At 43.2% G+C, this 70,627-nt stretch overlaps 3 protein-coding genes and 1 pseudogene across 9 annotated transcripts in view; 2 read left to right on the top strand and 2 right to left on the bottom strand.

The window, feature by feature from the left end:
* Window positions 1-11,121, top strand: part of LOC118569196 (tripartite motif-containing protein 30A-like) — a 15,383-nt gene extending 4,262 nt beyond the window's left edge. The window contains exons 2-8 of the mRNA XM_036166935.1: window positions 2,970-3,453; window positions 5,387-5,482; window positions 6,096-6,326; window positions 8,635-8,657; window positions 9,657-9,757; window positions 10,025-10,051; window positions 10,298-11,121. Coding sequence (XP_036022828.1) covers window positions 3,034-3,453; window positions 5,387-5,482; window positions 6,096-6,326; window positions 8,635-8,657; window positions 9,657-9,757; window positions 10,025-10,051; window positions 10,298-11,010 — 1,611 coding nt within the window. The 5' untranslated portion in view covers window positions 2,970-3,033 and the 3' untranslated portion in view covers window positions 11,011-11,121. The remainder of the gene's footprint in view (window positions 1-2,969; window positions 3,454-5,386; window positions 5,483-6,095; window positions 6,327-8,634; window positions 8,658-9,656; window positions 9,758-10,024; window positions 10,052-10,297) is intronic.
* Window positions 11,122-13,836: 2,715 nt separating this feature from the next.
* On the top strand, window positions 13,837-35,410 carry LOC118569204 (tripartite motif-containing protein 12A-like). Of its 4 annotated transcripts, none has more exons than XM_036166954.1 (8): window positions 13,837-13,892; window positions 24,444-24,922; window positions 26,462-26,557; window positions 28,240-28,470; window positions 31,263-31,285; window positions 33,628-33,728; window positions 33,954-33,980; window positions 34,208-35,410. In XM_036166954.1, exons 2-8 carry the CDS (start codon window positions 24,503-24,505, stop codon window positions 34,810-34,812), a joined length of 1,503 nt encoding a protein of 500 aa, XP_036022847.1. In that variant the 5' UTR covers window positions 13,837-13,892; window positions 24,444-24,502; the 3' UTR covers window positions 34,813-35,410. The 4 variants fall into 4 exon arrangements, with proteins under 4 accessions (XP_036022847.1, XP_036022840.1, XP_036022861.1 ...); XM_036166947.1 differs by having other exon boundaries at window positions 13,849-14,000; XM_036166961.1 differs by lacking the exon at window positions 13,837-13,892 and adding an exon at window positions 15,512-15,562.
* Window positions 35,411-37,189: 1,779 nt separating this feature from the next.
* Window positions 37,190-48,721, bottom strand: LOC118574868 (tripartite motif-containing protein 34A-like). Of its 4 annotated transcripts, none has more exons than XM_036175724.1 (8): window positions 48,527-48,721; window positions 44,390-45,012; window positions 43,857-43,952; window positions 43,024-43,254; window positions 40,807-40,829; window positions 38,791-38,891; window positions 38,507-38,533; window positions 37,190-38,120 (listed from the first exon to the last, which is right to left on the bottom strand). In XM_036175724.1, the coding sequence occupies exons 2-8, from the start codon at window positions 44,810-44,812 to the stop codon at window positions 37,561-37,563; spliced, it is 1,461 nt and encodes a 486-aa protein (XP_036031617.1). In that variant the 5' UTR covers window positions 44,813-45,012; window positions 48,527-48,721; the 3' UTR covers window positions 37,190-37,560. The 4 variants fall into 4 exon arrangements, 3 of the variants coding, with proteins under 3 accessions (XP_036031617.1, XP_036031616.1, XP_036031618.1); XM_036175723.1 differs by having other exon boundaries at window positions 48,539-48,721; XM_036175725.1 differs by having other exon boundaries at window positions 37,190-38,117; window positions 48,539-48,721.
* LOC118576832 lies at window positions 48,541-54,961 on the bottom strand (annotated as a pseudogene).
* Window positions 54,962-70,627: the final 15,666 nt, after the last annotated feature.

Below are 70,627 nucleotides of genomic sequence, written 5' to 3'. Positions count from 1 at the left end.
TTTTTTTCGAGACAGGGTTTCTCTGTGTAGCTTTGTGCCTTTCCTGGAACTCACTCAGAGATCCGCCTGCCTCTGCCTCCTGAGTGCTGGGATTACAGGCATATGCCACCACCGCCCGGCTCATTTATTTATTTTTATTTAATGTTATCTTCTGTGTATTGGTGTCTTATCTGGACATAAGTCTATGTACCGCTTGAATGCCTGATGCTCATAGATGCCAGAAGAGGGTGTCAGATACCCTGGAATTCAATTTATAGACAGTTATGACTCACCTTGTGGGTGATGAGAACTGAACCAAGGTCCTCTGGAATTGGAACCAGTGCTCTAAACCCATGAACCAACTGTTTAGTCCCTAGTATAGACATTTTAACAATATTCAAATCCATGACCTCAGGTATCATTATATATAATTGTACCAATTCAATTTCTTTCAATATTTTTATAGTTTTTGTGGGTAGATCATTCATTTTGCAGTAATCAATTTTCCTAATCATTCATTTATTCTTGGTTTTAATAGTTTCATTAATATAATTGTTCTTTTGTCTTCCTGCTTGTATATTTCTGCACCATGTACTTGGAGGTCCCACAGAGGCAGAAGGGCAGGACAGATGCACTGGAACTGGAGTTACAAGTGGCTGTCAGCAGCCATGTGAGTGCTAGGACTGGAGCATGGGGTCTCTGTGAGAACAGATGACATTCTTTCCTGAGCCATTCCTCCATCCCTTTCTTGTGTTTCAAATGTAACACACTGTTTTTCTACAGAGCCACAATAGCCTTGAACTTGCCATCCTCTGGCATCAGCCTCCCAAGAAACTGGGTATAGAGGCCTGCATCACCAGGCACCGCTTCCTAATTACATTTTCTGGTTTCTCACTATTTGTGACTTTTCTTTTCTTTCTTTCCTCCCTTCCTCCCTCCCTCCTTTCTTTTTTTCTTCCTTTCTTTCTTTTTCTTTTCTTTCCTTTTCTTTTCTCTTCTCTTCTTTTTCTTTTTTTTGAAAAAGTACAACAGGTTTATTGGGAGCAATTCCCAGGCAGGTTCTCTGATCACGGAGGATTGAGGCCAGAGAAGTATTTGTGACTTTTCTATACTGTAGATTACATAGGGCATCTTCACTGAGCTTATTAGCTTTTCTTTTACCTGTAAAACAATTCTTCCTTGCATGCCTTTTGTTTATTTATGTTTAAGGGTTTCTTGTATTGCTGGTGTTTCCCCTGTCCATGCTGTGTTTAATAGAAATGACAACAATAAGCATCCTTATTTTATGCATGATTTGTTTTTGGTGTTATATTTTATTTATTTATTTTTTTATTAAGAAATGTTTTGTTAATTTACATACCAACCATAAGCCCCCCTCTCATCCCCACTCCCCCCTATACCCTCAATCCACCCCTCATTCCCTCCTCCTACAATGTAAAGCCTCCCATGGGGAGTCAGCAGAGCCTGGTACATTCAGTCGAGGAAGGTCTAAGCCCCTCCACCTGCATCAAGGCTGTGCAGGGTGTCCCACTATAAGTAGTGGGCTCCAAAAAGCCAGCTCATGCACCAGGGATGGATCCTGATCCTACTCCCGGGGGCCCCTTAAGTAGATCAAGCTACACAACTGTCTCCCTTATGAAGAGGGCCTACTCCAGTCCCATGGAGGCTCCACAGCTGTTGGTCTAAAGTTCATGATCTTGATACCCCTTGCTCAGAGAATCCCTCTTCTGTCTCTTCGATTGGCCTCCTGGAGCTTGGCCTGGTGCTTGGCTGTGGATCTCTGCATCTGCCTCCATCAGTTACTGGATGAAGGCTCCATGATTATGCTTGATTTTAAAGAAAAGTCTTTCAATTGTCCTGCATTGACTTTAGCAGTGGGCTTTTCATTTATGGCTTCAAAATAAGGAAACTTATATCTATACCTAGAAATTTTTAGGATTTTTATTCCTGAAATAAAGGTAATTTATTGTCATATACTTTTCAAGTAAAGAATGAGAGAGTTTCTATCTTTCATTTGCTGCTGAGGTGTGGGTTGTCCATTGGTTTTGCATGCTGAACTAACATTACAGGTTATCGGGCAGCGGGGCAGGGGACCTCAGAATGGTTTGAAGTATAATTGTTGATGTGGTTTGGAGCTCATTACCCTGCTGCCATTCCTACCTGGAGTCTCCATCAATGTCTTTGTCAAATTTCTAGACCAAGATAAACTCTCAACATGTACAGACACAAGATTCCTCAGAACCCACATGGTTGGAGGCATAATTCCACACATCCATTGTTCAGGCTACAGTTCTGTCCTGGATGTCACTGCTCTTTCTTTGGTGAACTCAAGGGGTAGAGCAGGGAACTCTGGAAGAAGGTTCTAAAAGGATGGTTTTCATCCCTTCAGTGTTCTGAAGACAAATGAGCCCTGTAAGTGGCCATCTCTCTACATCTAGTGCAGGGCTTCACTTAGCCATGGGCACAAACACATACATTGTCATTTACTAAGTGGCTATAAGAGAAATCATTGCCTATGTGAATCAGGAGATAGGACTGTATACACTCCATGTCATCACTAGGCATTCTGGTAAGAGACTTGTAAGGAGAGGATCAGAAAGAGTCACACTGAGTACTGCTGATAAAGGAACAAGTACAGCTGCCAGATACATGAGTAGTTTGATGCTTTTAATGTGAAAATGTTATTTTGTCCTTGGAAAGAAAAGGATGGATAGAATGTAGGTTACACAAGGCTGTTGGAAGGAAACACTTTCTGCTCTTCAGTAAAAGGAAATAACAATCCTGCATCTAAAATTTTCACTTGGGATGAAATAAGTGTAGAGGCCTTGAAAGTATGACAAAATGCTCCTTTTGACATGTCGCTCAATTTCTGTTCCTATATCTCTCCTGTGTTCATTTCACTTATCATCATGGTCATTGATTGATGTCTGCTCAGTGTCCATGCTGATTTTCTTTCCCTTTCTTACTTGTCCCCCTTTTCATCATCCCAGTCACACAGGTACCTGAGCAGGAGTGTCAGCAGTCAGGACAGACAGACAGAGGATCACAACATCAATGGCCTCATCAGTCGTGTTGATGATGGAGGAGGAGGTGACCTGTCCTATCTGCTTAGAGCTCCTGAAGGAACCTGTGAGTGCCGATTGTGACCACAGCTTCTGCCAAGCCTGCATCACACTGAACTATGAGTCCAGCAAAGGCAAAGAAGGGGAGGGCATCTGCCCTGTGTGCCGAGTGAGTTACCTGTTTGGGAAGCTAAGGCCTAATCGACATGTGGCCAACATAGTGGAGAGGCTCAAGGGGTTCAAGTCCAGCCCAGAGGAGGAGCAGAAGGTGAATGTCTGTGCACAACATGGAGAGAAACTCCAGCTCTTCTGTGAGAAGGACAAGATGGCCATCTGCTGGCTTTGTGAGCGATCTCAGGAGCACCGTGGTCACCAAACAGATCTCATTGAAGAGATGGCCCATGAGTACAAGGTAAGAAGTGGGAAGGTGTGGAACATAGAGGACACAGTAACAGATGGGAAATCTCTACTTGGTGTGACAGGTCAATAGCCTGGACATCATAGACTCAAGGCCTGATATATCATTCCATCCTTTCCTACCTTCAGTTCCTAAAAGACATGATGATTTATTCCACTTACTCATATGAGAATGTGCCTGGACTACAAATACTAAGATAGAAAAAATGTCTTGGAACTGTCCCTGTGAAGTTGAGTCAAGAAGAGCCAAGAGCAGAACTGCTAATTTATTATGTGTTTATCTTCTTTCAGTGTTTATGTCAGATTCACTCATTACCTAAAATCCATTCAAGTGATATCTACAATGGAGTTAGTAAATGAATGATAGACAGCAGCAAAGAGAATGTGCATGTGGCAGTTGTACATCTGGCAAGAGGGGAAAGAATTCCATAATGAGATACATAGAGGCAAGCTCTGTGTTGGGTCTTTGTTTTCTGTTGTTTGTTTGTTTCGAGCCCACATACAAACTCACATAGACAGTTGCAGCATTCACTGGACCTGCAAGGGTCTGCACCAGATGGGATCCTAGAGCTTGAGAAAGTGGACACATGCCCTCACCCTTAACCCAGAAGCAATCTCCAAATGATAGCTACTTTTAAATGAAAAATTATTTTTCTCCAAGGGAGTTTCACTGGAGAAACAATTCATTTACTTGTAAGGACAGGTCCCATGCCCAGCAGTAGATGGATGACCAACACACAACAAACTGAACCCATATTTGGAGGTTCTTTCTCTCATAACGATAAATCTGGGCTTGTTTTTTTCTGCTTTACCAGTCCCTTGTATGTATATTAAGGTTTAGGGTTTCAATGGGTTTCCCATGTGTTGGAAACTGTGTGTCTCTTCATCTATGTGCATTCCTTGTGTTTTTTATTTAGCTCTTTTTCTGGTTGGTTTGTTTTGTCATATTCCAATGGGTTTGTTTTTTTATTTCTCATACTGGATTTCCTTTTATTCTGTTACTGTTCCTTTTCTGCCTCTTTGTTTTCTAACAAGAGACAAAAAGGGTGTGGATATGTATGGGAGGGAGGTGGAGAAGAACAAGGAGGAGTAGGGCAGGGAAGTCTGTAATCACAATATAGTGTATGAAAACATATGTGTTCAGTGAAAAAAGGAAAACTTAACTACAACAGTATGTACATACAATTTAAAAGAAGAAAAGAAGACCTAGAGAGATGACTCATCAATTAAGAGCACTGGCTTTCTCAGAGGACCAAGGTTGAATTCCCAGCATACTCATGGCACCTCACATCTGGAAGTGTAACTCCAGTTCCAGTCAATCCTACACCTTCACACAGATATACAGACAAAACACCAATGCACATGAAATTAAAAAAAAAATAGAAAAGGAAATAGAAGAGAAAAGAATGTGCATGTGAACAGTGTGGTGGTGACGACTCAGTCCTTGATTTCTGGGGCTGAAGAAGGTGGATCTCAGAGTTTGAGTGTGTAGGGGTCTACATGAGAATTCCAGACCACTCAGGCTACATAGGAAGACCCAATTTTTATAACTGCAGGTGTCTAATAAGACATTACAGGGGCATGTGATGTATGTGCATATTTATATAAAAGACCAGAAAAGCTAACACAATTATCCCAGTTTTCTGATGCCAGAATCAAGCTAACAGGTTTGTACTTGGTGGGATGGTTGACTAAGAGAGATTTCTGTGTCTTTGTCTGTATGGGGGTTTATGTGTATAAGTACAAGTATGGATTGAGCTGGAGACTGAAGATTTACATACTTTATGTACATAAATCATAGCACAACTTTTATAAAAGGGAACAATCTTAGGTTTCCTGTCTTTCCAGAAGGGTTTCTTGTTATTCTGTTAGAAAGAACTGTCCTACTAAACACACAGCTTGACTCTGCTACAATTCCTCTCCCACAGGGGAAGCTCCAGGCAGCTCTGCAGGAACAGAGGGCAAATGAGAAAAGATGTGATGAGTGGGAAGATGATCTTAAAGAGGAGAGAACTTTCTGGAAGGCAAGTGGGGACCCTAACTCCTAAGATGCCTGGGAGGGACCTGGGCAAGAAGCTCCCTGGCTCTCCCTTCCCTGGTAGTTGATGAGGACAAGAGGCCTTGATTAGTCCTCTCCACTAGTTCCCTTGGAGCTGGGGCTGCACACTGAGTGCATCACAACTGAGCCTGGCTGTGTGGGGAGCTGACACCATGGTGGGGGTCTGGTGAGAGTGGGCACTGAGTCCTGGATCTCACTCCTGTGGTGCTTTCTGTAGCTATGACTGTTGGGGAAGATGCTTGGGAACAGTCACAGTTCTAGGGGTTTAGCTTCTCTTGGGAGTTCAGAGGTAGAATGAGGAGATTTACAGGCAGGAACAGGAGTTTGTGTCAGCTGTGTGAAAACTGAGACACACAAAGGCATCCCACTTTGGCTCAGAAGGCCTTGGTAAAGGTGACCTAACATCTTTGTTTTGGAATGTCATCAACAGACACTGAGAGGAGACACATGCTTCCCTAAGACTCCCTTCCCTTCCCAAGCTCAGTTCCCTGTGAGAACTCCCCATCAGAACTGTGTCTTTCTGTCTTCCAGTCCCATTAGGATAGTCTGAATTCCTCTCCTTTTTCTTATCCCTGAAGAACCAAATACAGAGTGATGTAGAAAAAGTTCAGATGGAGTTTAAAGGACTTCGGGAATTCCTGGACTCCAAGGAGAAGAATGAGCTGCAGAAACTGAAGCAGGAGGAACAAGACATTATGAACAGCCTGGCAGAGTCTAAAAGTGAGCTGGTGAAGCAGAGGGAGTCAGTGAGAGACCTCATCTCAGATGTGGAGCATCACTTGCAGTGCTCAACCATGGAAATGCTGCAGGTAAGTCTGCAGGAGGTCCCAGCATCTGAGAGTCAGGAGACCTGGAAGCCATTTCCCTCCCTCTGAGCTGCTGTGACCTTCCTGGTGGGGACAGTAGGCTCTCTGGGCCCTCCCTGCACTCTGTCCTGAACCAGTTTCAGAGCCTGGGGAAGCATGTCATGCATGGACGGCAAGGGGAAATTGCATGTTTTTAGTGTATCGAGTATAGTATAAAAGCTCAACCTTGGAGAAGAGATCAGTTGGATCATGGGTAGTTATTACCCTGCTGTAATGCTGAGCATATGTGAACACATTTTCAACTGTCATTAATTACTTCACCTGAATTTGAAATTAATAGAAATTGTTCTTCCCTTCCAGTGTTTGTAGATTTACTTTTGTTGGTTTATGTTATATAAGAGAAAGTCAAGTGTAGCCAAGCATGTACTGCCTGTGATCCCAGGACTTGAGCGCCTCTCATACACAGAGACAAAACAAAACAAAAACAAAAATAAAACAAAACAAATAAAAAAGCCTAAGAAGCACAGAACAATGAAAATGAAATATAAGCTTCCCAACCTAGAGACAGGTGTGCTGGCTCACTCCTTCAATCACAGCAGTTGGAATGGAGAATCAAATGAGGCTACATGGGTTATATAGGGTCTATATAGCGAGTTCTAGGTCAGCAGGGCTACATAGTAAAATCCACAACAGGTAATTTGGGAGATAGTAAGAGACTTCAGAATATCCAGCCTTAAATGGAATGTATATACTATTCCACCTCTAATTTAAAGCCCAGTGATCATTACAGAAGAAGGGCAGAAAGAGTGTAGGAGCTAGACATGGTGAACGTCTACAAAGTAAACAGTGTCTTCTGGACATACCTTAGCAGCAACACATAGCAACAATCTGTGATTGGTTGTGATACCAAACCCAAGACCTTTGCAAGCCGAAACCATACCAAATTCTACTTTGGAAACTGGACTTTCTAAGGAAGTTCACCACACTACACCCAAAGAGCTCCTGGCCATTGTTAGCTGCTGGGACAAGGGTGTGTGTGTGTGTGATTTTTCTCAAAGAATGTAATTTTAGGTAAATCTACCAATATCCATTGCAACCCAAACATGCAAGAATACTTGCACAGCATTAGGTCCCAAGCCAAGGACAAATGGCTAATCAAGGTGCCTCCTTAACATATCAAAGTGGACCTGGTAGGTTAGGTCTTGAAATGTGTTCCATATAAAAGAGTAAAATTAATATTGTAAATCTGGAAAGGGATATTTATTTTTGTGGCCAAATTTCAAAGATGGACAAAGAGATTTAAAAAAAAAAAAACCCTCTGTGCTGGGTGGTAATGGTGCATGTTTTTCATCTTAGCACTCAGAAGGCAGAGGCAGGCAGATCTCTGTGAGTTCGAGGCCAGCCTGGTCTACAGACTAAGTTCCAGGACAAGCTCCAAGGCTACACAAAGAAACTCTGTCTGAACAACAACAACAACAAAAACCAACAAAAACAAAAGAAAGAAAAAGCCCACTACCCATCTTCAGTTTCCCTAAGTGAGTTCAATATTTAAGTTGAGAGTCAAGGATATATGCATGTGAGCAGTACAGGTCAAGGTGTGGTGCTGTCCATCATTCTCCTACCATTATCTGGGTTACAGTCTCATACTTTAAGGTGGACTGACAAGTAATTAAAAGTGCTTGAAATCTTTTTAGGAGATCACTAGCCCCATGGCTAGAGCTGCTTTCCTTCCCTCAGTGTGATTTTCCTGGAGAAATTCCATTTCTTTCCGGTCAGTGGTTCAACGGTTTGTCAAATTGACAGACACACAGATGCACTTCTTCCCCTGCCAGGACTGTTATAGAGAGAGAAGGAAAAGAGACAGAGACATGGTTAGTTGGTTCTAAGTATCAGACAATTTAAGCTTCTGGTCCTTTTGGCCTTTTCATTACTAATATATTAAATTGTGTTTAAATGACTGAAATAATTTAGCATTCAGCTTCTCATAATGTTAGTTGCAAGTACAGTAATGGATAGCTTACATGCAGCATGAAAAGTTATTTGTTTATGTGTTTAGCTATAAACACAGCAAAACCTACAAAAGCTTTCAAAACATTGTTTATTTGTCTTCTGTCTCCATATCCTTATAGTATGAGTCAGAAAATAGTCCATTAGTTTACATGTAATCAAGTAAAGAGTCATGCATCATAATTGTTTCAGGTCATGGAGAAGTGTGGTTTTGACTTTGTCTCTGCAGCCAGTGAGAGTGTGAGCAGGATTTGCAAGAACATGCAGAACATGTAATTCACTGTGTTTTTTCCCTTCTCCCCAGGGTGTGAATTCTGTCCTTAAAAGGTATGTCTGACTGATAGAGAAAAATAGTCCTATTGGGTGGTAAAAGTGATTTAATATCCAACTAGAATAAAGATCTCATGGGTTTGGGGGAATTTAAACATAGTATTCTGAACTTCTGGTAAAAAGGAGGAAGGGGAAGTGGGGAAAGACAGGATCTGACTGTTGTGAACAGTTGAGAACAGATTTGATTGTGTTTTAGGGACTGGGTAATGGGGAGTTACAGAGTCAGGCTCAGCAGTGGGATGAGGCACAAGGAGCTAAGGTGCTTTCAGACTCCTTGTGGTTCTGTCATTCTGTCCATACTGTGTGTGTGTGTCTGGCTCTGAATCTGCTCTAACAAGTACTTGATTCCTCAATTTATCCTAGGTAGGGCATGTCTCCTGTGTCTGCAATGTTCAAAGACTTGTATATTAGGAAAAATTGCTGTGTATTTGTGTGTTTCTCATGAGGATAGAAGAGATCCAGAGTTCCTTTGTAGTTATAATTAGATTTTCCAAAAAGAGACTTGAGCCGGGCAGTGGTGGCGCATGCCTTTAATCCCAGCACTCGGGAGGCAGAGGCAGGTGGATCTCTGTGAGTTCGAGGCCATCCTGGGCTGCAGAGTGAGATCCAGGAAATGCACAAAGCTACACAGAGAAACCCTGTCTCGAAAAACCAAAAAAAAAAAAAAAAAAAAAAAAAAAGAGAGAGAGACTTGAGTCTCTGAGCACAATTCTTTTCTTAAGAGTTCTGGGGAGGAGAATCAGGTAGCCAGTTGTTTGACTGTACAAGTAAGGAGCTCTGCTCCTGAGAAGTAAGGCTTTCCCAACATCACACACGAAGTAAGTGGGAGGGCTCATGAGTGTGTCTCTCATGTCTCCAGAGTTAGTAGTCAGCCCTCTCTCCCCTTCTCAGAATTCTCAAGAAAGCTCCACGACATCTATGGTTAGAATGATAGGGAGTCAGTAGTGGTCAAAGGTCACACTGTCTGAGACGTGGAGGTCAATCTTTTGTCCCTAGGAGTCAGACCTTAAGATTGCAACAGCCTGAAATGATCCCAAGAAAACAAAGAAGGCTCTTCCAAGCTCCAGATCTGAATGGCATGCTGCAAGTGTTTCAAGGTAAGAACAGCTACATTCTGTGGTTAACTGTCAGATTCTAGGTGTGCTGGGGCTACACTCTCTGGGAAGAGAGTGATGTTTCTCAACTTAGGTAGGGGGACTCAGAAGAATAGATCATGTATTCCAGTGATGTTATTATATTTAATGGAAAATCGTCATTCATCCATGTTATATCATAATTTCTAAACCTTCCCCTAATCTGGAGAGGAGATTGGCTTTAATGTTTTGATTCCTTTGCCTCCATTTAATGAATTTTCATCCTTTCAGGCCTCATGGATGCTCAACGCTACTGGGGTAAGGAGAAATCACGCCGTCAGCCACTCTCTCCTTACTGTATTTCAGAGTTTATTTCTCTGCTAACCCTCATGTGTCATGTTACATACTTCTCCCCATGTACTTCTCCCAATCTGCCTCTTCTTGACTATAAACCAGGCTCCTCCCACTTCCCTCTCACAGTCTCCTTAGGTTCTGCTCCTTCTATCACTAATAAGGCTATGTTTTGCCTTCCTTGAGACTCTTATATGTCTCATTTTTCTGCAGTTCATGTGACCCTGGATCTAGTCCGCAATGAAAACATTGTTGTTAGTGAGGACAAACGACAAATACGACATCGAAATGATTCTAGAAGAAATTTGCAAATTTCTGAGACCTATGGTTTGGGTGTCGTCGGATACCCAGCTTTCCACTCAGGGAAACATTACTGGGAAGTGGATGTTTCTAGAAATGATGCCTGGCTCCTGGGATTAAATGATGGAGAACGTGCTCAACCCCAACTTCGTGCAATGAATGAAAATGGCATCAAAGTCCAATATAATTCTGATGCTAAACAACATGTACTTCGTCAGCCTACATTTACCTTTGGGTCTCAAAGCTACTTTGATTTTAATTTTAAACATGATTATCAGCCTAAATATACAGTTCAAGATGATTCTGGTGTGAAACAGCATGTAAATTATCAGCCTAAATATGGCTACTGGGTTATAGGGATGAAGAATGGGTCTGTCTATAATGCCTTTGAAGAGTGCTCTGTCACCCACAATGCCAGTGTCTTGGTCCTCTCTCTGACTGGTCGTCCTAGTCGTGTTGGAGTTTTCCTGGACAGAGAAGCTGGCACTCTCTCATTTTATGATGTTTCCAACCATGGAGCTCTCATCTATAGATTCTATGAACCCTCCTTCCCCGATGCAGTTTATCCATACTTTAATCCTATGTCATGTTCAGAGCCAATGACAGTATGTGGGCCGCCCTCCTAAACCTCACCCATACCCGCACAGTGCCCATGTCTGATGTATCTCATATGCCTGAGCTCCCTGGATCATCATAACTGTTTCTGCCTTTGCTCTTTCCCTTTTAATAAACTTCAGTTCTCAATACAAACCAGCATGGATTCTTCTCCTTGATCCAGTTGCTTGTCTGGTTACAAGGTAATAATTCATCATTTCCCATATTCCCAAAGACAATGACTCTTTCCTCATTAGGTGAGGTGAAGCCTCTGCTAACCCCACTTCCTGTTTTGTGGTGTCACAGAGGGAAGCCAGGGCCTTGTGCATGCTGAGGAGGTGCTCTACCTCTGAGCCACTTGTCTCAGCTCTGCCATGTCTGCACAAGCCCATTCCTTCTGCCACTGACAACAGTTGAAAATTCTCCCGGGTGGTAGTAGCTCACGTCTGTAATCCCAGCACTCAGGATGCAGAGGCAGGCAGATCTCTGTGAGTTCATTTGAGGCCAGCCTGGGCTGCAGCGTTGAATTCCAGGACAGGTTCCAAAGCTACACAGAGAAACCCTGTCTCGAAAAACCAGTAAATAAATAAGTAAATGAAGGAATGAATGAACGAATGAATGAACGAATGAATGAATAAAGGAAGGAAGGAAGGAAGGAAAATAAAAATACGAAAATTTGTCTCCAGCTTGTCTATTGGTTTGAAAATTATATGTAGGAGTCTCTAGCCTAGGAATGAGCCCTTAGTGGTAGGTCAGTTTAACCACAATGCTTGTGCTTCATCCAAGCTTAAGAAGGAAACATCTGCAATGGTAACCATGAAGACTGTGTGTTCAGAGTACCAGGGTTCTATTCCTGCCACTCCACATAACAGTGTAACCCTGAATAACATCCTCAAAAGCCTATGCTTTATGGGGTTTTTATTTTTGTTTTGATTTTTTTGTTTAATTTGGTTGGTTTTTATTTTTTACAGTTTTACTGTACACAGTACACACATCCTGTAGGTCAGTGTAAGAAAATAAATTTGAAATCTGTTACAAGGCTCTGAAGGTAAAAACATTTTCCTCCAAGCCCAGTGACCAAAGTTCAATCCCTTACACAACCTGGGAGAAGCAGGCAGCCAATCCTCCAGATTATCATCCTCTGTCTACACACACATGCTGCAGTACACACATGCCTAGACACAACAATGGAAAATGAGTTATGTAATTTTTAAAAAGACAAAGGTCAATGCATATCAAGCACCCACTTCATACTCAGGAGATGATGGTTCTGTTCATTACCGGGGAGATGTCCTTAGTCAGGTATTCCATGTAAAAGTGGGCACCTGGAAGAAACTAAGATTTGGCTTTCTTTCTTTTTTTTTTTTTTTTTTTAACATTTTTAAAGATTTATTTATTTATTACGTATACAGAAGAGGGCACCAGATCTCATTACAGATGGTTATGAGCCACCATGTGGTTGCTGAGAATTGAACTCAGGACCTCTGAAAGAGCAGTCGGTGCTCTTAACCTCTGAGCCATCTCTCCAGCCCCCAAGATTTGACTTTCTGATGATGTCTTGCTCTTAGACCCTGGACTCTGTTATCAAGTCTACTCTAATATGTTGTAAATATCTATTGCTGAGGATGGCCTTTGAGATCCTGTTCCTCCTGACACCAGCTTCCAGGCAGTGTGTCCTGTGGTGGTTTGAATGGGAATGGCCTCCATAGGCTCAGATCTTTGAATGCTTGGTTCCCAGTTGTTGAGACTGTTTGGGATAGATTAGACAGTGTGCCATTATTGGAGTTTATGTGGCCTGAGTGTGACCTTTGAGATTTCAATACACTCTGGGCATTCCCAGTGCCCCTATCTTCGCCTCAGGTTTGGTCTCAAGTGTGACCGGTCACTTCCTGCACCAGCACCTTACCTGTTCCCATACTACCCACTGTGGTGGTCATGACCTCTGACCCTTTAAACCGTAAGCCCGAAATCAAACACTGTCCTTCTGTGCTGCCTCAGTCATGGTGTTTTTCATAGCAATAGAAGAGTAACAAAGACAGACTACATACATGTGTCTCCACAGCTGGGTTTGTACAGAGCTAAGGATCCAGCCCAGGGCTCCAGGCTTGCTGGGCAGGCTCCATGCCAACTGAACCTCATTCAGAGCTCTACACATTTTCAACTTCTAATTCAGGGGGAGCTGAAGCATTATCACAGGTCTTAATCCAAATATGATGTCAAATGGGGAGTGCCTGGGCAATTAAGGTGAGGGACTCCCGGAAGGGAGGTAGTGAGTGGGTCAGATCAGCACACAGAAAAGGACTATGTCTGTTCAGCAGCACAATATATAATCTGAAGGAGACAATGGGGCAGCCAGAGAGCTCCCTATGGAGCTTGCTAGTTTACCTGCTGCTGTGAGTGTGGGGCAGTGTTTCTGCAGGAAATCCTCCCGGTGCTGTCCCTGCTTTGTGGGAAATTTCGATTGTGATCTGAGTTTCCTTTCTGTTCTCATCCTGTAAGAGTCCAAATCCAACTCCAGAGGAACACTCTAGTTCTGTCCCTCACCTTGTTTTTCCTTCCCCTGGAGCCACACCTGACACCCAAAGCAAAACCCAAGCCAGGATGCAGGAGGAGCCCACGGGAAGACTTTCTTTCCTTTAGCGGCAGCTTTCCAGACTGTCGGGATCTTGTTAGGTGGATCTGGAAATTCCAGAGATGCTTAAAAAAGCCAGTTAAGGGTGGGCGAGTTGATGGTACATGCTCTCCAGAGAGAGCCAGTGCTGATCTAAGGGCAACTTCTTCTTTCGGTGGAGCGGGGCCTGCACATGCGGAGGCGTGCCATTGGTCGGTCCTTCCGTGGTTTCTCTTTCTTTTTCTGGCTCAAACTTTTCGTTTCTCTAGCTTGCAGTCGGAAATACCTTGAAGCTCTGGACTGGTGCGTTAATTCTCCGTGATTTACAGCTTTCGGGTGTCTGGTGGTTGGTTGAGCAACATTAGGGTGCAGTCTGGAGGACTTTTGAAGAAAAATATTGCTTTTGCTTGGGTGAGTTTGTCGTCTAAAAAGGGGGCGGAGAGGGAGGGGCTGCCGGCCTCTGGCTGAAAATGCAAATGGGGGAGCGTGAGGAAGCGGCTGCCTGGAAAAAAAGGACTAGTTTAAAGATGGCTTTTAGCCAGATCCAGTCTCCTCCTGCCATTTCATATTCTATAATTTTGAGTTGTACCTTGTCCAAGAGATCCGGAACTCTGTTTTCTAACACAGTCCCTTTCCCTACAGCTAAGCTAAGTCAGAGCCTCTGCTCTTTAAGGCGTTTTTGTGTGATAATTTCAGCATACTCTGGAAAAGTGGTTCTCAGCCTGTGAATCGCGACCCCTGTAAGATGGAGTGAGCCTTCCACAGGAATCGCATATCAGATGTTTACATTACGATTCATTACAGTAGCAAAATTACAGTTAGAAGTAGAAACAAATATTTTCATGGTCGGGGGTCACCCCAACATGAGGAATGTTGAGAACCACTGTTCTAGGGACTCTTAGGGCTTCTCTCTGTGTTTGAGTAATAGAAGCTGTGGGCCTGTTATCTAGTCACTGACCTTGTGTGATGGCCCAAGCCAGGAAATGACTGCTGTTACTTCCTTCTCCTTCAGCCATTTCCTGAAAAGTGAAGTAGTGCTTCACTCAGTCTGAGAGTCCAGCTATGCAGAAGGCAAGAGGATCAGAAGTTGAAGGCCTTTGTGGGCAACTCAACCAGACTCGTTCATAAAATATTTTTTAAGATTTATTTACGTATTGCGTGTACAGTGTTCTGCCTGCATGTATGCCTACAGGCCAGACAAAGGCACCAGATCTTATTATAGATGGTTGTGACCACTATGTGGTTGCTGGGAATTGAACTCAGGAGTTCTGGAAGAGCAGCCAGTGCTCTTAACCACTGAGCCATCTCTCCAGCCCCTCATAAAATATATTTTAAAATGTTTGTGACTTAGCTCAGTGGTAGGGTGCTTTTCAGGTTTTGGGTTTGATTCCAAGGTAGGGAGGAGAGCATGACAGAAGATGGAAATGAAGGACTAGGATAATGCTACAGTTGTGCCTCTGAAGATTTTCCCCAGAAGTGACAGCTTTTCTAATGTTTCTTGGAGATATGATACATTTTGTGTTGCTCAGGCTCGTCCCCAACTCCTCAGTCAGCCCCCATCCCCACCTCGCAGTCACTGGAGTGGCAGCTGCACATCACTGCTGCCACAACCTTTTCTACCTTGAAATAATGAAAATTAGATTCCCGATTGATTTGAAAAATGTCTAATGATAAAAGGTCATGAGAGAAATCAGTTTGATCAGGGATATCACAACTTTCCCCAAGCTAATCTAGGCACCCAGAAGACATCAACAAACCTTCCTATTTTTCTGTTGGTTTTGTTTATTTGACTGTGTATTGTTTTGAAGATGACAACTCAAAGTGGCTGGCAGAAGGCACACACCATTAATCCCAATACTAGGAAGGCAGAGGCAAGATGATCTTTGTGAGTTCTAAGCCAGCCTGATCTATATAGAAGTTCCAGGACATCCAGGACTGCATAGGGAGACCCTGCTCTCAAAATAATTGAATAGGTAAATAAGAGAGAGGGGGGGGGGGAGAACAACTCAGATGATTCATTACATTTTCCTAGGATCTTTTTGTTCTAGTTGTTGTATTTCTGTTTTCTGCATTCTCTATCTTTGGCTTACTTTATTCTTCTTTTTCTACTTCCCTGAGGCCAAGAAGTAATTTACTTACTTGAGTCAGCTTTCCTTTGTGGTGTGTAATTTTGTCCCAGTAGGTGTCCCTCTTAGACCGACCGTCTCGGGTGCCCAATGGAATGCTTCCGTTGTCATTTCCTTTCCTTTTAAAAAACTTCCCTTTGATTTCTTCTTTGCTCATCAGTTTAGAGAATGTTGTGTAATTTCCATGTGTTTATGAATTTTTCCTAAATCCCCTCTATTAGTGATTTCTAGTTTCATACCACTGCAGTAAAAAAAAAAAAAGGTATTTCATATCATTTCAGTCTTCTTACACTGTTAGAACCTCTCTTGGCTAACCCCAGGGGTTAGCCTTCCAGAACAGTGTCCCCACGTGTATACTGCTGCGGTTGGTGAGAATGTCCTGTGTGCCGCTGGGTTAATTCAAAACCAGTCCCTTCCTCATTTCCTATCTGCATCCTCTGTTTCATCTCCTTGTGGAGCACTCATAATGAGTACACTGATTTTCTGAACAGTGCCCCAGAAATCGGCATATTTGTTCTCTCCATGACCTCTGTCTTTGACATGATACTTTGAGGTGGGTTTATTTATCTTTTTTTTCTAAAAAATGTTTTTTTAATTTTTGATCATATCCTTTCCCCTTTCCCAACTCTTTCCAGATTTCTCCCTCCTTTCTACCCACCAACTTCATGCCCCCTCCCTTAAAAATTTAAAATTAGTTTTCTCCAATGGTCACTGGGTATATCAGTGTAGGATATTTTTTCTTCTTTGTCTTACTGTTTTGGGTTTTTTTTAAAATTTGTTTTGACATGATACTTTCAAGTAAACTGACTTTAAGTCGATAAACTTTTTGTTTGATCCTGTGTCTACTGTTGAATTTGTCTATTTCAGGGGCAGTTTCATTCATTGAATTATTATTTTTTTTTAAGATTTATTTATTTATTATGTATACAGTGTTTTTCTGTGTGCCAGAAGAAGGCACCAGATCTCATTACGGATGGTTGTGAGCCACCATGTAGTTGCTGGGAACTGAACTCAGGACCTCTGGAAGAACAGCTGGTGCTCTTAACCGCTGAGCCATCTCTCCAGCCCCATTCATTGAATTATTAAGCTCTAGAATTTCGGTGTTCTTTTCTATTGAATTATTGATTTTCTGGTTTTTCTCATTGGTATTTTGAATTCCTATCTGAATTATTCATGATTTGTATTCTTTGAAGTCAGTTACTAGAATATGATAATAGCCCTTTGATAGTGATGTTTCTCACTTTTTGATGTTATTTGGTTTTGTTTTTTTTGTTGTTGTTATTTTTTGTTTGTGGTGTATGTGTGTGTGTGTGTGTGTGTGTGTGTGTGTGTGTGTGTGTGTGTTGCAGTAGTGCCCGCACTACCACCACCTGTTTACCAGGTCCGAGCAAGGGGCTGTGGATCAAAATACAGAGACAAACGACAGCGGGTCATTCATGCTAGGCTAGCAGGATGCAAAATGCCCTTTATTGAAGAAGGGAGGAAACCTTAAATACAGGCTTACAGCACAATGGAAGAACCCCCGGAGGGCAGAAGTTCGCTACTGATCTTCTACATTCTTACATCTAAGCTGTTAACACCCAAATGCAGGATTTATAGACAAAGAACCTCTGGTGAGCATTCAGGAGGGTGGAGACCGGAAGGGAATCAGCATAGGGAGGACATCTGGTCAAGGTTGGCAAGCAGGGCTGCAGTTACCCAACCTTGGGAGTTCCAGGGACCTACATGTGTGTGTTTCCCTGTGTTAATGCCTGCATATAACTCTTCCAAACTTTTCCAGTGAGATTCTATCAGGAACGACTTACACATTCCACATGAGGGTGGCATTTGATTAGGTGTGGTGGCTTGGATCTTAAGTGGGTACAGTGGTAATAGTCTTCATACAGGGCTCAGTGCTTGACAAGTCTGAAAATGTCTCCATGGCCTGAATGTCAGGCATTTATGACAACAGCAGTAACCATGCAGCTTGTTAGCATCCTCAGTAGGAAGGATTGTAGGGGATTTGATATTTTCCTTTTCCAAAGTATGGAAGGCCAATGGTAGCCTCTCTTAGATATGTGTTCAGAGTGTCTGTGGGGTCAGGGGTGTGTGAAATGAACCACTGTCGCATATGGAACCTGCTTCATAAGTTTATCACCACCAAAATGCTGATAGGCTGGGAGGTGGTGGCGCATGCCTTTAATCCCTGGTTCTGGAGGCAGAACCAGGGTGGATCTCTGTCAGTTTGAGGCCAGCCTGGTCTACAGAGTGAGATCCAGGACAGGCACCAAAACTACACAGAGAAACCCTGTACCAAAAACAAACAAACAAACAAACAAACAGACAAAAAAATGCTGATAGATGCTGTCTTCATTAGAGTTTCTGTTGCTGTGAAAAGACACCATGACCTGGCAACTCTTATAAAGGAAAACATTTAATTGGGGTTAGCTTACAATTTCAGAGGTTTAGTCCATTATCATCATGGTGGGAAGCACAGTGGTATACAGGCAGACATGGTGCTAGAGGAGGAGCTGAGGGTTCTACATCTTCATCCTCAGGCAATAGGAAGTAAATTGTCTACTGCACTGAGCATAGCTTGAGCATAGGAGACCTCAAAGCCCACCCCTACAGTGACATACTTCCTTCAACAAGGCCACATGTACTCCTACAAAGCCACACTTCCTAATAGTGCTGCTCCATTTGGGGGCTGTTTTCTTTCAAACTGCCACAGATGGAGAGTACTACAAAACATGACCTGAGACTCTCAAGCCCACCATAGCAATTCAAGTCCAAGGAGAAGGAATATAGCTACATATGGCTCTGACTCAGCAGCAGGGCAGGGCAGAACAACAGCATAGATTCAGGATTGAAAAAGAGCTCTATACAAAATGCCAAACAGACTGAGAAAGAAATCAGGGTCACAATACTCTTTACAATAGCTTCATATAATATAAAATATCTTGGGGGTAACTCTAACCAAGCAAGTAGAAGACTTGTATGATAAAAACTTTAATTGAAGAAGGTATCAGAAGATGGAAAGAGCACTCGTGCTCATGGATCTGTAGGATCAACATAGTAAAAAATGGCAATCTTACCAATCTACAGATTCGACCAATTCCCATGAAAATTTCAACACAACCCTTACAGACTTTGAAAGGACAATTCTCAACTCCATCTGGAAAAACAAATCCTGAACAATAGAAGAACTGCTGGAGGAGTCACCATCCCTGATTTCAAACTGTACTACAGAGCTATGGCAATATAAACCACATGGTGCCAGGCGGTGGTGGCGCATGCCTGTAATCCCAGCACTTGAGAGGCAGAGGCAGGTGGATCTCTGTGAGTTCGAAGCCAGCCTGGTCTACAAAGCGAGTTCCAGGACAGCCTCCAAAGGTACCGAGAAACCCTGTCTCGAAATCCACATACCTATGGACACCTAGTTTTCGATTAAAAAAAAAATAGCCAGAAATATACAATGGAAAAAAAGAAAGCATCTTCAACAAATGGTACCAATCTAACTGAATAGCTATGTGTAGACGAATGCAATTAGACCCATATCTGTCACCATGCACAAAACTTAAATCCAAGTGAATCAAAGACCTCAATATAAAACCAGAAACACCTTACAGAAGAGAAAGTGGGATAAAGCCTTGAATGCATTGACCCAGGAGACAACTTTCTGAATAGAACACTGATAGCACAGGCACTAAGATAAACAATTAACAAATAGAACCTCGTGAAACTGAAAACCTTTTATAGGGCAAAGGACACTGTCAATAAATAAAAGCTTTTGTAGGGCAAAGGACAGTGACAATAAAAGCAGTAGCCTACAGAATGGGGAAAGATTTTTACCAACTCTACATCTGATACCAGTCTAACCTAGATGTAACAGTCTTATTAAATAAAAAAACACAGAGCCAAATGCAGAGTTAAAAGCACAAGAGGTCAGACCAGTAGAGAATAGCTGAGACTAAAACCCTCTTACTCCTCACTGCTGACACTGCCGTCCTTCCCTTCTGAAAGAGACCTACTTCCTGTGTGTCTGTCTTTCTATTGACTTTCTGTTCTGCCTTCTCATTGGTTGTAAACCCAACCACATGACCTCCTCATCACTGCCTGTCTATACAGACCTCCAGGTCTCCTGTGGTTGGTATTTGAGATTAAAGGCGTGTGTCTCCATGCTGGCTGTATCCTTGAACACACAGACTGTGCCTGCCATGTGATCGGATTAAGGACCACTACTGCCAGACTAATGCTATGGCTTGCTATTAGCTCTGACCCCCAGGCAACTTTATTTATTAACATACAAATCACATTTCAGCACAAATAAAATATCACCATAGTCCAATACCCAAAATATATAAAGAACCCAAGATACTAGGTGTCAAAATCCCAAACAATCCAATTAGAAAATGTGGTACAGATCTAAACAGAGAATTCTCAATAGAGGAATCCCAAATGGCTGAGAAACTCTTAAAGAAATGTTCAATATCCCTAGCCATCAGGGAAGTACAAACAAAAACTACTTTGAGATTCCATCTTACACTTGTCAGAATGGCTAGAAAGAAAGCTACAAGTTGACAGCTCATGCTGGTAAGAATGTGGAGCAAGGAGAACATTGCACCATTGCTGGTGGGAGTACAAACTTTTAGCCACTAAGGAAATCAATATGGCAGTTCATCAGAAAGTTGTGAATTGATCTACCTCAAGACCCAGCTGTACCACACTTGGGCATATACCCAAAGAACACTTCATCCTGCCTCATTGCGGCTTTATTCATAATAGCCAGGAACTGGAAACAACCTAGATGTTGTTCAGCAGAAGAATAGATAAAGAAAATGTGAAACACTTACAAAATGTAGTATTATGCAGCTGTTAAAAAAATAATGTGAAATTTTCAGACGAATGGATTGAACTGGAAAAACATCATCCCAAGTAAGGTCCCAGAAAGCCAAATATGGTATGTATTCACTTAGAAGTAAATATTAGCTGTTAAGTAAATGGTAATCAAACTACAATGCACAGACCCAGAGAGGGTAGGTGAAGAGGAGGGCTCTAGAGGGAAGCATGGATTTCCCTGGCAAGGGAATATGAAATAGATTTTTGCAGGTGGACTGAGGGCAGGAGTGGGAGGGGACATGTTGTGGGAGAGTCCAAGAAGAGGCAGCTAGAATTGATGTAAAACCTAATGCAGTATAAACTTCTTGGACTCTGTGAGGGTGACCCTAGTGAGGACTCCCAGTATTGGAGGGTACAGAATCTGAACTGGCCAACTTTGGTAGCCAGGCAAGGCTTCTCTTCATGGACTGGATTGCATTCAGTTCTTTTTGGCCAAGAGGGTCCTATGGAGATCCCTGAATAACATAGGATTGATGCTAGGACAGAGGGTCACTCTCCACAAATGGGCAGCAGGGCCCCATTACAGAGGACAACATCAACACAGCTCTTTGAATGTAGAGAGGTTGAGCTGGTTCCTACATAGAGCCATATGTTCTATTCTCTTTGGCATGAAAAGGTACTCTGCAGGAAAGAGAAACCTGGATACCAACCCAGCCACAAAAACCTCAACCTACAATCTGTTCCTTCTGAAAGATGTGCTGGGGCAATGGTGGTGTAGAACTGTTGTAGAATATTACTTTAGGGTGTGTTAGTTTTGTTTATATTGCATTTGTTTAACTCAGTGAAGCTGTGTTACTGTGCCTGTCTAAAACACCTGATGGTCTAATAAAGAGTTGAACGGTTAATACATAGGCAGGAGAGAGGAATAGGTGGGGCTGGCAGGCAGAAAGAATATATAGAAGGAGAAATCTGGAAGAAAGAGGAGGACTTCAGGGCCTAGCAACCCAGCCACCCAGCTACACAGCAAGCCACAGAATAAGAGGAAAATTTACAGAAATAAGAGAATGGGGAAAGCCCAGAGGCAAAAGGTAGATGGGATCATTTAAGTTAAGGAAAGCTGGCTAGAAACAAGCTAAGCTAAGGCCGGGCATTTATAAGTAAGAATAAGCCTCCGTGTGTGGTTTATTTGGGAGCTGGGTGGCAGGCCTCCCAAAAAGAGTAAGAAACAAACAACAACATAGAACTTGTGGGAGTGGCCAACCAAAGTCTGATTTAACTTGAGGCTCAAGCATGATAGGGAGCACTGGCCTACACTGCCAGGATGGCTAGGGGACTGGAGACTGGACAGCTAAAAGACCTTGGATCAATGCCTGTTCAATTGTCATCAGAGAGGCTTTCTCCATCAACAGATGGGTACAAGTGCAGAGACGCACAGCCAGACATTATGTGGAAAGAGAGTCTAAATCAGGTCTGTATCAGGTCCCTCCCTTCAGAGATCAGGGAACTCTGCGTAGAAGGGGAGAAAAGAGTGTAGGAATCAGGGAGGTTAAAGACAGTAGGAGAACATGGCCTACAGAATCAACTAAACAGGAACTATATAGACTCATATAGACTGAAGCCTATATGGGATTTGCAGACTGAAGCCTAAATGGGGTCTGCACAGGTCTTCACCAGGTCCTCTGCATGTATGTCATGGCTGTTAGCTTGGTGTTTTTGTAGGACTCCTAACAATGGTGTATCTCTGACTCTTTTGCTTGCTCTTGAGACTCTTTTCCTCCTATTGAGTTGCCTTATCCAGCTTCAATTTGAGGGCTTTTGCATTGTGTTTTATTCTTGTTTTGTTGTGTTTGGCCATTGTCTCTTGAAGACCTCCTCTTTTCTGAAGAGGAAACCGAAGGGGAGAGGATCTGAGGGAGAAGGGAAGTGGGAGGGAGCTTGCAGGAGTTCACAGAAGAGAAACTGTGGTCTGGATGTATTGTATGAGAGAAGAAATCTATTTTCAATTAAAAAAATAGAAGAAAAATAAAACAAAGAAATAAAAAGATCTCTAGAGGCTCAGCTCTGGGTTAGCAGGGCATGTTGGCAGCTTGGACTTCAGGGGTCAAAAAAAGCTTAGAATGGTACACATTATGTTTGACTCTGCCCACTAAAATTCATAATAAATTTAGTCCTCAAAATTAAAAGTTGAAGCCTCTAGCCTTCCTGAGAGGACTATTGTTACTGTTGTAGGGATAACCACTCCTATATGGGTTGATTCCTGGTGAAAGTGTGAGTTTGGAATCCTCACCTCAAACACCCTTGGTTGCACACATCTCTTTCCTTTCAATGCACACATCTCCTCTTTCCTTTCAACTTTACATCATGAAGTGATACAGCAAGATGATCTCAGGAGCTGAGGGTTTGAAGCCAGTTCAGCCTGTTTAGTGAGTTCCAGGTCAATAGGGCTCCATAGTGAGATTCTGTCAAAAAAAAAGAAAAAGAAAAAAAAAAGCATACACAAAAGTAAATAAAAACAAGAAAATGAAGGACTCATAGCTGGTGAGTCCTTCCGTCTTAGACTTCTCTGTCTTAGATCTTTAAGAAATAAATCTTTGTTCTTTATAAATTACCAAGTTTCATTAAATCTGTTATCGCAGTGTAGACAAAAGCAGGGAAAGGCTGTGCTAGTCCATTATGGAGTGGACAGTGCACAGCAGCAGTGAGGACCTCAGTTGTGGCTCTGACCCCTAGAGATCTAGAACAGTGTGGTTGGCAGGGCCATGCTGTGGAAGATAGGGTAGCAGAGTCCTCAGATCTCAGGAGGTGGGATGCTTAACAGAGATGGTGGCTCCTGGGGGAAGACAGCAATCTCAGTGGCTCAGGGGCAATTTCCAGGGGCAAATTATAGTTCTGAAGACATAGGGTTCCAAGACACTTCAGCATAGAAGCCAGGATGCCATGTTTTAACCAGGGCTCTTTTTTCATGAGAGGTGGGCATTGTGTCAGGTTGGCACTGGGAGAGACGGCTTCAAGACTCATCCAAATTCTGTTTGCTGGGATGGCAGGGTACTCTTACTGGTAATTAGCATTGGTGGTTTTGCCTTAATTTTAGGAAAGACCTCTGAGTTAGTTACCTGTTTCAGAATTTGAGGCCTAATCAGTCATTTGAGAAGTGTCACGTATTCTGTCTCCTAGAGGCTTATGCAATACCAGACACCCTCCAGCTCTCTGCATACCAGCCACACTGGCAGTTCAGAATCAAAGAAGATGCCTGAACTTCTGTGGCAGGATGTTCATGCATGCCATTTCTTTCTCTCTCCCTTTCTTTCTTTTTCTTTCTTTCTTTCTTTCTTTCTTTCTTTCTTTCTTTCTTTCTTTCTTTCTCTCTCTCTCTCTCTCTCTCTCTCTCTTTCTTTCTTTCTTTCTCTTTCTCTCTCCCCATCTCTCTCACTCCCCCCCCCCTTTCTTTTTTGTCTTTTGAAACAGGGTTTCTCGCCGGGCGGTGGTGGCGCACGCCTTTAATCCCAGCACTCTGTAGCCCAGGCTGGCCTCGAACTCACAGAGATCCGCCTGCCTCTGCCTCCCGAGTGCTGGGATTAAAGGCGTGCGCCACCACCGCCCGGCTATTTCTGATTTTAATTATTTGTTATTTTGATTTTGTTTGTGCAGTAATTGGGTCTGTGCATTCTAGGCCAGTGCTCTATATTGGAACTATTTCCTTGGCCCTTGCTCTAAGAATTCAGTTTAGGATATGAAACATTAGGAAATAGTTAGATGAATGTTACTTTTGCATGTTTATCTTAGTTGTTTGAATTGTTTCTCTCCCCTGCCTTGTACTGTTGTGGTCATGGCCCATCGTGGTCTCTGCACAGTGTTCATTCTGTCCCTCCCTTTCTTACTTGGCCTTCTTTTTATCTTCTAAATCATGCAGGCACCTGAGCAGGGGTATCAGAAGTCAGGACAGGCAGACACAGGCAGATCACAGCAACTATGGCTTCCGAATTCATGGGGGATATAAAGGAGGAGGTGACCTGTCCTATCTGTCTGGACCTGATGGTGGAACCTGTGAGTGCCGATTGTGGTCACAGCTTCTGCCGAGCCTGCATCACACTGAACTACAAGTCCAGCAAAGGCAAAGAAGGGGAGGGCATCTGCCCTGTGTGCCGAGTGAGTTACCGAATTGGGAATCTGAGGCCTAATCGACAATTGGCCAACATAGTGGAGAGGCTCAAGGGGTTCAAGTCCAGCCCAGAGGAGGAGCAGAAGGTGTTTCATTGTGCAAGGCATGGAGAGAAACTCCAGCTCTTCTGTGAGAAGGACATGGTGGCCATCTGCTGGCTTTGTGAGCGATCTCAGGAGCACCGTGGTCACCAAACAGCTCTCATTGAAGAGGTGGCCCAAGAGTACAAGGTAAGAAGTGGGAGGATGTGGGGCACAGAGCAAGAAACAGTACCTGCCGTGAAATCTCTCTTTTTTTTTTTTTTTTTTTTTTTGTCGGAGCTGAGGACCGAACCCAGGGCCTTGTGCTTGCTAGGCAAACGTTCTACCACTGAGCTAAATCCCCAGCCCCCAAATCTCTACTTCTTGTAACCCTGCAGTTACTTGATCATCATGGAACAGAGGCCTGGGATTCTCTTCCATCCTGTTGCCTTCTGAGGCCTGACAGAATAGGACTATCCACTGAGTTTAATCATAAGAGAATCTACCTGGGCTCAAACTCTAGAACAAGAGCAAATGTTTTTACAGCTTGTTGTATACTGTTGAGATTTTATGTCCAAGAAAAGCTCTGAGTATTCTTTAGCTATCACAGTAAATGAGATGAGGGTTGAAGAGATGGCTCAATAGCTTGTTGCTAAGCATAATGACCTGAGTTCGAACCCAGAAACCACACAACTCAAGGTGATAACTGATCCTGCAAGTTGTTCTCTGACCTCTACATACCTGGGGTGACATGAGTGTGGGTATACACAAGCGCACTCACATACAAAATCAATTAATTAGTTAATTAAAAAATTAAATGAGGTGAGTCATTACACCGAATTTCCTCTTTCCTTGCTATTAGCTTACTCTTTTTTTTTTTTTTTTTACATATTAGTGTAAAAAAAAAAAAAGCAGTTTAACCAGGTGTGATAGCAGATGCCTGTAACCTCAACATTTCTGAGGCAAGAGGAACAAGAATTTTTTTTTGTTTTTGTTTTTTTTTGTTTTGTTTTTTTGTTTGTTTGTTTGTTTGTTATGAGACAGGGTTTTTCTGTGTAGCTTTGCACCTTTCCTGGAACTCACTTTGGAAACCAGACTGGCCTCGAACTCACAAAGATCTGCCTGCCTCTGCCTCCTGAGTGCTGTTATTAAAGGTGTTTGCCACCATGCCTGGCTTGAGACCACCTTTTTAAAAGAGGTTGAGAGGATAGAGAACCTTTTTGAGTTGATGGTGACCTTATTCCTTTCTTCCAACCCCTAGATTTTAGTTGCCATTCTCTCTGTTTCTGTAAACTCTGCAGAGACCAATTTGATTTTGTCCCTGTTTGCCTTCTTTTTAGTGTTTACTATCTATTTGTTCATAACAGATAAAAACCATATGTGTAGCTGGGCGGTGGTGGTGCACGCCTTTAATTCCAGCACTCTGGAGGCAGAGGCAGTCAGTGAGTTTGAGGCCAGCCTGGTCTACAAAGTGAGTTCCAGGACAGCCAGGGCTGTTTCACAGAGAAATTCTGTCTCGAAGAAACAAAAAAACAAAACAAAAACCAACCAAAAATTAAAAATATATATATGTGTGTGTGTGTGTGTGTGTGTGTGTGGTGTATTATGTACATCATTCTTATCACATTCTTTTAAAGAACCATAGCAGTCTTAGGCTTCCTGTTTTTCCAGAAGGGTTTCCTGGTCTTTTGTTAGGAACAGCAGTCCTACTAAGCACACAGCTTGACTGTTACAATTCCTCTCCCACAGGGGAAGCTCCAGGCAGCTTTGCAAAAGCTGATAGCAGACAGGAAAGAATTGGAGAACTGGAAAGATGACCTTCAAAAGGAGAGAACTTTCTGGGAGGTAAGTGGGGACCCTTCCTAAAGAGTTCGGCTGATGCCTGGCAAGAAGCTGCCCGGCTCTCCATTCCCTGGTAGTTGATGAGGACAAGAGGCCTTGATTAGTCCTCTCTACCAGTTCCCTTGGAGCTGGGGCTGCACACTGAGTGCATCACAGCTGAGCCTGGCTGTGTGGGGAGCTGACACCATGGAGGGGACCTGGTGAGAGTGGGCACTGAGTCCTGGATCTCACTCCTGTGGTGCTTGGGGAAGCTGTGACTGTTGGGGAAGATGCTTGGGAGTGAGTGGATCATGAATATGTACTCACGGTTCAGCTGCTGCAGGAAGTGAGATTCAGGTATGGTGGCACATGCCTTTAATCCCAGCATTTGGGAGGCAGAGGGAGACAGATCTCTGAGTTCAAGGCCAGTCTGGTCTACATCGAAAGTTCAAAGGCAACTAAGACTACAGGGTGAGAATCCCTCTCCCCCAATTAAACAAAGAAACAAAATAAGAAACCAAGGATCGGTGGAACAATGGCTCAGTGGTTAAGAGTACTTTTTGCTCTTCCAGAGGACCTGAATTTGGTTCCCTACACCCACATGGTGGATCATAACCGTCCATAACTAGTTCTGGGGACATCCAATCCTCTCTTTTGGCTTCTTGTGGGCACCTGGCACACATATGATGCAGGCAGGCGAAATACACACAAACAAAATAAATACATAAATGCATATTTTAAAGTCATTTTTAAGCAACTTTAAAGATTTGTTTATTTTTACTTGATGTGTATGAGTGTTTGCCAGCATACGTGTGTCAGAAGAGGGCATCAGATCTCTTAGAACTACAGTTATAGGTGGTTGTAAATCACCATGTGGTTGCTAGGAATTGAGCCCTGGTCCTCCAGAAGAGCAGCCAGTGCCCTTAACCACTGAGCTGTCTCTCCAACCCTAAAGTCTTTTTAAAAAGTGGAATGAGGATTATTACAGGCAGGAATGAGCATCTCGGACAGCTGTGTGAAAGCTGAATCATAGCCCGGTGTATCATATTGGTTTAGGTGGTCTTGGTAAAGATGACCTGAGGTCTTTGTGTTGGAATCATTAACAGACACTAAAAGGTTATACATGCTTCCCTAAGACTCCCTTCCTTTTCTGAATCTTCATTCCTCATAAAGACTCCCCCACAAAGCCTAGAGGTGGTGGCTTACGCCTTTAAACCAAGCACTCAGAAGGCAGAGGCAGATGGATCTCTGAGTGTGGATCTCAGCCTGGTCTACACAGTGACTTCCTGGACATCCTGAACTATACAGAGAAACCCTGTCTAGGAAAACAAACAAACAAAAAACCAAAATAAAACAACAAAAAACCTTCCCACATAGCACATTTTGACAGAATAATTCTCCTGTTTCTTTCTTCTCTTTCTTCCTCCTCCTCCTCCTTCCCTCCTCCTCCTCCTCCTTCCCTCCTCCTCCTCCTCCTCCTCCTCCTCCTCCTCCTCCTCCTCCTCCTCCTCCTTCTCTTGTTTTGTTTTGTTTTGTTTTTTTGAGACAGGGTTTCTCTGTGTAGCCTTGGCTGTCCTGGAACTTACTCTGTAGACCAGGCTGGCCTCGAAATCACAGAGATCCTCCTGCTCTGCCTCCTGAGTGCTGGAATGAAAGGCATGCACCACCACCACCCGCCTTAATTGTCCCGTTTCTCATCTCTGAAGAATCAAATACAGAAAGATGTAGAAAATGTTCAGATGGAGTTTAGAAGACTGGGAGACATCCTGGACTCTGAGGAGAAGAATGAGATGCAGAAGCTGAAGCAGGAGGAGCAAGACATTATGAACAGCCTGGCAGAATCTGAAAATAAGCATGCCCAGCAGAGCAAGTTGCTAGGAGACCTGATCTCAGATGTGGAGCATCATTTGCAGTGCTCAACCATGGAAATGCTGCAGGTAAGTCTGCAGGAGGTCCCAGCATCTGAGAGTCAGGAGACCTGGAAGCCATTTCCCTCCCTCAGTGCTAACTCTGATCTTCCTGGTGATGACAGTAGAGCCCTTTGGACCCTCCCTGAACTCTGTCCTATACCAGTTTCAGAGGCTGGGCAATCATTGTGTGCATGGATGGCAAGGAGTGGAATTCTATTTTTATTGGTTTATCAAGTGCAGCACAAAAGATAAACTCCAGCTAGTCACTGGTAAACAAGGAACTTCCAGTTACAAGAGATGTTTATGTTGTCTACCATACGATGAGGTGAGGCTTCTCCCTTCTGCAGTAGCTGAGCAATTAAGAGCACTGGCTGCTCTTCCAGAGTGCCTGGGTTCAATTCCCAACACCCACATTATAGTTTGAGACTGCCTGTAACTCTAGTTCAAGGGAATCCAGCACACTTTTCTGACCTCCACAGGTACCAGGCATGCTAGTGCTGCACAGACATATGTGCAGGCAAATGTCTATACATATAAAATAATAATAAAAGTTAAAAATAATGAACTGACATTACTTTAAAAAGTATTTCAACTAATTAAGCAACTGCACATTGTGAGTTTGTTTTGTTAAAGAAGTGTAAAATTTTTATATTATTTTATATCACATTTATTTAGGTCATTTATACTTCTTAAAAATATTTTATGTACCAGGTGGTGGTGGCACACGCCTTTAATCCCAGCACTCGAGAGGCAGAGGCAGGTGGATCTTTGTGAGTTTGAGGCCAGCCTGGTCTACAGAGTGATATCCAGGAAAGGCACAAAGCTACACAGAGAAACCCTGTCTTGAACCCCCCCCCCCCCAAAAAAAAATGTATAGGTCAGAAGACAACTTTGGAAAGATGGTTTTCTCCTTCCACCTTTAGTGACTTCAGGGATTTAAGTCCATGTGCTTGGATGGTGAAAGCCTTTACCTGCTGAGCCATCTTACCAGCCCAGAATTAGCTTCCTGTGTTATTTTCTGGTTTTATATGTCTCTATGGGAATGTATTTCTATTTTTTTCCAGAGCCGAGGACCAAACCCCTCTACCACTGAGCTAAATCCCCAACCCCGGGAATGTATTTCTTCCATCTAAGTTGTAAAATTTATAGGCAATGTTGGTTGTAGGAAGTCCTCAACATCTTTTCAATTTCTCACTTTCCTGTTGTGTTCATTTTAATTTTAAAAATGTATATATCCCATGGTATTTACAATATGCATACATTGTGAAATGCCTACATGATGCTGGTTCACACATGGATCACCTCACATTGTTACTCTGCTTTTTTTGTGATGGCAACAGTTCAAGTCTTTTTGTAATTTGAAGAATATATTATTTACTATACCCACTCACTGTACTTACTTTACAATATTAGAAATTTATCTTTTGAGCAACATCTATCCCACTTTCCCCCACCCAACTACTGTCTACTCCCATTCTAGTCGCCTATGAGATCAGTTTTTGTACCTTCCATATAGTCACGTGATCTTATGCAGTATTTATTTAGTTGAACCTGGCTTGTTTCATGTGACCTGGACTCTGTAGGCTCATCCATGTTACCACAAATGATAGTACTTCTTCATTTATAAAAGCTATCTCGTAATCTATTGTGTATGTGTACCACATTATTTTTGTCTGTTGATTGCTGCTGAGGTTGAGTCCATTTGTCAGCTATTGGAATAATGCTTCAGGAGACAGGAATGTACAAATGGCTTTAAGACGGCATGTTTTTAACTCCAGAATTTAGCTGTAATAGAAATGATTAGTTTTCTCGTGATTTTTTTAAGAGCCATTTTATATAGCTTTCTTAGTTTATGTTACATTTACTGTAGCCAGCTATGCTGGCAGACCTGTGTATTCTTCGCTCTTTGGAGACAGAGCAAGAGAATTGTCACAAATTCCAGCCAGTATGATCTTCGTAGTGAGTTCTGTAACTCCAGTTCCATGAGATCTGACAGACACTTCTGACCTGTATGGGCACCAGGCAAACATACATGTGGTGCACAGACATACACGCAGGCAAAACACACATAAAATAAAATATAGAAGGAACTTAAAAAGAAGTTAAAACAGGAGATATAATAATGAGAGAAAGAAAAAAAATGTAGGAATAAGAAGGAAAGCCTATGAGATGTGGGTGAAAAGTCTTGCAAAGAATGTGATCGACTAGACTGTATGGCGAAGAAACCATCTCAAAGCCTAACTGAGCAAATCACAGATAAAAGCCAAACCACACTGAGGTGTATGCAAGAGTGGAGTATATGATAATAGAAAAATAAGTAAAAAGGACACTGCTGATGTGAATTATGCTGAATTGAAAGATGAGCATCTCAGATCCCTATGACTCTAGAAGGTTCTACTTGGTGCTGTGTAGATCTCTGCAGCCCACGTGTTCCCTGTGTTCTGGCGTGTGAGGAAGGATAGGTTCTGAGTCCTTTCTAAGTGGTTCCTTCAGACCCCTGCCCCCACTGTGATGCCTTCTGGTCTTGTGGGTCCAGTGTATGTGAGGAGCAGGCACTTCCTGGTGCTCTGACTGCTTTGCCACAGGCAGTTTCATTTTTCCAGCATGTGTGCATTGCACTCTGGGAGTGAGTCCATTTGTGGAGAAGCTGCCTGCTTCCCTACAGTGATCTCTGCTGCCTTAATCAGCTCATCTACCAACTGTCACTTGCAGGAAATGGCTCCTTGTGTGTTATCAACGACTGTTTTCTTTCAGTTTCAGTTACAAGGGTTCTCATCTAAATGAGAAGTCTTAACTCCCATTTTCTCTGTTCTATCTAGGGTGTGGATGGCATCATAAAATGGTATGTATGGCTGCCAATGGCAGGTTTTCTGTGTGGTAAGAATGACTTACTTTTCAAGCAAAACGTAATTTTTCCCAGGTTGGAGCATGTAGTATTTAATTTCTGATGAAACAAAACAAAACAAAAAACAGGGACTGAGTGTTTTGCCACTATTGAGAATAGAGTCTTTGGTAGAGCGATGGGTTGTGGGGAACCATTCGGCTCAGTAGTGGGATTAGAGAGAAAAAGATTAGGGTACTCTTAACTCCATTGTAATTTCAGCATTTTACTCATCCAGTGTGCCTGCATGTGGCTCTGGATCTGGATTTAACAGGTGCTTGGTTTGTAGTAGATGGGATGTGTCTTCTATGTCTACAAAGTACACAAACTTGTCCATTGGGAAAATTCCTATATGTTCACGTTATTTTCTCCTGAGACTAGAAGACATCCAGTCTTTCTGGATGTATTTAGATTTACAAAAAATAGTCCTGAATCTCTGCACATAGCACTTTGATACAGGTGTGACCAACTGATCCATTTCCATCCCATACTCTCCAGTGGAAAGAGGATCTCCTTGGGTTTAGATAGCACACTCACATGGCCACACCAAGGAATTTCCTAAGACACTGGGATCATATTAATATTAGTTCAATGTCCTCATCTTCTCCAACTGTTCATAATTTTTCCACAAGAGCCTGAAAAATCAGATATTATCTGCGATTCTCTGTATTAGCTAAAGGTGTTGAAGACATTGGACTTTTCCAGGTGTATTTCGCACACTTTGCCTTGAGCATTCATTCAGGTGTGGGTTCTGTACCCTGCTGTTTGATCCTTTCCCAAGAACCGACATTCATGAAAATATTTTTCACACATTTTTCCCCGAGTACCTTAGTTTTGGTTTGTTTTAAGGTTTACTTTATTATTATTTTTTATTTTTTGCAATTGTAACCATTTTTAAGTTCATAATTCAGTGGCATGAATTACATTCAAGATATTAATTACACTCATGATATTAATTACATTTGTGTCATTGATTACATTAGCAGTATTCATTCAATAACTATATTTATGATATTCATTAATTACATTAATTGCATTGATTTATTACATTCATGATATTATATCCTGATACGATAGTCCATTTGTGGGGCTTTTCCATCACATAAAACAGAAATTATGTACTTAGGAAATCATTGCTCTATATTCCTTCTCCATCTTGAGATAACGTCTAATCTTTCTGTCTCTATGAATTTGTATATTCTATATATTTCATGTAATACAATTCTATAGTATTGGTCCTTTTTTTAAATGTAAAAACATTTTATGTATAACTGCAGGAGAAATAATACACAAATAGCTTGAACATAAAAACAGGTTATAATTCAAAAGTGCAGGGTTATTTGAAACTGGAAAATATTTTCTCTTTAGAAATAGTAAAAATGCCAGGCGGTGGTGGTACGTGCCTTTAATCCCAGCACTCAGGAGGCAGAGGCAGGTGGATCTCTGTGAGTTCGAGGCCAGCCTGGGCTACAGAGCGAGATCCAGGACAGGCTTCAAAGCTACACAGAGAAACCCTGTCTCAGGAAAAAAAAAGAAAAAGAAAAAGAAAAAAAAAAAAAGAAAATACTAAAAACGTTAACATTTCCTAATTAGCTCTTTTAAGCCAAATAATAGCTGAATTATACATATAAATATTGATTAGATTCTGGGATACAGAAAAAATATATTTTTTGACACATTTTCTCCCAGGTACCTTAGTTTTAAGATTTATTATTTTGAACCGGGCGGTGGTGGCGCACGCCTTTAATCCCAGCACTCGGGAGGCAGAGGCAGGCGGATCTCTGTTTAAGGCCAGCCTGGGCTACCAAGTGAGATCCAGGAAAGGCGCAAAGCTACACAGAGAAACACTGTCTCGAAAGACCAAAAAAAAAAAAGAAAAAAAAAGAAAAAAAAACTTTATTATTTCATCATCTCTTGTGAGTTCAAGGAGGCAGAGTGGCAGAAAATAATTTTAGAAAGCAAGAACCATGATTCTGAGAACATAAGTTCTTCCCAACATCACACTGAAAGTAAGTTGGAGAGCACATGATTGTATTTTTCAAATCCCTTTTCAACGTCCTTAAGAGAGCTCAAGTACATCTGTTGTGAAATGAGAGAGTCAGTGGTGGTTGAGGGTCATTAAGAGAGACTGGAGGTCAGTGGTGGTTGGGGGTCATTAAGAGAGACTGGAGGTCAGTGGTGGTTGGGGGTCATTAAGAGAGACTGGAGGTCAGTGGTGGTTGGGGGTCATTAAGAGAGACTGGAGGTCAGTGGTGGCTGGGGGTCATTAAGAGGGACTGGAGGTTGATTGTTTTCATCCCCAGGAGTCACAGTTTTTCACTCACGAAGTCCAAAACCATCCCCAAGGAAGGAAGAAGAGTGTTCAGAGCCCCTGACCTGCGAGGCATGCTACAGGTGCTGCAAGGTGAGGAGACTTAGGTCACACGTCTTGCCTTTGGGACTCTAGTGCTTTCTAGATACGGACAAGGAAGAGTAGATACCATGTAATGAGGATTGACCATCTCTGATGGGAAATGACCGTTCATCTTTGACCCTATCATCGTTTTCTACTCTTCCCCTGATCTGGAGAAGAAATGGATTTTAGAGTACCTTTGCTTGCATTTAATATTGTGAATTTTTATCATTTCAGAGCTCATAGAGGCCCAACGCTACTGGGGTAAGGAGATAACACAGCACCATAAGCCACCCCTTCTCACTGTCTTGCAGAGCTTGTGTTTCTGTTAGGCCTCTCCCAGAATATGTTGTATCTGCCTCTCCTGTGTCTTCTACACCAAGTTCCTTCCAGTTCCTCCACATTTTCTTCTTCAACTTCTATTCATAACTTCACAAAAAAGGAGGCTGTTTCCTGTCCTCATGACACTCACTCCTGTCATTTTTGTGCAGTTCAAGTGACGCTGGTTAAGAACAACAATCCAAACATTGCCATTACCGAGGACAAGAGACAAATAAGATATGAAGACCATCAAACAAGAAATTTTGCACCTGGGGGTGAGAACTGTCATGAAGGTGTCCTGGGCTACCCAGCTATCCAATCAGGAAAACATTATTGGGAAGTAGATGTGTCTGGAAAAAGTGCCTGGATTCTGGGATTAAGTGATGGAAGCTACCTCTTCAATCCGCTATTTCGTTCAAATGCTGAAAGACACCTAGATCCCTTATTTCGCTTGGGTATTAGTAATGATTCACGTTATCAACCTAAATATGGCTTCTGGGTTATAGGGCTGTGGAACAAGTGTGTGTATAATGCTTTTGAGGAGTGTGCTTTCACAGGCAAGCCCAGTGTCTTGACTCTGTCTCTGATGGTTCCTCCCTGTCGTGTTGGCATTTTCCTCGACTATGCAGCTGGTACTCTCTCATTTTACAATATTTCCCACCATGGGACTCTCATCTATAGATTCTGTGCAAAATCCTTTCCTGATAGGGTTTTTCCATATTTTAATCCTATGGGATGTTCAGAGCCAATGACAATGTGCTCGTCCGACTGTTAAACCTTCATCTGTTTCTGTGCAAGTGTGCAAGGCCACTGGCTCTATTGTGTATCTCATATGCTTGAACTCCTGGACACCATTTTACCTTTATTTTATGTGTGTGTGTATGTGTGTGTGTGTGTGTGTGTGTGTGTGTGTGTGTGTGTGTATACCTATATATATATTTTTCGGTCTCTAGTCTTTCTCTGTGAGCATCTTTTACTGGTAAATAGGATATATTCATTTCTTTGGGCCATATTCTTCAGATCCTTGGTTTTTTGTTTTTTGGGTTTTTTTTTTTTTTTAGGTGAGAATAGTAAATCATTTCCTGTATGTTCAAGAACAAATATTTGAGGCCTCACTATGTAAGATAACTCTGCTGCCAAATACCTTTTTAATTCTCTATGCCTGAGATGGATCCCAAGTGCTGCACCACTTGCCTGTGTTATGTCTGTATAATCCCATTCTACTCATCAATGAAAGATTAAAGAAAGTTATTTAACAACTTGTTGATTCATTTTGAAAATTATATGTAGGAGTCCATGGTTAAAAAATACACCCTTGCAGGCCAGTAATGGTGCACACCTTTAATCCCAGCACTTGGGAGGCAGAGGCAGGTGGATCTCTGTAAGTTCGAGGCCAGCCTGGTCTACAAAGCGAGTTCCAGAACAGCCTCCAAAGCTACAGAGAAACTCTGTCTCAAAAAAACCAAAACCAACCAACCAAACAAACAAAAACAAAAACAAAACATAAACAACAGAATTGCCTTGTCTCAGCAGTCCAGTATGGTGTCTTAATCCATTTGGGGAGGTCCTTATCACTGTGTCTAAAATAAATGATTATTAAGATGTATATCAGGGGGGCTGGAGAGATGGCTCAGAGGTTAAGAGCACTGCTTGTTCTTCCAAAGGTCCTGAGTTCAATTTCCAGCAACCACATGGTGGCTAACAACAATCTGTAATGAGATCTGGCGCCCTCTTCTGGCCTGCAGGGATATGTGCAGACAGAACACTGTATACAGAATGAATGAATGAATGAGTCTTTTCTTAAAAAAAAGTGTGTATCAGAACTTTGTGTGGTAGCACATCTATGCCGTCCCTGCACCTGGGGGGATTGTGGCAGGAGTACTGCTATGCATTTGAAGCCAGGCTTATACAGAGTAAGACTCCATTAAGAAAATAAACAATATATAGTTTTACTTCAAAATCACTACTCTACTTTGTTTTAAGAAATGGAATAACTAGATTGCAAAATCCCAGATTTTTTTCTGTTTTTACAATTTGTAAATGTTTCTGTTTGTTAAAAATAAATATTCTTAACTTCATTTATTTCACTTATCTTCTTTTATTTAAATGTCTCTTCAATAATTGTGTTTTGGTGTTACCTGTTCCTAGGTATGGTGCCATCTATTCAAATAAATACACAAGCTCATACTTTTGCAGTTTTTGAACCCCCAAGAAGGCCTTAAAAATGCACTAATATCTGTATAAAAAGCTTTGTGAAATGAAAGCAGAGGGCTGGGAAGATGGCTGGGATGGTGAAGGCACTTGCCGTCAAGCCTGACAGCTGAGCTCAACCCTCAGATTCACACAGTAGAAGCCAGAACCTGAGAGCAGCAGCCTCTGACCTTCACTCAGGGGTGTGGCTCACACACCTGAGCCATAAGCAGACAGATAAATGTGCTGCTAAAAAAGAAAGAAACTTAAGACTGGAGAGATGGCTCAGCGGTAAAGAGCACTGACTGCTCTTCCAGAGGTCCTGAGTTCAATTCCCAGCAACCACGTGGTGGCTCACAACCATCTATAATGAGATCTGGTGCCCTCTTCTGGCCTGCAGGGAGGGACACATGCAGGCAGAATGCTATACATAATAAATAAATCAATCTTTAAAAAAAAAAAAGAAACTTAAATCAGGACGGTTGAAAGCAGAATTTCAGAACTTACAAATTGAAATCTCGGTAATTACTCAGAAGGGCACAAAGCTATTGCATAAAATAGTCAAGTGGCTTATAATGTTCAGAAATCATAAATGTTTATTATGTACAAGACAGTCATGTGAGTATACTTACTGATATTTAGATTCATACAATGATCTTAGGTGTATTTTAATTTCCAGTTTTAAAAAAAAAATCTCTGAATTTATTATGGTTTGTAAGAGGCAGAATTTGAATTTGTATACCAGACAACCCCAACTCTAGGCTACACATTACTGTTTATATTTTCTATTCCTTGACACCCTGTTGAATGTGAGATATCCTAGGCAAACCAACATATTCTTAAAAACTCATTGTGATGGTCAGAAGGCCAGTTCTTGTGGATTATCTTTTTTTTTAAAAGTTTTTGTTTGTTTGTTTGTTTGTTTGTTTGTTTTGTGGAGCTGAGGATGGAACCCAGGGCCTTGCGCTTGCTAGGCAAACTCTCTACCACTGAGCTAAATCCCCAAGCCCGGATTATCTTAAGTAACAAAGATGAGTGGCTAACTGGTGTCACATTTCCTCAAGACAAAGGGAAATATGGAAGTCAGTGGGCATGGATGTTATACTGATTGATCCGCCTGGCTTTCAGCTTGATGAGCTGTCTTTGAGGATATGAATAAGAGTAAACGGGTAAGCATCTCTCCAAAATGATGCCAGATTCACCACATCTAAGCACGACGTAAAGTTTTTAAGGGAGACCATGGGAAAAGGTGTCTGAATGGCACAGGTATGTCCAGATAAAGGGGAGCTTCAAGGCAAGAAATAATACCAGAAATTGATGAGACTGAGAAGTCTCAGGAGTTCAGAAGACACAGGGTCATGGGGGCTGGGCAGTCCCAAGGATTGAAGTATGGATACACAGGTTGGGGAAAGCAGCATTGAGAGAACGTGTAAATGGGTGACCCGTGGTTTGTGACATTAAAAAAGATCACTTTGCCCTCTTCACAGTCAAGGAAAACCCCAACCCGATGGAGAGGGACAGCCACAAAGGGGGTCAGAACTGTAGGGTCACAGTTGGAAGAATCCTCAAAGATACTATACTTTGATCCATCCTGTAACCCTATAACCCAGTAGCCATTCTGAGGTTTGTATCTGTGGTAAACATTTGGCTGATTTTTGCTTCGTCTAACATCAAACTTTAAAGTACGTTTTCGAGCATAAACTCCCAGAGTCCAAGCACTCTTCTTAGACACATCCACTTCCCAGTAATGTTTTCCTGAGGAGAAACATTTGGAGCCCAAGACACCATTATTATAACACTTAAATGGCCAAATGGGCACAGATGACACTTGTCTGTGATCTTCTGAAAGAATAAGATTCAAATTTAGGTTTTCTGGATTAAATGTGAAGTCTGCTGCAAGGGAAAAAAGAAAGAAAAGGGTCAGGTGACAGATACAGCGGTAGCTTGTTGGATGACGTTGTGAAAACCGAACACTGGAAAGGATAGGGGAAAATAATATTGATTGATCGTGGGAGATGGTAAAACAACTCAAACATGCTATATAGTTGTGGTTTTAGGGCAGGGTCTTGCTAAATAGCCCAGGTTAGCCTTAGACATGCAGTTCTCCTACCTCATCTCCCTAGTGCTTGAGTTATAGGCATGTACCACCACACAAAGCCTTAGAGGAACACATTATGTGTACATGGTAACACAGGAGATGAAGGTGATGAGACCTCCCAGAACCAAGACTTCAGAAAGGGCAGCAGAACACAGTGATTTGAAGACCTGCAACTTCTTACCCCAGTAGCCCCGGACAGCTGTTAGCTCTGAAATGATAAAAGATTTGGTAATTTTATTAGAAGCAAACTTTGGAAGAAGTAATACTCTCTCTGGACGTAAGAAAGACAACTGGTAAAGGAGAGGACAAATCAGATCCTTTACAATTCTCCCTCAGATACAACCACATCCTCTTCCTCATAGAGTGCCCTCCCTGACCACCCTTCTCTCTTCACCTTTACTTTTCAACTTACTCCCTGATGACACAGGAGCCCTATACAAACACTCCCTGCTGTGCCCCACTCACTTCTAAACTGGCAGAGCATGTCTCTCAGATCAGGAGCTTGGAATATCTTCTTCAGTTTCTTAGAAACTGCTTTTGGCTTCTTCAATGTCCAGATCTGACTCCTAGGGATGAAGAAATATTTCAACCTTTCCATCTGCCACATAGTTGTTTTTCTAATACAACTATCCCCTTCCACATCATTGGTGTACTTGACACCCGAGGAGCCTCAGGGAAAGCCCTGACTCTGAACAGAGACATACGGGGTGACTTTCACCTCCCTTGAAATCTCATGGAAAAAATACAAATTTGGGTGAGAAGCATAGGGAAGACTTTGCTGCCTCACTGAAGTAGGGTGCAGATATATGAGTTCTCAAGGAAACTAAGGGCAAAGCCACAGGTCCTGGCTGTTTTGCACGGCTCTGCACAGACAGCCTGTGAGTTTGTGAGTAGTTCAAAGCCAGGATTCTAGCGGTACCCCACATTAGAGAGAATAGATGCTTAGGGGAAGAACAAAGCCTGAACTCCAGTGGTGGCCCACATCAGAGATAACAAATTGTAGTGGGGGAAAGTTTACACAAGAATAGTTCAGGCTCGGGCTGGAGCGATGGCTCAGAGGTTAAGAGCACTGACTGCTCTTCCAGAGGTCCTGAGTTCAATTCCCAGCAACCACATGGTGGCTCACAACCACTTGTAATGAGATCTGGTGCCCTCTTCTGGCCTGCAGGGACACATACAGGCAGAATACTGTGTACATAATAAATAAATGAAATCTTTAAAAAAAAAAAAAAAAGAACTACAAATCCCAAGATGTGTGTCTGTTTTTAAAAGTCAGTAATCTTCTATTCTCAGTGAACAAAGTAAGAATGATGAGTAGTCCTCATGGCCTCTCTGAGGCATTGGTCAGGCTTTCTGTGTACAAAACACCTATGAACCAGGAGATTCAGGAACGGCAGCAGGAAGGGAGTGAGAAATAGTGAAGTTAACTCACAGGAAAATGACTCTGAAATCTCTAATACCCTTTGTGGCCCTAACTCTGACTTAAACTGTCACATTCACTACCACTGAGTCTAGTTCATTCTCCACAGGGATAAGACGATCAAATCTTTACCTAGGACCAGCAGTTCTAGATAATGTGGCATCCAAATGCCCTTGATCTGGGAGAGATTTTTCCCACTGGCATAAAAATATTTGTAGTGTCTCCTGTTTTTTGTTTTTTGTTTTTCAAGACAGGGTTTCTCTGTAGCTTTGGAGCCTGTCCTGGACTAGCTCTGTAAACCAGGCTGGCCTCGAACTCACAGAGATCCACCTGCCTCTGCCTCCCGAGTGTTGGGATTACAGGCATGCGCCACCACCACCCGGCCTAGTGTCTCCTGTTTTAGTTTGGGTTTCTATTGCTGTGATAAACACCATAACCAGGGCTGGAGAGATGGCTCAGAGGTTAAGAGCACTGACTGCTCTTCCAGAGGACCTGAGTTCAATTCCCAGCACCCACATGGTAGCTCACAACCATCTGTAATGAGATCTGGCACCCTCTTCTATGTACAATAAATAAATAAATCTTAAAAAAAAAAAAAGAAAGAAAGAAAAAGAAAATTTGTAAAATAAAACAAAAACAAAAAAACCCAAAAACAAAACAAAAACACTCCACCATGACCAAAAACAACTTGGGGAAGAAAGGGTTTATTTCAGCTTACAGGTCCAGATCAAAGTCCATCATGAGGGGAAGTCAGGGCAGGGAGAGGAACTGAAGCAGAGACCATGGGGGTGGGGTGGGGTGCTGCTGAATCCTCATGGCTCGCTCAGCCTGCTTTCTTACATAATCCAGCACCATACACTACAACCCACATCAACTATTAATCAAGAAAATGACTCCTAGGCTTTACCTATGGGCTAATCTAATAGGTTCATCTGCTCAGTTGAGGTTCCCCTTTCTCAAATGACTCTAGCTTGTGTCAAACTGACAACAAAAACTAATAGGGACAACTACCAATCCATTCTTATTACATAAAAGCACCACTTGGAGTCACCCATACGCACCATTTCAAGACACCGCTCATATCCTAGGAAAAAGGAAACAAAAACACAAGTCACAAAGTGTGAGAAGTAGAGCAGGGTTAGTGAAATAAAGCAAAGGAGGCAGAGAAAGAATCAAGAGTAAGCTATTTTATCTTGATTTTTTTCTAAATAGCTTCTCAAAATGTGGCCCAGGACAGCGCCGAACTGTTGACCCTCCCGCTTCACTGCTGAGGTTACAGATACTCTACAGTGCTCTACCACTGAGCTAAATTCCCAACCCCGAGGTAGAACTCTTACATAACCAGTGTGAGGCCCTGAATTCAATTCCTTGAGTGCCTCCCCACCCCAGCTTGTTGTGTTATAAACAAATTAGATAGGTGAGAGGAGATGAACACATTCTCAGAACCAACCAATACTAATTCAAGAAGAGAGAAAATATGTACAGAATGAAAACACATTAAAAAGATTAGGGTGGTGGTGGCACACGCCTTTAATCCTAGAGCCAGGCAGATCTCTGTGAGTTCGAGGCCAGCCTGGTCTACAGAGCAAGTTCCAGGACAGGCTCCAAAGCTACACAGAGACACCCTGCCTCAAAAAACAAACAACAACAACAACAAAAAGATTAGATTGGCAGCCAAGCTTCATGCAAGGGGAAGCTAACCATGGCTTCACTTACTGAAAGTTTAAAAGAATAAATAACGCCAGTATTTTTTAAATTCTTTTTAAAAAAAATGTAAAATGGCTTTGTGTCATACTAAAATTGTTAAAGCATCACAGGGCTGGAGAGAGATGGCTCAGAGGATAAGAGCGGTGACTGATGGCTGCTAGGTCCTGGGTTCAATTCCCTGCTCCTCTAGAGGTTCTGAGTTCAATTCCCAGCAACCACGTGGTGGCTCACAACCATCTATAATGAGATCTGGTGCCCTCTTCTAGCAAGTAGGCAAACATGCAGGCAGAATACTGTATATATAGTAAATAAATAAATCTTTAAAAAAATTGTTAGTCGGGCGGTAGTGGTGCATGTCTTTAATCCCAGCACTTGGGAGGCAGAGCCAGGCGGATCTCTGTGAGTTCGAGGCCAGCCTGGGCTACCAAGTGAGTTCCAGGAAAGGTGCAAAGCTACACAGAGAAACCCTATCTCAACAAACAAACAAACAAACAAACAAACAAAAATTGTTAAAGCATCATAAGAAGAAACAAATAAGAGCATCATGGGGCTGGGGAGATATTGCTTGGCAGTAGTAGAGAGCTTGCGGACAAAAATGAAAAAAGGCAGTCAAGATGGCTCAGTCCCGGGGACCCATATGGTGAAAGGGAGCCCAGACTCCCACAAGCTGTCCTTTGATCTCTACATGTGGGCTATGGCATGTATGCATGCATACATGTGCTCGTACACACACACACACACACACACACACACACACACACACTAAAAAAATGTAATTAAAAAATTTAAATCCCAAAACAAATATTAAAACTCATGGCCATTATAATCATGATCAAATGGGATTTATCCCCTAAATGTAGGCTTGGTTCAACATAAATATATCAGTTAATGTGACAGACCATATGTTAGGATCCTGCCCTCACTCCTGCACATTCGAAGCTTGGGGTCTTGCATCTTACATCATCAGTAGACACTGGTGACTACGTACCTGCCTTAAAAAGCTGGACGCAGACCCCCACCCTCTCTGTTCTCTGTCTGTTCCCTCTCTGCTCCCTGCTCTCTGCTCTCTGCTCTGCTCCTGCCATCTTTCTTTCTGTCTAGGCCTGGCTCTCCTCCCTCCTATCCCCTACTTCTTTCTAATAAAGCTCTTTGTAACTCTGGTAGTCATGGCCATGCCCCTGACTTTTCCACTAGTAAACAGCACCACCACCAGCACCGTTTATCATAACCATTACCCTATTAATAGAATAAAGAATAAAAAAAAAATCACTCAATCTCAGAGATGGTGGGGAAAAAAAGCATTTGACAAATTTCTATATATGTTGATGTAAACACAAGAAGAAAGAGAGCATACAGGATTAGAAATAGGCAGCATCTTCAGCCTATCAAAAATACATAAACCCACTGGCTATACCTTAATGGCAAAAAATGGAATGGTTTCCCTTAAGACTGGAAAAGAGGCAAGAATATTGTCTTGCATGACTTCCATTCAACATTGAGTGTTATTAGCTACAGGAAGGAAAGAGGCAATGTCTCTGCACTCCGAGGCGAGGGGCTCAGCTCATTCCTACCTGTAGCAGCTCTGTAGTTGACCACTGGCACCGGCGCTCCAGATCTGAGAGAAGTTCCTTCACCAACTGTCTCTGTTGAGCTAGCTCAGCCTCGGCCTCTGCCAGGCTGGCAAGTATCAGCTGCTCCTCTTCCTGAAGTCTTTTTAGCTCTCTCTGTTCCTCTTCATTCAGGATTCTTCTGAGCTCATTAAAACCCCTTTGTATCCTTTGTCTCTCAGTCTGGATCTGGCACTGCAGGAATGGACAGCAGGAGAAAGAGATGTAATGAGTCTGTCAGGCTGAGGGTAAGATGTCCGTATAAGATGGTAGAACTTCAAACCAAGGCAGATGTAGATAGAATAACAGTCTGGGGGGGGCGTTATTTTTAATCTTCTATTTTCCCTTTTGTACAAGCAAACCCAAACAAAAACAAAAACCAAACAAGCCCCTCCTTGTTTTATCTAGGCAACCTCCAAAAATAATACAAGACTGGAATAAGGTGTAGATTGCAGACAAATATCTTAGGCACTCATGGCGCCCCGCATTAGCACGCCTGGTTTTGAAACCTAGAGAAAATTTTCTTTGCCTGGTGTCTTCCAGCAGAAGTGACAGTGCCTCGGAGGAAAAGAGAAGAGCAAAGACTCTTCCAGCCTTTAACATTATACAGTTTATCTTTGAGTTCAATTCCAAATATTTACGTGTATTTACAAGTCGGCTCCCCATCCCTCATCCCTAAAAAGGAACTTATCAGATAGCTTTGGACTTATTAAATGTCAAGGAATAAGGTGAGGGGCCTAATTGGATTAGGACCAAAGGCTCAGGTTCCTCTCAGCATCTCAAGAAGCATCTCCTGCCTTCCAAGACATTCTTTCTTCTTTGATGTCAGCTTCTAATTTCTCCGCCTTCTCTTGCTCCTCCCTCAGCCTCTGGAGAGCTGTTTGGAGATTCTCCTGTGAGAAAGGAATCATATCTGTCATGCTTTCCACCTGGACAGAGAACTAACAAAGAAACCAGGTTGTTCCCAGAAAAGACCAGTTTGCAGAAGACACAGAGGAAACTACGAGGCAAATGCATTCTTTATCCCTAGAGGAGCAGAGTCCTCGTTTGCACCCCCACGGGAGCCTGCACCCTTTTCCTTCCAGTAAGTATAGACCATGTAGCAAGTGCAATCCTTTCCTCACACTGATGATCTTCCCACAACCTGTTCAGAGTAATCCCCAGCAGCAGCCCTGCTGAGAGGCCAGCTGAAAGCATCCTCTCACCCATGCAACACAAGGGAAAGGCAACCCAGAAACCTGCTCCTGGCCAAGAGACTGTGTGTACTGCAGACCAATCCGTTATGTAAACGGAAAGAAAAGGCATTTCTAGGCATTCCTCATGGCCTTACCTGACATTCCTTGACTGCTTCCTCCTGGAGGAAGGTGTGGTGACCATGATGCTCTCGAGAACGCTCACAAACCCAGCAAATAACCTTCCTGTCTTCCTTACAGAAGAGAAGTAGTTTCTCTCCATGGTGTATACAGAGATCTCTCTTTTTCTCAAAGTTGGGATTCAACTCAACTTCCCTGAGTCTCTCTACTACGTTTGCCAGATGCTGATTAGCATGTAGATTTTCAAATGAAAATCTAGTACCACACACAGGACAGCTGCTTTCTCTTCTGGGGTTGATCACTGCATTCTTTTTGTTCATGGTGATGCAGGCTTGGCATACATTGTGGCCACAGCCTAACCTCAGGGGTTCTTTCAAAAGCTCTTGGCAGACGGGGCAAATGGCCTTCTTCTGTACATTCATTGGAACTGCTGAAGCCATTATACTGCTCCCCTGGTTTTTCTTGTCCTAACTTCTGAGGCTCTTCTTTCTTAAGGACTGCTGGCTGGCTAGGCAGATTATAAAAGGACAGTATATCAGTCTGAAAAGACAACTTAAAACAGCACGGCCACTTTGTATCCTTCAAGGTGGATGATATGAAGGCAAAAAGCACTTAATTTTCAGCTGTGAATGGACAGAATCTGAAACAAAGAAGAAACCAACAATAATTTGGTGAATGGAACAGAATGTAGTGGCAGCCCAGAAGAGTAGGGGCTGAGGTAACATGAAGAAAGAATGAGGAACCCAGCAAACACAGCAAACACAGGCCTTAGCATTGTGCAGAGGTGCAGTGTGACAACAGAAGACCTGGAATCTGCACAGCGCACTGGCAATGGGCAAGGCCTCTCTTTTCTTTCTAGAATTTGGCCACAAGAAACAATGTTCGGCTGGGTGGTGGTGGTGGTGGTGGTGGTGGCGCACTCGGGAAGCAGAGGCAGGCCATTTTGTGAGTTTGAGGCCAGCCTGGTCTACAGAATTAGTTTCCAGGATAGCTGCCAAGGCTACACAGAGAAACCCTGTCTTGAGAAACCAAAAATTAAATTAAATTTTAAATCATATATTTCAAGTAAAGATCTTACTGAGAACAAGAACAAACCAATGCCAAAATTAGTAGAAAGAAATAAGAGATTTTTTTTTCAAGACTAGGTTTCTCTATTTAACAACCATTGCTGTCCTGAAACTTGCTCTGTAGACCAAGCTGGCATTGAACTCACAGAGATCCACCTGCCACTGCCTCTCCAGTGCTGGGATTAAAGGAGTGTGCCACCACCGCCCAGCCTATAGGAGCTGAAATTAATGAAATGGAAAGAATAAAAGAATAAAAAGGATCAATCAGACAGAGTTCTTTAAAAGGGTAAACAGGCCGAAAATATCTTAGCCAAAAGGAGCAAAAAAAAAGAGAGAGGGGGTGGCAGCATATGATCTATACACATTGTATAAATGCACACAATTTAAAAGAACAAAAGATATAATTCTTAAAAGGTAATAAAAGCTAATGAACATAAAACAGATGTTCAACCTACTGTTTATTAGTACATAATAAAAAGAAAAGCTTGCCGGGCGGTGGTGGCACACGACTGTAATCCCAGCACTCGGGAGGCAGAGGCAGGCGGATCTCTGTGAGTTCAAGGCCAGCCTGGTCTACAGAGATAGTCCAGGACAGGCTCCAAAGCTACAGAGAAACTCTGTCTCAGAAACCCCCCCCCCCAAAAAAAAAGGGGCCAGGAGGCAGAGGCAGGTGGAACTCTGTGATACCAGCTTGGGCTATACAGTGAGTCCCAGGACAGGCTCCAAAGCTACACAGAGAAACCCTGTCTAAAAAAAAAAAAAAAAAAAAATTAAGGGGTCTAGAGAGATGGTTCAGTAGTTAAAAAGCACTTTTTACTTTTCTAGAGAATCCAAGTTCAGGTTCCCAGCATCCATATAGTGACTCACAATTATCCATAACTCATGTTCCACAGGATTTGAAACGCTCTTCTGACCTCTGAAGGTACACACACGGCACATATATTTTTTCTCTCATCCTCCTTTTTCTTCCTATTTTGATTATTATTTTTTCATTTGTATTTTGTTTGTTTTGTTTTTCAAGACAGGGTTTCTTTGTGTCGTTTTGGCTGTCCTAGAACTAGCTTTGTAGACCAGACTGGCCTGACTCTGCCTTCCAGGAGCTGGGATTAAAGGTGTGCACCACCACCACCACCACCACCACCACCACCACCACCACCACCACTGCCCAGCTTAATTTGTATCTTTGAGACAGGGTCTCAAGTAGACTGGCCAGGCCTCAAACTGTCAGGGTAACTAAGGATGACCTGGAGCTAACTTCTGACTCTCCTGCCTACACCTCCCAAGTGCTGGAATTATGGACATCCACCACAGCCCATACTTTCTCTTGAATGTGTACTTGTTCTCTGTAATAAAACTTTCTCCAACTCCTCACAGTGCCTCTCTCTGGATTCTCTCTCTGATTACAGCAAGAATCCAGAGACACTAGGTAGAGATCTCTCCTGGGCTCACTCTTTATCTTCGAGACCTCTCCAGCCTTCCTCACCAGCCATGTTCTCACAGCACCATCCTCCAGGTCCATCTCCTATTTCTCTCTCTGCAACTCCCGTGGAATGCAACCTCCTCCTCTTAATTCTAAGGGAAACTGACCTGTGTTAAAGCCTTCAGCTTCCTCACACTCTAAGAATTCTACAGTTTTGTTACTCTGAAGACTGAAAAGCTTTAATTTAATCTTCTAAAACTGTAATTCCGAGGCATAGGCATGCAGATCTCTGAGTTTGAGGCCCAGCTTGGTCTCGAGAGTGAGTTCCAGGACAGTCAGGGCTGTTACACAGAGAAACTCTTATCTCCCAAAACCAAAACCAAAACTAAAACTGATTCCATAGCATTATTTACCTTCTTGTATAGTCTAAAAGTTACTTAATTTATTATTATTATTCCTAGGTAGAGTGTAAGCTTGCATATTTATTTCATAGGTAGTAAATATTGAATGGACACTTAGTACACTTTTTTAATACCAGAAATGTACTTTATTTCCATTGAAATTTTCGTAAAAAAAAAAAAAAAAAAAAGTAAATACAGAAATCGCGATTAAAATCTGTGTTTGGCCATGATTAAACTTTTTCATGACAACAAGCATCTCCAGCCGTCAGATGCAGACTCAGAAAAAGGCAGGTGAAGTGAACTCTAAAAAGTGGCAGTCTTGGACAGTGGCAGGTGTTGAACCCATCCACCAACGTACCAAATGTTCCTATGTTAGCCTAACATGGGGAATACTCAGGGTCAGCAGACAGAAAACATCTTAGCAAGAATGTGAACACCAAGGGCTCTCCTCAGCCATGCTAACTTGTTAACTAGCTCTGAGCAGGAAGCAAGGAACTGACATCACCTGAAGACCCAAGCAGGAAGAATGAGTGACAAGCCCTAAGGCAGGTGAGGACACCAAGGTCACTTAAACTGAAGATGGGGGTTGGGGAAGGCACAGGCTTGCAGTCCCACCTACTTATGAGGATCATGCAGGATGATGTTTGAGCCCAGAATGCCAAGGCCAGCCTCAGCGGTGCAGTGAGATTAGTCTCAAAAATAATAAATGAATACATTTTTAAAAATCAGTGTTAGGCAAAAACAAATAGAGACCTAAGACTGGCGCGCCATAGGTACACAGGCTAAAAAGTGACACAGGGTTCAACTTCTTGTTCTCAAGTAGGTCAAGGGCTCAGGATGTCGGGAAGGTCACTGATAGCCCCGTAGTGGGAGCAGGAGGGGGGTAGAGGCTCTTCTTAGTCCAAGCCCCTGAAACTACAGTAGGTAGTTTCTAGTAGGTAGAGGGGAGAGCGGGGAGAAGGATCACGGGCGAGGGGGGAGGGGGAGGAGGAGGGGAGGGGAGAGAGTTCTTGAGATTCCAGACCTGTTTGCAAGGTAGAACATCACAGCACAGCTGCAGAGCAGGAGGAAATGGGAAGGGCTTGCCCTGGAGAAAGAAGGGCTCCTTTGGAAAGCAAGGCCTTCTTCTGCAACTTTCAAGTCGATTCCTCCCCAAACTCCTTTTCTCCCCTCACGTCACAATGGTTTCTGCGCGCTAAAAGATCTCCCCTAAGCTTCACTGAGTTCTCTCCTCCCAAGGTCTCCCTCCCTGAGCCCTGCACAAACCTTCGCACGCACCTTTAGACCCGCACGGCTGGGCCACGAAGGTGAAATCTTTCCTCCAGACTGAAGAAGCGCTGAGGAGAGCCAGGGGTAGGCTTTGCTCTGCACCCGGGTTCAGCCTACCAGCCCCTCCCTCTCCTGATATAGGGGAAAAGAAACCGAAACTCCAGACCTCCCGGAGCAGGGAAGAGGAAGAAACTTCTGAGCCCCAGGGCTGGCAAAACTCTAGGCCGCCGATAGAGGGCGATGCAGCAACTTTGGTGAGCCAGGGGGATCGGAAGACTTGACCTAGAGTTGTAATTTTCAGTGTCGCCAAGAGCTGGTAGAGGCCATGTTAAGGGAAGATTCCACTCAGTAAGAAAGCAGCCACGAACTCAGGAGAGGCAGGAGAAACCTTTATTAACGTATGAGCCGAAAATCAAACAAGTGGTCCAGTGAGCTTTACAGTCTCTTACAGCCTTTACACGTCAGCAGCAGCAGCATTTCTGCTGACTAGTCACTCTCTGAGGGTGGTCTCTGAGTTCCTTAGTCATTAAAGGAAGTTCAGTTAGGCGGGCTTACAGGAACAGAAATCGCAGGAAGACATAGTTTGCAGCCATAACAATGCACAGGTGTTTCTGAATAATAATAGCCCTTTGGTTGTGAAAACAGGATCTGCAACAAGCCTTTTGACTACTGTGACTATTTCAAGTGTCCCTGCCCCCATTCTCCCAAGACAGTGGCCTTTTTTTTTTCCTTTCCCAGACAGGGTTTCTCTGTGTAACAGCCCTAGCTGTCCTGCTCTGTCCTTGCTCTGTCGACTAGACTGGCCTCAAACTCACAAAGACCCACCTGCCTCTGCCTCGGAGTGGCTGGGATTAAAGGCGTGCACCGCCAATACCTGGCCACATAATGGTTTTTTTGTTTTGTTTTGTTTTTTTCCAGAGCTGAGGACTGAACTCAGGGCCTTGCACTTGCTAGGCAAGTGCTCTACCACTGAGCTAAATCCCCCAACCCCCACATAATGGCTTTTAACAAACAGGCAGAACTCTCACTTACTTCTAGGCTAGAGTTTCTCTTAAACTACCACAGCATTATATCTATATTCTCTCTCCCTCTCTACTCCCCACAACCCAAGCGGGGGAAGCTAGCTGCTAAATGCACATACACATCCCAGATGTGTGTCTGTTTTTAAAGTCCAGTAATCTTCTATTCTCAGTGAACAAAGTAAGAATGATGAGTAGTCTCTCAGGGCCTCTCTGAGGCATTGGTCAGGCTTTCTGTGTACAAAACACCTATGAACCAGGAGATTCAGGAACGGCAGCAGAGGGAGTGAGAAATAGTGAAGTTAACTCACAGGAAAATGACTCTGAAATCTCTAATACCCTTTGTGGCCCTAACTCTGACTTAAACTGTCACATTCACTACCACTGAGTCTAGTTCATTCTCCACAGGGATAAGACGATCAAATCTTTACTAGGACCAGCAGTTCTAGATAATGTGGGCTCCAAATGCCCTTTGATCTGGGAGAAGATTTTTCCCACTGGCAATAAAAATATTTGTAGTGTCTCCTGTTTTTTGTTTTTTTGTTTTTCAAGAGCAGGGTTTCTCTGTAGCTTTGGAGCCTGTCCTGGACTAGCTCTGTAAAACAGGCTGGCCTCGAACTCACAGAGATCCACCTGCCTCTGCCTCCCGAGTGTTGGGATTACAGGCATGCGCCACCACCCACCCGGCCTTAGTGTCTCCTGTTTTAGTTGGGTTTCTATTGCTGTGATAAACACCATAACCAGGGGCTGGGGAGATGGCTCAGAGGTTAAGAGCACTGACTGCTCTTCCAGAGGCCTGAGTTCAATTCCCAGCACCCACATGGTGCTCACAACCATCTGTAATGAGATCTGGTGCCCTCTCTGGTGCAGTACTGTTGACATATAAATAAATAAATCTTAAAAAAAAAAAAAGAAAAAAAAACAAGAAAATTTGTAAAATAAAAAAAAAACAAAAAACCAAAAAACAAAAACAAAAAACACTCCACCATGACCAAAAACAACTTGGGGAAGAAAGGGTTTATTTCAGCTTACAGGTCCAGATCAAAGTCCATCATGAGGGGAAGTCAGGGCAGGGAGAGGAACTGAAGCAGAGACCATGGGGGTGGGGTGGGGTGCTGCTGAATCCTCATGGCTCGCTCAGCCTGCTTTCTTACATAATCCAGCACCATACACTACAACCCACATCAAACTATTAATCAAAGAAAATGACTCCTAGGCTTTACCTATGGGCTAATCTAATAGGTTCATCTGCTCAGTTGAGGTTCCCCTTTCTCAAATGACTCTAGCTTGTGTCAAACTGACAACAAAAACTAATAGGGACAACTACCAATCCATTCTTATTACATAAAAGCACCACTTGGAGTCACCCATACGCACCATTTCCAAGACACCGCTCATATCCTAGGAAAAAGGAAACAAAAACACAAGTCACAAAGTGTGAGAAGTAGAGCAGGGTTAGTGAAATAAAGCAAAGGAGCAGAGAAAGAATCAAGAGTAAGCTATTTTATCTTGATTTTTTTCTAAATAGCTTCTCAAAATGTGGCCCAAGGACAGCGCCGAACTGTTGACCCTCCCGCTTCACTGCTGAGGTTACAGATACTCTACAGTGCTCTACCACTGAGCTAATTCCCAACCCCGAGGTAGAACTCTACATAAACCAGTGTGAGGCCCTGAATTCAATTCCTTGAGTGCCTCCCCACCCCCAGCTTGTTTGTTATAAAACAAATTAGATAGGTGAGAGGAGATGAACACATTTCTCAGAACCAACCAATACTAATTCAAGAAGGAGAAAATTGTTACAGAATGAAAACCTTAAAAAGATTAGGGTGGTGGTGGCACACGCCTTTAATCCTAGAGCCAGGCAGATCTCTGTGAGTTTCGAGGCCAGCCTGGTCTACAGAGCAAGTTCCAGGACAGGCTCCAAAGCTACACAGAGACCACCTGCCTCAAAAAACAAACAACAACAACAAAAAAAGATTAGATTGGCAGCCAAGCTTCATGCAAAGGGAAGCTAACCATGGCTTCACTTACTGAAAGTTTAAAAAGAATAAATAACGCCAGTATTTTTTAAATTCTCTTTAAAAAAAAATGTAAAATAGCTTTGTGTCATACTAAAATTGTTAAAGCATCACAGGGCTGGAGAGAGATGGCTCAGAGGATAAGAGCGGTGACTGATGGCTGCTAGGTCCTGGTGTCAATTCCCTGCTCCTCTAGAGGTTCTGAGTTCAATTCCAGCACACCACGTGGTGGCTCACACCATCTATATGAGATTGGTGCCCTCTTTCTAGCAAGTAGGCAAACATGCAGGCAGAATCTGTATATATAGTAAATAAATAAATCTTTTAAAAAAAGTTGTTAGTCGGGGGTAGTGGTGCATGTCTTTAATCCCAGCACTTGGGAGGCAGAGCCAGGCGGATCTCTGTGAGTTTCGAGGCCAGCCTGGGCTACCAAAGTGAGTTCCAGGAAAGGTGCAAAGCTACACAGAGAAACCCTATCTCAACAACAAAAACAAACAAACAAACAAAATTGTTAAAGCATCATAAGAAGAACAAATAAGAGCATCATGGGGCTGGGGAAGATATTGCTTGGCAGTAGTAAGAGAGCTGCGGACAAAAATGAAAACAAGCAGTCAAGATGGCTCAGTCCCGGGGACCCATATGGTGAAAGGGAGCCCAGACTCCCACAAGCTGTCCTTTTGATCTCTACATGGTGGCTATGGCATGTATGCATGCATACATGTGCTCGTCACACACACACACACACACACCACCACCACACACACACACTAAAAAATGTAATTAAAAAATTTAAATCCCAAACAAATATTAAAACTCATGGCCATTATAATCATGATCAAATGGGATTTATCCCCTAAATGTAGGCTTGGTTTCAACAATAAATATACAGTTTAATGTGACAGACCCATATGTTAGGATCCTGCCCCACTCCTGCCACATTCGAAGCTTGGGGTCTTGCATCTTACATCCTCAGTAGACACTGGGTGACTACGTACCTGCCTTTAAAAGCTGGACGCAGACCCCCACCCTCTCTGTTCTCTGTCTGTTCCCTCTCTGCCTCCCTGCTCTCTGCTCTCTGCTCTGCTCCTGCCATCTTTCTTTCTGTTCTAGGCCTGGCTCTCCTCCCTCCTATCCCCTAACTTCTTTCTAATAAAGCTCTTTGTAACTCTGGTAGTCATGGCCATGCCCCTGACTTTTCCACTAGTAAACAGCACCAACCACCAGCACCGTTTATCTAACCATTACCCTATTAATAGAATAAAGAATAAAAAAAAAATCACTTCAATCTCAGAGATGGTGGGGAAAAAAAGCATTTGACAATTTCTATATATGTTGATGTAAACACAAGAAGAAAGAGAGCATACAGGATTAGAAATAGGCAGCATCTTCAGCCTATCAAAAATACATTAACCCACTGGCTATACCTTAATGGCAAAAAATGGAATGGTTTCCCTTAAGACTGGAAAAGAAGGCAAGAATATTGTCTTGCATGACTTCCAATTCAACATTGGAGTGTTATTAGCTACAGGAAGGAAAGAGCAATGTCTCTGCACTCCGAGGCGAGGGGCTCAGCTCATTCCTACCTGTAGCAGCTCTGTAGTTGGACCACTGGCACCGGCGTTCTCCCAGATCTGAGAGAAGTTCCTTCACCAACTGTCTCTGTTGAGCTCGCTCAGCCTCGGCCGTCTGCCAGGCTGGCAAGTATCAGCTGCTCCTCTTCCTGAAGTCTTTTTAGCTCTCTCTGTTTCCTCTTCATTCAGGATTCTTCTGAAGCTCATTAAACCCTTTGTATCCTTTGTCTCTCAGTCTGGATCTGGCACTGCAGGAATGGACAGCAGGAGGAAAGAGATTAATGAGTCTGTTCAGGCTGAGGGTAAGATGTCCGTATAAGGATGGTAGAACTTCAAACCAAGGCCAGATGTAGATAGAATAACAGTCTGGGGGGCGTTATTTTTATCTTCTATTTTCCCCTTTTGTACAAGCAAAACCCAAACAAAAAACAAAAACCCAAACAAGCCCCTCCTTGTTTTATCTAGGCAACCTCCAAAAATAATACAAGACTGGAATAAGGTGTAGATTGCAGACAAATATCTTAGGCACTCATGGCGCCCCGCATTAGCACGCCTGGTTTTGAACCTAGAGAAAATTTTCTTTGCCTGGTGTCTTCCAGCAGAAGTGACAGTGCCTCGGAGGAAAAGAGAAGAGCAAAGACTCTTCCAGCCTTTAACATTATACAGTTTATCTTTGAGTTCAATTCCAAATATTTACGTGTATTTACAAGTCGGCTCCCCATCCCTCATCCCTAAAAAGGAACTTATCAGATAGCTTTGGACTTATTAAATGTCAAGGAATAAGGTGAGGGGCCTAATTGGATTAGGACCAAAGGCTCAGGTTCCTCTCAGCATCTCAAGAAGGCATCTCCTGCCTTCCAAGACATTCTTTCTTCTTTGATGTCAGCTTCTAATTTCTCCGCCTTCTCTTGCTCCTCCTCAGCCTCTGGAGAGCTGTTTGGAGATTCTCCTGTGAGAAAGGAATCATATCTGTCATGCTTTCCACCTGGACAGAGAACTAACAAAGAAACCAGGTTGTTCCAGAAAAGACCAGTTTTGCAGAAGACACGAGGAAACTACGAGGCAAATGCATTCTTTATCCCTAGAGGAGCAGAGTCCTCGTTTGCACCCCCACGGGAGCCTGCACCCTTTTCCTTCCAGTAAGTATAGACCATGTAGCAAGTGCAATCCTTTCCTCACACTGATGATCTTCCCAACAACCTGTTCAGAGTAATCCCCGCAGCAGCCCTGCTGAGAGGCCAGCTGAAAGCATCCCTCTCACCCATGCAACACAAGGGAAAGCAACCCAGAAACCTGCTCCTGGCCAAGAGACTGTGTTGTACTGCAGACCAATCCGTTATGTAAACGGAAAGAAAAGGCATTTCTAGGCATTCCTCATGGCCTTACCTGACATTCCTTGACTGCTTCCTCCTGGAGGAAGGTGTGGTGACCATGATGCTCTCGAGAACGCTCACAAACCCAGCAAATAACCTTCCTGTCTTCCTTAACAGAGAGAAAAGTAGTTTCTCTCCATGGTGTATACAGAGATCTCTCTTTTTCTCAAAGTTGGGATTCAACTCAACTTCCCTGAGTCTCTCTACTACGTTTGCCAGATGCTGATTAGCATGTAGATTTTCAAATGAAATCTAGTACCACACACAGGACAGCTGCTTTCTCTTCTGGGGTTGATCACTGCATTCTTTTTGTTCATGGTGATGCAGGCTTGGCATACATTGTGGCCAACGCCTAACCTCAGGGGTTCTTTCAAAAGCTCTTGGCAGACGGGGCAAATGGCCTTCTTCTGTACATTCATTGGAACTGCTGAAGCCATTATACTGCTCCCCTGGTTTTTTCTTGTCCTAACTTCTGAGGCTCTTCTTTCTTAAGGACTGCTGGCTGGCTAGGCAGATTATAAAAGGACAGTATATCAGTCTGAAAAGACAACTTAAAACAGCACGGCCACTTTGTATCCTTCAAGGTGGATGATATGAAGGCAAAAAGCACTTAATTTTCAGCTGTGAATGGACAGAATCTGAAACAAAGAAGAAACCAACAATAATTTGGTGAATGGAACAGAATGTAGTGGCAGCCCAGAAGAGTAGGGGCTGAGGTAACATGAAGAAAGAATGAGGAACCCAGCAAACACAGCAACCACAGGCCTTAGCATTGTGCAGAGGTGCAGTGTGACAACAGAAGACCTGGAATCTGCACAGCGCACTGGCAATGGGCAAGGCCTCTCTTTTCTTTCTAGAATTTGGCCACAAGAAACAATGTTCGGCTGGGTGGTGGTGGTGGTGGTGGTGTGGTGGGCCGCACTCGGGAAGCAGAGGCAGGCCATTTTGTGAGTTTGAGGCCAGCCTGGTCTACAGAATTAGTTTCCAGGATAGCTGCCAAGGCTACACAGAGAAACCCTGTCTTGAGAAACCAAAAATTAAATTAAATTTTAAATCATATATTTCAAGTAAAGATCTTACTGAGAACAAGAACAAACCAATGCCAAAATTAGTAGAAAGAAATAAGAGATTTTTTTTTTCAAGACTAGGTTTCTCTATTTAACAACCATTGCTGTCCTGAAACTTGCTCTGTAGACCAAGCTGGCATTGAACTCACAGAGATCCACCTGCCACTGCCTCTCCAGTGCTGGATTAAAGGAGTGTGCCACCACCGCCCAGCCTATAGGAGCTGAATTAATGAAATGGAAAGAATAAAAGAATAAAAAGGATCAATCAGACAGAGTTCTTTAAAAGGGTAAACAGGCCGAAAATATCTTAGCCAAAAGGAGCAAAAAAAAAGAGAGAGGGGGTGGCAGCATATGATCTATACACATTGTATAAATGCACACAATTTAAAAGAACAAAAGATATAATTCTTAAAAGGTAATAAAAGCTAATGACATAAAACAGATGTTCAACCTACTGTTTATTAGTACATAATAAAAAGAAAAGCTTGCCGGGCGGTGGTGGCACACGACTGTAATCCCAGCACTCGGGAGGCAGAGGCAGGCGGATCTCTGTGAGTTCAAGGCCAGCCTGGTCTACAGAGATAGTCAGGACAGGCTCCAAAGCTACAGAGAAACTCTGTCTCAGAAACCCCCCCCAAAAAAAAAGGGGCCAGGAGGCAGAGGCAGGTGGAACTCTGTGATACCAGCTTGGGCTATACAGTGAGTCCCGGACAGGCTCCAAAGCTACACAGAGAAACCCTGTCTAAAAAAAAAAAAAAAAAAAAAATTAAGGGGTCTAGAGAGATGGTTCAGTAGTTAAAAAGCACTTTTTACTTTTCTAGAGAATCCAAGTTCAGGTTCCCAGCATCCATATAGTGACTCACAATTATCCATAACTCATGTTCCACAGATTTGAAACGCTCTTCTGACCTCTGAAGGTACACACACGGCACATATATTTTTTCTCTCATCCTCCTTTTTCTTCCTATTTTGATTATTATTTTTCATTTGTATTTTGTTTGTTTTGTTTTTCAAGACAGGGTTTCTTTGTGTCGTTTTGGCTGTCCTAGAACTAGCTTTGTAGACCAGACTGGCCTGACTCTGCCTTCCAGGAGCTGGGATTAAAGGTGTGCACCACCACCACCACCACCACCACCACCACCACCACCACCACTGCCCAGCTTAATTTGTATCTTTGAGACAGGGTCTCAAGTAGACTGGCCAGGCCTCAAACTGTCAGGGTAACTAAGGATGACCTGGAGCTAACTTCTGACTCTCCTGCCTACACCTCCCAAGTGCTGGAATTATGGACATCCACCACAGCCCATACTTTCTCTTGAATGTGTACTTGTTCTCTGTAATAAAACTTTCTCCAACTCCTCACAGTGCCTCTCTCTGGATTCTCTCTCTGATTACAGCAAGAATCCAGAGACACTAGGTAGAGATCTCTCCTGGGCTCACTCTTTATCTTCGAGACCTCTCCAGCCTTCCTCACCAGCCATGTTCTCACAGCACCATCCTCCAGGTCCATCTCCTATTTCTCTCTCTGCAACTCCCGTGGAATGCAACCTCCTCCTCTTAATTCTAAGGGAAACTGACCTGTGTTAAAGCCTTCAGCTTCCTCACACTCTAAGAATTCTACAGTTTTGTTACTCTGAAGACTGAAAAGCTTTAATTTAATCTTCTAAAACTGTAATTCCGAGGCATAGGCACGCAGATCTCTGAGTTTTGAGGATGGCTCAGAGGTTAAGAGCACTGACTGCTCTTCCAGAGGTCCTGAGTTCAATTCCCAGCAACCACATGGTGGCTCACAACCATCTGTAATGAGATCTGGTGCCCTCTTCTGGCCTGCAGGCATACATGTTGTATACATAGTAAATAAATAAATCTTAAAAATAAAAAAAGACAAAATTACAAGAGCTAGAGAGGTAGCTCAATGGTTAAATTCACTGACTGCTCTTCCAGAGAACCAGGGTTCAATTCCCAGCACCCACATGTCTACTCATAAAGGTCTGTAACTTCAGTTCCAGGGTATCTGACACCCTCCTCTGGCCTCTGAGGGCACCAGGCACATGAGTGGAGCACAGACATACATGCAGACAAAACACTCATACACACAAAACTAATTAATTAGAGCTGGGCAGTGGTGGCGCATGCCTTTAATCCCAGCGCTCAGGAAGCAGAGCCAGGTGGATCTCCGTGAGTTAGAATTAGAGGCCAGCTGTACTACAGAGCTGGTTCCAGGATAGCTAGGGCTGTTACACAAAGAAACCCCGTCTTGGACACCCCACCCGCCACGAAAAAGACCAAACCAAACCAAAAAAAAAAAAAAAAAAAAAGAGGGGTTGGGGTTGGGGATTTAGCTCAGTGGTAGAGCGCTTGCCTAGCAAGCACAAGGCCCTGGGTTCGATCCTCAGCTTAAAAAAAAAAAAGAAGAAACAAATAATAAAAATAAATGTGGCAGGGGGAGGGTGGGGATCATTTCAGCAATACGGTTTGGTGCCTGATCTAAACATAACTTACAGCCGTGCTGTTAAAGACAACAGCTACTCATAGCTCTGTCATTTCCCATTCTAATGGGAGACATTAGATAACCAAGGTAAGATTCTTGGATGGAATAATGGTACTGCAACAGAGTTTCTATGAAGACTACAGACTAGGAGAGTCTGACTCTGGAGTAAGAAGACCGAATTAGTAGCATATGAAAAAGAAAAGAAAATCCCAGGGCCAGGGAGACCAGTTAAACCAAAAGACCAGGGGCTGGACAGATGGTTCAGTGGTAGGAGTCCTTGGCATTCTTTCAGAGGAACCGGATTTGGTTCTCAGTATCCACATGGCAGATCGCAACTGCTTGTAACTCCAGTTCCAGTGAACTGGATGCCCTCTTCTGGCCTATATGGGCTCCTGCATGCATCTGATACATGTATACTCACATATGATCACACATATACATATAAAAAAAATTTTTTTTTTTTAAGATCAGAGGACCACACTAGAGGCTGGAGAAAGAGCACTGGCCTCCACTGGAACTCTCTGTGCAGGACATCAGCCATGAAAAAGATCTGCAGGGCAATCAGGATGCTTTAGAAGCACTGACCTTTGCCAAGTAGATACAATTTAGTGCACAAAACTGCTAGAAAGGGCATAGGAGTGTCCAAAGAGACTGATACTTAGATCTGAAGTTCCTGTTAGAAAAGAAGCTCATGTGGATTCCAGAATGGTCTTCAGGATAAAAATCACTGATAATCACAGGACACTGGGGTCAAGGCTGGGGACTCGGAAAAGGAACAAGAAATGCAAAGGAAAAAACTTGTCGACCAGGCTGGCCTTGAACTCCTAGAGATCCATTTGCCTCTGCTTCCAGACCGCTGGATTAAAGGTCTGTGCCACCAAACCTGGCTGTTGTTATTTTTTTACCTTTATGCAGGCCTACATTCCAACTTAACCTATTATCTGGAACTAATAACCTATTATCTGGAACTGATCTCACAGCACTCAATGGATATAAAACTGGAAAATAATTAGTTTTAAGCATTTCTGAATTTACCTTCAAAAAGTCATTTGCTTACACATTTAAAAAATTATTAACATCAGAAATTCCTAAAATACTAACCTCCACAGGTTTTTCTTCTCTTCTGCTTCGTGCTAAATAATTCATTACATTTTTAAATCTTTTTTTAACGTACTTTTTTATTACATATACAGTGTTCTGTCTGCATGTATGCCTTTATGCCAAAGGAGGGAACCAGATCTCATTATAGATGGTTGTGACCCACCATGTGGGTGCTGGGAATTTAACTCAGGACCTCTGGAAGAACAGCCAGTGCTCTTAACCTCTGAGCCATCTCTCCAGCCCCCATTACATTTTTAAAGGGTAGAATATAATCTCTGCATATTTATTAAATTTGTGGTAACTCACTTTAGTCCCTAATGCTAAAAAATGTCATATTTTACCTTGTTTAGACATTAACAAGTAGAGGTCATATCCCTTTTGTAAAAATATACTGTAAAGCATATTTAAAGCTTTTTTTTTTTTAAACCTTTTTTCCTTTTTTTTTTTTTTTTTTTAAGACTCGGTCTTACGTATTCCAGGTTGGTCAGCAACTCACTATGTAACTTAGGCTGACCTTGAGCTCTGCCCCGTCCACATCCCAAGTGCTGGTATTATAGGTGTACACCTTGTCCCCCCAATCCCCACATATCCCACAGCATCACCTCTGCTCTTCTATCTATCTTTGATGCTGGGGATCCAACCCAGGGGGCCTTGTGCATGCCAGGCAAGCACCCTATCAACTGAGCCCCCCCCCCCTCAACTTCTTAGCATATTTTTTTCCAAAACTTTTGATTTCGCATTTTTTAAAGTTAGGCTTGGAGTTTGTCAATAAGTAACTTCGTGTGAACTGAATACAAACTGGTGGTTTGTATTTAGAACTCTGCTCCAGTTAACTCTCACCAAAACTCCAGGATCCACACATTGTATTGCTCTGCTCATGCTATATATTAAAAGTGTTAAAACTCAAAAGCTAAGTAAAGGCTTAGGGTACACAGTGTCCTAGTGTCAGTTCCTCAAGTATATCTGTAACACCTATTCTCTTGAGTATGCATTTCTCTCAGCTGACCAATGAAATTAATGTCACTTTGCTGCGCTAGTAGCTTAGACCTGTAATCTTGGCACTAAGTAGGGAAGCGGAGCGGAAGCAGGAGGATGGTTAGTTACAGGGCAGCTTGGGTTACAACTCGAAAAAAAAAATTACAATTAGAGTCGATAAATTGTTACACACATGCTGATATAACACGTAAATACAATGCTCCCGATCTCAGCGTACTCATTCACAATAAAATACAAATGATCACCTCACTGTCCCTGACCGCCTCCGTCAGAGGTAGCGCAGGAAAGTAATGGGGCTGTAGGCATCCCCAGAGAAGGTCCACATATGAAGGGTATCTTGTGAGCAAACTTCTCCAGATCACACCCGGGAGGCCTTTAATTAATTCCGAGGGCCAGAGGGCCTCGCTTAGGTTTTTTCTCAACTCCGCCCAGCTTGCCTCGGCTTCCTCAGGAGAGGCCCCCGTGGCTCCTATCTTGGACTGGCTGCAGCCGGTGCAGACCGGGGCGGGGCAGGCTGAGCGGCTCAACTCCCAACTCTTTCTGGGAGAAGTCCGGCCTGCTGAGGAGGGGATAAACCTACTTCCTGGAGCAGTCGGGCTGGAGCTGGGGGAGGGGATGTTGGCCTCTGAATCCACGCGGGACCCCAAACGGGAAACTTCCAGAGTAGCGTGCTTTCGCCTCCAGAATCCAGGTTCAACGCCCGTTACCCCCTTACATAGCCTATTCCCAGCGGCAAACGTGCCTCTTCGATGCTTCCCAAACTCAAAGCTGCAGTCCCGCACGTTTCCTCCACGCTTGAATCCCAACACAATCTGTAAGGTGGCGCAGACTCTCCACACCAATGGGACAGCAGCGACTGGTCAGAAAATGGGTTTGCTCACCAACCTGTAACCCGTGGCCACGATCAGTGCCGAGGACTTGCAGGCAGACTGTTCCCAGCAGCACCGGAGCCCGACTCCAGGCAAAAGGGGCGGGGCTGGTGGAGGAGGCGGGGTTGCCTTTGGACGGACTAGGAAGGTTAGTGACCTAGCCCCCGGCAGAAATGCGAACTCATCCCTAGAAAAGTACTGGGAACAGTAAGCGTTGGTGCCTATGAGAACACTATCATTTGAGACTTAAGCTTTCGGCTATCATGTAAGTGTTTAATAATACATCTGCTCTCGCTATCAATATATTAAAATGTCCAAAGACTAAAAGGTTCAGCCATATAATTAAATGGTGACTGCATTTGACGGATCATTAAAATCTATCAACTTTAAATTAAAACGTTTGTGTATATAGACACAGACCTGTGCTCATCTGTAACGCATAACGCACGGAACCAAAAGACCATTTACCTTTTAATTTAAGTTTTATTATATACGTTACATATACAAAATTTACGGCATTTAGGAACTGGGCTATAGATTTTGTTAAAGGCAGGGCAACTCTGAAACGCAAAAGAATGACAAACTTCCGGCCCTAGGAGATTAACAACCCTACCTAGTATCACCTGACCTTAGAGGGTGGGGGTGGGGGAAAGACTTGAGGAGGAGCTAGGGATGTGGCTCAGTTGGTGGAATGTTTAGCTAGCAAGCGGAAGTCTGTAAACTGGGCTTCCGGGCTCGCACTTGTAATTCAGCAGCAGGGAGGCTGAATCAGGAAGATCACTGTGAGTTTAAAACCAGCCTGGGCGACAGAGTGATTTGGCCTCAAAAAACTAAAAAACAAAACAAAAGACTAATCCAGGAATATATGCTTGGTGTGAAGAGTGGAAAAGTATGGTCCAAGTTTTTTGGTTTTGGGTGGTTTTTTTTTTTGGAGACTGGATTTCTCCTACAGAGTCCTAGGTGTCCTGGAACTCACTATGTAGACCAGGCTGGCCTCAAACTCAGAGATCTGCCTGCCTCTGCCTCCTGAGAAGTACTGGGATTAAAGGCATGTACCACCACTGCCTGTCTCCAAGCACTTTTTTTTTTTTTTTCCTTCTTTTTTTGGTTTTTCGAGATAGGGTTTCTCTGTAGCTTTGGAGGCTGCCCTGGAACTCCCTTTGTAGAACAGGCTGGCCTCAAACTCAGAGATACACCTGCCTCTGCCTCCCGAGTGCTGATTACAGGTGTGTGCCACCACTGCCTGGCTTCCAAGCACTTTTAAGAATCATGGAAAAATGAAACAGAGAAGACAGGGCATTGAATGTATAACATACATGGGTCAATTTTTACTTTTGAGAAAGGGTGATGGTACACACACACACACACACACACACACACACACACACACACATATCCTAGGCTGGCTTTGAACTTGCTATGTAGTTGAGGACCATCTCAAACTCCTTATCATTCAGTTTCTGCTTTTGTAGTGCTGGTATTGGAAGAATGCATTACCTTGCCCCGTTGATGCAGTGTTGGCGATTGAACCTAGGGCTTTGTGTATCTGAACAAGCACTCTGCCAATGGCGCTAGCCCCTAGAAGACATTTCTGGTCAGCACAAATAGGTGTTGTCTTATGGAAGAAGAATTTGGCAAGGTCTCAAAGTCAGGGAATGTGGAATAAAAGGATCTCAGAGTTGTAGTTCTTCCAGATTCCTGTGTTTTACACTCCCTTGATTACTCCAAATGTAATTATTGGGTTATGTAACAACTGCTGTAGAGCCCTACTTTGCCTTCTAATATTATCAGTGGGAGTTCTCTGGCTTGTTTGTTTCTTCAAATTCCAAAGCAATTCTTAGAATTGTAGCTTTCTTACTATTCTGTTTCATTATTGTTGAAGGAAGACCTGGGGTTTTGCTCTTGGGCTGTTCATACAACTTTTAGCCTTGTCGATTGTGCATACAGCAGGACTTGAAATAGCTCCCCATTTAGGTTATAAGCCATGTACCATAAGGAATAAGTTTCAGTCACTTCATAGTACAAGGGGGTGAGGCTTTAAATCTCCCCTGCAGGGTCATAGGCTGACGATGGACTCTTCCGCTTTATCTGAATCATCCATATCCTGGTGCTGTTCTGCTAACTGGGCTTCTGTGAGTTCCAGACTTCTCAACCTCCTCTGTTCCTGCAGCTGCTACATCTATTTCTTCTTCCCCAAACTTCCTAGCTGGCTTAACTCTCAATGAATCTGCTGTCCCTGGGCTTTGCCTGACCTAATAGGGCAAAGGTCATGTTCTCCAAGGAGAAGGGGACTCATGGCCCTGTGGAGACTGAAGAGGGTTTGACTGCAGGAGTAAGCAAAGGAGCCCTGCCAGGAGTCTGCCCAACCTTTACTTTGTCTTTATTGTACCATGTGTCCCCAAATCTCCTTGTCTAACTCCTTTCTTGAGTGCAGAGACAAGACTAAAGTTGTCTTCTAGAATGACCACAGAAGCCTCATTCTTTGCCAAGTCCTGGGTACAAATTCTTCTCCATATTGTGTCCTTCCCTATTCTGAGTCCCACGGAGTCCTTGGTCAGCCTATTGTACCCTGCCGCCATCCTAAATGTGAATTCTTACTGTGGGGCATGGATATGGAAAGCAGGAACTACTATCAGCCAAGACCTCTTGTGTTTCTCTTTGAGGTTGCTTGTTGTGTCAGAAGCCCCCTCCCCAACTCATTTAGTTGTCCCTAAAGAGAACAACAGGGCTGGCTTTAAAAGGTGGGTTACTCACAGTGGTTTGTAGTCCTGTGTGTGCAGGTACCTGGGGAAGCCAGAAGAGGGCATCAGATTTCCTGGAGCTAGAGTTACAGGCAGTTGTGAACTGTGTGATGTGGGCCCAGGAAATCTATCTTGGTCCTCTGGAGGAACAGTAACCCATATATGCCATCTTTCTGTCCTTAGAAGAAAATCTTACAGTTTAAAATTTACCATTTATTGCACTGTGTTCATCACTGTGATACAACCTATGATCACATAGGTGCATCCTTTGCCCAGTGAACTGAATCCATGTAGAAAAGCCAAGTGTGATGGTGGGCAGTTGTAATTCCAGTGCTGGGTAGGTGGAGAAAGGGGGTTCCTTGAGGCTCACTGGCCAGCCATCCTAGACTAAAGGGCGCTCTTGAGGCCATTGAGAGATCCTGTCTTAAAAATAAGGTAAATTGCATTGGAATGCTAGCTGAGATTGTCCTTTGACCTACACACATGCACACCCCACATGTGCACCTGCACACACAAGAATGCATACATGCCATAAAAGTATTGAAAATAAATTAATAATTTGCTGTCCAAACTTTTAAATACAACATACATGTGCCACAAGTCTGTCTTTGAACTGCCTTTCTATACAGGATATGGTATGTAACAATTTCCATTTCTTAAATTCTTAGAATTCTTGTGTATTTTTTATTTTTCTTAATATTTGTGTGGGGGTGGGCAGAGGAAAATATTGGGACTCATCTTCAATCTCTTCTCTACTTTATTTTTGGATAGACTGTCTCTCCCTGATCCTGAGCTTACCGATTGGTCAGATTGGCTGGCCAGTGAGCCCCTGGTATCCTGTGTTCACCCCCCCCCCCACATCTAGCGTTACAAGTACACAACTACCCTTACACACCTTACTTTTTCTTTTTCTTTCTTTCTTTTTTTCTTTTTTCTTTTTTTTTTTTTTTTTGAGCTGAGGATCGAACCCAGGGCCTTGCGCTTGCTAGGCAAGCTCTCTACCACTAAGCTAAACCTCCAACTCCACACCTTGCTTTTTTTACTTAGGTACTAGGGATCCAGTTCTTATGCTTAGACTGGAGACCCTTTATCCACTGAACCATCTCCCTCGTCCCACATTCTCAGTAGTTTTTGTTGTTGTTTGTTTGTTTGAGACAGGGACTCACTATGCATCCCTGGCTGGCCTAGAACTCTCTATGCAGACCAGGCTAGCCTAGAATTCTTTCTCTCTATGTAGACTAGGCTTGCCTTGGACTCACAGTGATCCTGCCTGCTGCTGTGCTGGGACTAAAGGCATGTGCCACCACCACTCAGCTCACTAGTATTCTTAAAGGCAGTAATTTTCTTTTTCTTTTTCTTTTCTTTTTTTTTTTTTTTTTTTTTTTTTTGAGACAGGGTTTCTCTGTATAGCTTTGTGCCTTTCCTGGAACTTGCTTGTAGACCAGGCTGGCCTTGAACTCACAGAGATCCACCTGCCTTTGCCTCCCGAGTGCTGGGATTAAAGGTGTGCGCCACCACCGCCTGGCTATTTTCTATTTTGAAACGGTTCTGTTCATGTTATGAAAGAAAATGCATAAAGTGACCTTTTTTCTTTTTAGTATTTTATAGCAGTTTTCACTTGTGACATAACTCAACTTATTAAATTGTACTGTACATAGTAAACTTAAATTGACTGTATATAGTAAACTAACTCTTAACTCTGTGTTAGATTGAACTTCAACCCAGGCCAGTATTTTTCTAAATTAGCATAGTCAATTACTTCTTGAAAATATTTCCATTCTGAAATAAGTATTGTGTGTAAAATGCAATGATATGTATCTAATATATTGAATGTAAATGTTAAATTCCATATATGCATGTGCCTCACTGGAAAAACACTTGTAAGATATCATTTCTAAAATCCACCTGAATATTTGATAACGGAGAGGGCAGAAGCTTACCAATGTTGAGGTTTTTGCAGGAGAAGGCAGAGCGTGCTCTTCTGGTTCCAGTAACTGACCTGTGTCTTTGTCTTAGCCTGCAGTTCTGGTCACTGTGCCTTAGAAAGCAGGCCACCTCCTTTCCAAAAGTAGTTCACTAAAGTGATTTTACTTCATCTTCAAATCACTGAATCAGTGTAACTCCAACAGCAGACAAATCTTATTGGTAGCTCTCTCTCTCTCTGTCTCTCTCTCTCTCTCTGCCTGTGCTTATATCTGTAATAAAATGGCTTTATAATGATCTGTCCTGAACTTTTCTGTGTGATAAGAATTCTGGCTTCCCCTAAGGTCTGTGGAAAGAGTGTGCCCAACATTTGGCAGCAGTAGAAACATCTGTGTCTGAGATGGGATGGCTGTACTTGCAATGTTGGGAAAGAGGGAGAGGTTTGTGCATGATACATTAGACATAGGCTAGCCGTGTGGTACCAAAGAAGTCTTAAGAGTTTTGCCTTGACCTTCAAGAATGACAAATCATTGAAAGCATTTTTAATAAAAGTCAAACCTCAGATTTATATTTTGAACACTGAATCTGCTTCAGCCACAGGAATTTGGGGGAAAAAAACTCAAAAGAAGTAAATTTAAAAAGGAGTGCCTATATATGAAGTGTATTCACTCATGGAGATGTAGCTGATGAGTTAGTTGGATTTGAGATAGCTAAACCTTGAAAACATGACAGTGTGAGGGTGTCTGAATTAAGAGGGAAAAGCAGAGAAGATGGGATGACTAGCTCACTCAGCATGTGGCTCTGGCAGGCCTGGCTCAATTCCCTTGGTCATGCTAAAAACCCTTAGATTGCATTCTGAAAGCTAACCCCAGGTCTGTTCCCTTATTCAGCTAATCCCTCCTCCTGAGGGTGACCACCAAGGTCCAGCTGTTGAATACTGAAGTCCGACAATCACAAGCTCCCTTTGGCTCTCCTAACTAACATGCCCAGTTAACAGTAAGCACCTCATCCTATTGTAGGGTTTCCCATTTTACCTTTTTAAACCTCCACTTGCCTGGGAGCCACATCTGTCTCCTCTCTATCCAGAGGCAGTCCTTTATCCCCTGGGACAAATACCCCTTACCCTCTCCCTTGTTCCCTTCCTCTTCTCTTTCATCCTCTATTTCCTGTCTTTGTCCCTTATCCCTGCCCGCTGCCTCTCTGGGGCAAATAAATCTTCTTGCTGAGAACTTGGTCTTGAGGGTCCTGAGCCAATACTTTTCCTTTCAACTCCTGATTTTTAGCACTGAAAATACAAAACAAAAAAGCAGAAAGATGGATATGCTTTAGTAACTAGAATGTTTTAGCATCTAAAAGAAGATGGACCAATTAGTTATTGTATTATGATAAATTTTAAGATAGAAGTTCACCCCAAAATTTTTAAAAGGGTTTTGTTGGTGTTAGTGCCCTTCCTCCCTCCCTCCCTCCACCAACTAAGTTTCTACAGTCTCACTCTTCCCTAACTTTTTGACCTTGATCATGATTTCAGGGGTCTGTGCCTGCCCCTGAGTATCACAAAGCATGTATAAGTTAGTTAAGCAGTGCTGACATGCAAACACTTAATGAACACACCTTTAATGAAACAAAAGCACAAGAAACATTAAGTAGCATGTGAAGTTGCGACTTTTTCTGATGTGATTTTATTAATTAAGTATCTCCATAGAATGAAAAAATATATGCATATGATAGACTAATAGATAGACTTCCTGATAGGCAGACAGATAAAGGGAGAGGCCATGAATAGGTAATAAAGATGGTGAACTTCCAAGATGGCCCCCAATGATGTACTGGCTCAATAAAGTCAAGGTTGTGGGCCAATCAGCCATCCTGTCTTTCTTCAAATTGACCAAACCTAAATTAGGGGAAGAAAACCCTTTAGAGATTTAAAAACCTCCCAGCCCTCAAGAGGAAGCTGGGTTTCAGCTTGCTTCCCCCACCCCCTCTGCTTTGTGGAGGACCTTAATCTTTTTAGCTTCCTTCCCCACCCCCTCTGCTTTGTGGAGGTCTTTGTCCTTGTGTGTGTTTTCTCACCTTTAATAAAAGCCTTCTTTAACTGCTGAGTCTGTCCGATGTTGTCCCCAAGTACTTGATTTCTCCCTTGCAGTTAAGTCTTTTACTGGCAGAGAAAAGGAACCTGGTCAGGTTTACGGAGTCTGGGAAGGCCATATCTGCAGGGTAAGGCAGCGGGTCCAGAAGAGGAGATGCAGACAATCAGGTTCAAAGACCGGTTGGAACACAGTCCCCTCCTGGTGGTCCAGGGTCAGTCTTTCATTCAGTTCAGGCTTCAGAATGAGGTCCACCCACATAAAGGAGGCAAAATGTGCATTACTCAAAGTCACCTATTTAAACAGTCATCTCATCTTTAAAAGAAACAAAAAACAAAAAACAAAGCAAAACAAAACAAACAAAAAAAAAAAAAAAACTCACAGAAACATCCAGAATGTCTGATCACAAACATGTCAGGGTACCAAGGTAAGCTGACCCATAAGATTAAGGGTCACCATGACAGCAACTGGGAGGCAGAGGCAGGTGGATCTGTGGTTTGAGGACAGCTTGCTCTCCAGAGCTCCAGGTCAGCCAGGGGTATATAGAGAAACCCTGTCTCAAAAACCAAAAAATAATAAACAAACAAACAAACAAATAAATAAATAAGTAAGTAAAAAGAAGAACAGAACAAAAAATACAGACAGTGACAGGCTTTAGTGAGGATGCTGAGAAAGTGGGACCTTCATACATTGCTCATAGAAATCTAATATGATGTGGTCATTTTTTGTTTGTTTGTTTTGTTTTGTTTTGTTTTTCGAGACAGGTTTTCTCTGTGTAGCTTTGTGCCTTTCCTGGATCTCGCTTGGTAGACCAGGCTGGCCTCGAACTCAGAGATCCACCTGCCTCTGCCTCCCGAGTGCTGAGATTACAGGCGTGCACCACCACCACCCGGCTAACTTTTTTCTTTTAAATGATTTATTTACTTGTATTTTGTGTACATTGGTGTTTTGCCTATATGTATGTCTGTGTGAGGGAGTCAGATCCCCTGGAACAAGAGTTACAGACAGTTGTTAGCTGCCATCTGGGTGCTGGGAATCGAACCCAGGTCCTCTGGAAGGGTATCTAGTGCCCTTAACTGTTGAGCCATCTCCCCAGCCCTTTGTCTTCACTTCTCAAGTGCTGGCTCGCTGCATTCCATCCAATCTAACAAAATGGGAATGCAAGCTGTAATATAGATGAACCTTAAAGTCATGATGCTAAGAATACCATACTAGGTGATTCCTTTTATATGAAAAATCCAGAATACATACTCCCTAGTCTGTCTGTGAGTGAGATGGGTGAAAGCAGAAATGAAGGCTCAGACAGTATCACTGGAAACAATTTTAATGGCACTGCTCTAAAATTAATGTGGCAATAGGTAGCAGACCTCCAGGGACATAATAAGAAATGCAATTATGACTTCCTGTCTGATGCAGTTCCACTCAGATGGGACTACTAGCCAGCTGGGGTCCTCAAGGCCCTGGCTGACTAGAAGACATCCATGGGCCTGCCCAGTGCCTTGTGGTGCCAGGCAGGTGGGCCTCATTATGAGAAGCAAATACAAGGGAGAAAGGGAGAGAAAGAGAAGAGAATGGTTCGTGCACCGTGGAAAGATGCAGAAAGGAAGAAATGATGATGGTGAGGAGTGGGTGGATGTTGGAAACCTGCTTGCCACCCGGGGCCATGGTGAAGGCAGTGAGGAGTAGACTGAAGGGGGAAGTCTGCTTGTCACCCAGGGCCATGGTGATGTTTAGGCCAGGCTGCTGCCGTGGGCCTCATCTGGGTCCCTGGTTCTACAGAAACCAAGGTTTATGTTGATGTCTGTGGCCCCTGTTGTCATCAAGGGCTGTGCTGATGCCAGTGGCCTGGGCCACTTCCTGGGGCCATGTTTAGGTCCAGGGGCCATGTTGTCATTGGGGTCGTGCCGATCTGGGCAGCCTTCCCCACGACCTGGGGCCATGGTGACAACCAGACCCAGGCTGCTGCCAAGGACCATGTCTGGGTCTACGGTCCTACCACAGCCGAGGTCTGTGTTGATGCACAAGGCCCATGTTGCCACCAAAATCCACATGAAGCCTGGGGTCTGGGCTGCAACCTGTGGCCTCGTTGGTGTCCAGAGGCCAAGCTGCTACTAGAGCTATTCTGAGCTGAGTGGCCAGGGCTACCACTCAGAGCTAGGATGTTGACCAAGCCAAGCTGCTGCCTGGGGCCATGTTTGGGTCCATGGCCCAGCTGCAGCTGGGGTCTGTGTCAAAGTCTGTAGGCCAGGTTGCCACAAGGGTCCATATGGAGGCCTGGGATCTGGGCTTGAGTCTTCAGCTTGGTTGGAGTCTGGGGTCTGTATCACAGCAGGGACCATACATATACAGGTGGCCTGTGCTGCCACCCAGGACCGTGATGTCATCTGGGCTCAGGCTGCTGCTGAGGGCCATGTCAGGGTTCATGGCCCTACTGCAGCCATGGTCTGTGCTGATGTCTAAGACTCCTTTTCCACTGAAGACCGTGCAGACATCTGAGATCCAGGGCCAAGTTGGTGTTTGAGGGCCATACTGCCTCTGGGGCTGTAGCATCAGAGAAAATGCTGAAGGAAGACCCCAGACTCAAAAAGTATGCAAGAACAAAGAGCATTTATTATACCAGCATGTGGGGTTGTTCATCTACAAAATGGAAATGAACAAGAGGGACATGTAGGCTCTTTTTAAGCACAGCTAAGGGAGGTTCACGGTCAACTACATAATTGATTAATCAAGCAGTGGTTACGTTAGTATATTTTTAATTGGCTGAGGTTTAGTCTTATCATTTTTGGACACATATCATTTGGACACAAGCATAAGCTTGGATGTGACTCAGAAGAGGGCTGCTGGG

This window comes from Onychomys torridus, chromosome 1 (genome assembly GCF_903995425.1).
Source record: "Onychomys torridus chromosome 1, mOncTor1.1, whole genome shotgun sequence".
Taxonomy (NCBI): Eukaryota; Metazoa; Chordata; class Mammalia; order Rodentia; family Cricetidae; genus Onychomys; species Onychomys torridus.
This window is presented reverse-complemented; position numbering and strand designations above follow the sequence as displayed.

Excerpts from the sequence above, each read along its gene's own strand:
- LOC118574868 (XM_036175724.1), bottom strand. The coding sequence starts at position 44,812 with ATGGCTTCAGCAGTTCCAATGAATGTACAGAAGAAGGCCATTTGCCCC. Across the intron at positions 43,255-43,856 it reads AAGAAAGAATGTCTTGGAAG|TGCCAGATCCAGACTGAGAG; the intron begins GCAGGAGATGCT and ends CCATTCCTGCAG. Across the intron at positions 40,830-43,023 it reads CAACTACAGAGCTGCTACAG|GATATGAGCGGTGTCTTGAA; the intron begins GTAGGAATGAGC and ends CCTTTTTCCTAG.
- LOC118569204 (XM_036166954.1), top strand. The coding sequence starts at position 24,503 with ATGGCTTCCGAATTCATGGGGGATATAAAGGAGGAGGTGACCTGTCCT. Across the intron at positions 24,923-26,461 it reads AGGTGGCCCAAGAGTACAAG|GGGAAGCTCCAGGCAGCTTT; the intron begins GTAAGAAGTGGG and ends CCTCTCCCACAG. Across the intron at positions 28,471-31,262 it reads CAACCATGGAAATGCTGCAG|GGTGTGGATGGCATCATAAA; the intron begins GTAAGTCTGCAG and ends TGTTCTATCTAG.